General features: G+C 33.7%; 2 protein-coding genes and 1 long non-coding RNA gene across 3 annotated transcripts; all 3 read right to left on the bottom strand.

The window, feature by feature from the left end:
* Positions 1–25,671: 25,671 nt before the first annotated feature.
* LOC144560250 (putative F-box/kelch-repeat protein At5g24040) lies at positions 25,672–26,751 on the bottom strand. Its single transcript, XM_078309413.1, has one exon. It carries the CDS (start codon positions 26,749–26,751, stop codon positions 25,672–25,674), a length of 1,080 nt encoding a protein of 359 aa, XP_078165539.1.
* A 3,863-nt stretch (positions 26,752–30,614) lies between these two features.
* On the bottom strand, positions 30,615–31,016 carry LOC144560326 (uncharacterized). The gene is made up of 2 exons (XR_013513363.1): positions 30,850–31,016; positions 30,615–30,766 (listed from the first exon to the last, which is right to left on the bottom strand). It is a non-coding gene; the product is annotated as an uncharacterized LOC144560326 (long non-coding RNA).
* A 10,640-nt stretch (positions 31,017–41,656) lies between these two features.
* On the bottom strand, positions 41,657–47,031 carry LOC144560249 (TPR repeat-containing thioredoxin TTL1-like). Its single transcript, XM_078309412.1, has 11 exons — positions 46,933–47,031; positions 46,675–46,814; positions 46,520–46,523; positions 46,257–46,333; positions 44,346–44,591; positions 43,632–43,929; positions 43,262–43,437; positions 42,643–42,976; positions 42,211–42,349; positions 41,952–42,058; positions 41,657–41,809 (listed from the first exon to the last, which is right to left on the bottom strand). Exons 1-11 carry the CDS (start codon positions 47,029–47,031, stop codon positions 41,657–41,659), a joined length of 1,773 nt encoding a protein of 590 aa, XP_078165538.1.
* Between the last annotated feature and the right edge of the window lie 25,058 nt (positions 47,032–72,089).

Raw genomic sequence — 72,089 nt, 5'->3', positions numbered from 1 at the left:
AAGGCAACACCTCAGTTGTACCATCTCCTATGTCGTATCTACAAAGATATATCTTGTTTTTCAGGAAGTAAATGCAATTCCCTTTGAATCCAGCAAAGTTACTTGCACAAAAAGATAACCCACCATAATGGTTCAAAAACAAAATTTCCTCACCGATATCGGTGATCTTCACCCAACAAGGTTTCTCTTTTCTATCACCAAAATAAAGACAATATATATCAAAGTGGCACAGCTCACCCTCATAATACTGGAACAACCTCAGCATCTTTCCTCCTGAGCTGACCATAATTGTGCAACCTTGTAGATGAGGGTTTGTGCCCTTTGGTGGTGCCACTTGATAAGCCAAGTTTTTAGTGGAAATATCAATAACATTTGTAATGCCAGTTCTTCTCTCAATGCTGAAGTATTGTCCCCTATAAAATGCATTAGGACTGTTGTCAACCCCTTCTATATAAACCCAATCATCAGCTTTAGGTCGCCAAAAAGCCAACATATTGATTCGGGCTTGAGGCCGGTCCGCATATCCTGATATAACCACAATATTGCTGCCTTCATTTGTATCTGGACCAATATAGTCTAGGCGCCCACAATCTAGTGCATTAACAGAAGGGACATGGATCTGATCATGAGTAAGAGGATTAAGGAGATACCTCTTGTTGTTTCTCAAGCAAGAGGCAAGTAGGTAGTGGCATGCGGGGCCGCTTAGCCTGGCACGATGGGATGTTGGCCATGTGAGAGTATGAACTTTACCAGATAAGAGGCAGTAGAAGCGTATAATGGTGTTTTCTTCAAAGTAATTACAAGACTCTAGAAGCCAGGGGAGTTGTGGAGGAGGATCATTGATTGGGGCTGATAACTGCCAGCTCTTGCACACAGCACGAAACCGTATGAATTCAGAGATATCAGATAGCTTTTTGGAGAAGAGATGGAGAATGTCTTTTGGAAGTTCAGACCAGTTTCTCTCATGGCTTAGGACGCCATCGGTACTGCTTCGTTCTCTCATGGTAGAGCTTTTAGTCCTTCGGATGGGCATCTGATTTTTGGAGGAAACAAGTGTATCTAATACTAAAGTTAAGAAGGCCTAAGTTTGTTATTCATACTTAATTAAGCATGATCATGCCATTAAAAATAAAACATAATGTTTTAATATGCCTTATTTTACTTTCCCTTTCTAAATATAGGATAGGAAATTCTCTAGCCATTTAAACTTAATACTGAAAAGCTTAAACATAATAAATATCATACTGAAAAGCTTGAACAGGTTCTATTAAGGCACAATTGCAATACTGAACTTTAACCTAAATTCAACGAAAAACCAATTATTGAAGTTCAATACAAACAAAATAGTTCATACATGTGAAAATTCAACAAAAAAAGGCATCTAGCTAGGAAGAAACATACCACATTTGAGAAACATACTAAAACCACAATTATAACCTCATTCTATCCCTATTCGACCAAATTAAAAATCTAAACGAAAAGAAGGTTCTTATCAACTAAAGAACAACATTTAAACACATTTAATATACTAAAGAACAACAATTCACACATTTATAACGTTGACTGGTTCTTCCCTCATTATCCCAATTAAAAAGCCCAAACAGTGTATAGTGTGTCACCAACTCAACACTCTGTACAGTTCACGCAAAATAACATGAACAACGACACAAAGTTCAAGCATTATTCAAACAACATGGATTCAAGTTCAGCACAACACAAATTCATCAGAACATCAGTTGACACAAATAAGACCACAATTATGTACAACACATCACAATACTAAATAATTTGGTTCAAAGAAGCAAAGGCCCTAACTCAAGAACACATGAAGTATCACCATAACTATAAACTTTTTGGTAATTATTACCATAATTAAATTTGATACAGCACCAGCCAAAACAGTACAATAGGTGACACAAATTTTTTTTTTTTTTTTGAAAAAGGCCATCACAAAGTATCAAGATATAACCAAAACCAGAAAAACACTGATCATAATTGTGGTATTGGTATGTTTCTTCCTTTGTTGTACTTCTTTAGTTGTTGAGAACCTTTATCTTTTCTGATTTTTCTTTGTTGGATGCCATTTTTTGTTAAATTTTTGCATGTATTGAAACTATTTTGTTTATGTTAAACTTCAATAGTTGTTTTTTGGTAGAATTTAGGTTAAGATATTATATATATGCAGGAAAGATAGTAAATTTATAAAAATTTCAAAGTGTTATTTAACAAATGTTAGTTATGGGGAAACATAACAGATTTTTTTTATTTTGGACATATTCTCCAATAATATTACCAAAATTAAATTTCATTCCGCACCAGCCACAAAATATCAAGATGAAACCAAAAACCACAAAAATATTGTTACGGGGTCTAAATAAAAACACTTTCCATAAATAAAAAATTTAAATACAAAGGTAAACCCCCTAAACCCTAAAAAAGTTGTTCGTAATTTTAATAAATATTGACAAAAATAAATTCTGACCTTGGTGCTGAGAGAGAATGTGGAGGTAATGGAAGTGCAGCAGTGGTCTTGACGAGGCAGCTCTGCAACAACAAATAACAATGTCAAGAATGTGATTAACAATGTTTATGCAACCAAACCGGCACACATTAGGCTCAATTAATTTAGTCTAAATTAACCCTCAATCAAAGTACATAGATACGAAACAACCCACGTTCAATTATATATAAGGGACGGATAATGATGCAACAGTCTGTTTATGACTAATAAGTCAGAACATAATACAAGGAATGAATTTCTTACCATCTCAGCCTTATACATTGATTCACAAGAACCATTAGCAAAAAAATTGGAAAAATAATTGCATTCCCTCATTTGGTACTATGAGGTTTTACAAGATGTACTTATTCTTCTTTTCTATAGAACAAACTTTTTTTTTTTCAGATGAGGATAAAAAATTTGGGAATATGAAATTAAATTTATGGTAATAAGACCAGTAATCCTCTCTTACTTCAACCAGGATGAAAAGCACTGCCACAATCACCACCTCTCCGCCAAGTAATGAAAAGCACTAGGTGCAACGTTGATTCTGGAGTAATCCTCAACCTGCTGCTTCCCAGCAAAGATCAGGCGTTGCTGCTCTAAATTTTAGGGGCAAAATAAACCTGGATTTTTATTGAGGAAAAGTTATCCTCCAATATATAATACTAGCAGCAGTTATATATAAGTTATAATTAACTTCTATTTTTTGCTTTACCACGAAATTAGGCACGGAACATATTTATTCTATATTTCACATGTTCTCAAAATAGGACTTTTATTTTTACATTGCCTATTTGAGGCACGGAACATATTAATACAAAGTTAATTGTTTCAGAATTCGGGCTATAAAAATATAAACGATTAATTTTTTTCACGGATCAATTTGTAAGAAACAAATAAATTGGATCTAAATAAAGCAAATAGAAGAAAAAAAAAAGCAAGCAAGATATTTTTTATTTAATCATTTAAGGCAAAGGAATGAGTTCCCGAATTTAATTTATACTCCAATATATAATACTTTTGTTAGAATTTCACATATTATTTGGTGTATGCGAATATTTTAAACAAGTAGGTCACTTTGTTGCTTTTTTTTTATAGAGAATTATATAATTTAGCTTTCTTAAGTGTAAAAGAAGGATTATGAGCAGCAAAAAAACAGATAACTATTTTGAGCACATACTGTCTTTTAGGGATTTTTTTTTTATTTTACAAACTTTTGGGTTCATTTTTCTAGTCATCGACCTAATGCTATTTTATAGCCTCACACAGTCATAAATTATTCACATCAGTAATCTTAGTTACAATTAATTATCGTTAGAAGTATATAGAGAAAATGATACATTTTATTTTAACAATTCAATTTGAAAATTTAAGTTATAAAATTTTCAAAAATGGGGACATAAAATATGAGGATATTTTAAACACAGACTTAATTTATAAAAATAAAACTGAAAGAGATAATAATTGTCTCGACACTATTACTTCTGTTTCAATCCCATTCTTTGTCCTCTGAAGCGCTTAAATTCGCTCTTACAGGCAAATCATCACACAATGTTGCTTCCCTCTGTAGCAAATGTGATGTAGTTTCTGCATGCAGATGCTGCTGAAGCCACAACCACATGTACATTTTGTTTGCATTGTGAGCCCGCTCAGAATCAATATAAGCTCATCAGAAGGCCCAAATAAAAATTCATATATATGGGCCGTTCCCATATAAACAAACGGGCCTTGAATGAACTTAGTCGGTGTATTAATAGTATGCTCCTCTGCAGGTATGCAACTTCCCTTAAAAATGGAAATTAAAAAAGGAGATTGTTTTGCAAAGATTATATTTGTCTACTAGAGACAGAGGCGGAGACACAGTCAAGTATTGGAGGTCAATTGATTTCTATTTATTTTTATTTTTTTTCATAAATATACACCATATTCAATATAGTTTAGAGTAAAATATTATGGATACTGTAAAATTGACCCCCATTCGTAGTACAAATATTTTATATAATTGACTCCCATTAAGATCTCATATGAATGCAGCCGCAGAAAGGATCCCGATGAAGCGCTAGCTATATATGCATGATAGAGGACATGGTGCTAAGTCAACGCGAATGGATGGCCGGCCGAGATGGCCAAAAGCGAGGCCTCCACGAGGTTGATGAAGTCATTGCCCTTCAAGCAAAGGTCAATGCCATGCAAAACCAAATAGCCAAGATGCAACAGGTAAAATCAGTGGCTAAAGGCGTGGCATGCAGCATTTGTGCTGAGGTAGGACATGTCACTATCGAATGCCAAGTCATGAGTGAGTATGAGCAACATGAAAAATGTAATGGGTTATTTTATTCGGAAGGCGATAAAATAAATAACCAATATAACCCTACCAATTTCAACACCTATAATTCCAACAATAGATGGAACCACCAGAATTTTAGGTGGAGGAATGACCAACAAAATGATGAAGGGGTCAAAATAATTTTCAAACTAGGTCAAACCAATACCAAAATCGAGCACCACCTCAACAAACCGAACATGAAAAAATGGTAGCCGAGTTAGTGTTAACTCATAACACATTTGCAAGCCAACAAAGGCAAACCAACTTTGAGGTAACCGAGTCTTTGAAAAAGTTAGATCATAAAATTGATTTGATGACTACCCAATACAAAGTGATTGAAAGACAAGTTGGTCAACTTCCGGGAAAGCTGGAATATACCTTGAAAGAGCAAGTATTCACAGAGTTGTCACATAATGAAGCATTATCCCACTGAACATATCTTATTTTATTTCTTCAACATGATTAGTTGGGGAGATCTGTTATTAAATAATTGAACGGCCCCGATCTAAACAGATTTTTTTTTTTTTTTGAAAGAAAGATGGAGGTCAAGCCTCCAAATTCTGTTTTTCATTAATCCCGACACTAGTGGTGTCAAAATTACATTTTTTTGGTAGAATTAAAATAGAAGATACAATCTAAAAGAAATATAAAGGAAATAAAACAAAATCATAATTATTTTCTATATTATTGTACTGTGAACCAATCTTTGTAATCCCGCATTATTTCTTCCTGAACCAGGTGCCTTGGCCTTTCTATGTCCCTGAATATCCTGCGGTATCTTTCTCTCCATACGACAAAGCATATTCTGATTTCCATCTGTCTAACCCTTATGTGTTGTGAATTCATGATTACATGTCTGAATTGAGTTGTGTTGTAGAAAGGATATTGAATGAGCTGTATGCTTGTCATTGCAATTGCCAGTCTAACTTGCGTAGTGTAATTACATGTCTCAAACATGTGTTGTACTGTTTCTTCTGCCCTTTTACACAGCACACATCTATTTGGGATGATCCATCCTTTTCTTCTTAGGTTATCAATTGTTAGTATTCTGTTCTTTAATTAGCATTAACCAGGTGAAGATTAGTACCCTCGGTGGAGCCTTGATATCCCAAATTTTGCTTATGTCCTGCCCTATGCTTGGCCCTTGTGCCATTGCTCTATAGAAAGAAGCCAATGTAAATTCCCTATTTGCCCCCCACTTCCATTTCAGCTGATCTTGTACAGTTAAACAGATATATTTTGTTACCTTCGGTGATATGAATCCATCAAACAAAATAGATATTGTACGGATTGTACGGAGGTTTTCAACAAATCTGGGTTACTATTTCAACAATTTGATTTCTCTTTTGTTACCTTCGGTGATATGAATTCCAATTGTACGGAGGTTTTCAACAAATAAATTTTCTTATTTTTCAAAAATAACGTTCCATATATATTTAATTAATCTAATACTAATGATATTATTCTTTGAGTGAAAACATAGGTTCAAAATCGAACGTAAAAACCTTTAAATATATTTAAAATTAAACAACTTAATTTTCATTTTTATCAAAAAATTATGTCAAGTTGATACCAGTTCTATATAAACTGGTTATAATTCCAAAATTCTAAAAACAAAATGACCGAATTTGACACGAATAAGGCCTACTTAAATTGATCCCAATTAAACTGAAAGCATGCAGGTAAGTCAAAATGGGTCACACTCTTAAGCCCAGCCCAAGTTAATTTGAAAACCAAGAAAATTTTACAACTAATTTGAACACGCATCAGTTATTTTTTTGAAATCGCACTCGCCACGTGTCTCCCTCCCTTATAAACACATCAGATCCCACTGTCTATATACTTCCCAGTACCATTTCTCTGGACAAGAACTATCCTTTCCCATTCTTGTTTACTAAACACCTCGCAAGATTGCACATGGCGTGCAACTTTCTCAGGCGCTTTTTGTTAGAATGTTTTGGAAGCGGGCAAAACAACCCCAATGGCAATGAAACCTAATTTTACATTTTTTTTAAATTGTTACTACTTTTTAGAATTTTTAAAATGAGCCTTATAATTGTACCTCAAACAAAATCTTCAAGCTCGTCCCACAAGTAATTTGATAAAAAAAACCTTCTAATGTTATCTAACTTTCATTTTCAGCGCTAATATTTAAACATTTAAATCTTTGTTTATAATATTTTACAATGCTACTTGCAAGCATTTAAACCTCTATCTGCAAGCATTAAAATTCTAAATCTGTATAGTTTTAACTTCTAACTATTTTTGTTTTCAAGTCAAAAACAAAAAGATCTCTTTCACCCAATTTTTTTATTTTTTTCTCTGATCATTCTCATCTATTTTTTCGATGATTCGTAATGAATTTTACGAATCTAAAAATATGAACGTTTTTGACCCGATTTTCTCTTTCAAATTAGATCCATGAAGAATAACTTTCGAGTTATATTTGTTTCGTAATTTTTTACCACTTTAAATCTCTGTGACTTTCAGTTTTTTTTTTTTTTTTGCTTCAAAATAATATAAACCTCTTTTTACAAGCATATAAACATAATTAATAACACATTAAATCTCTAGAATAAAACATATAAAATCTCATGTACAAAGAATTTAAACCTCAACAATAGCACTTCAAAGCATATAAACCTCATGTACAAAGTTTTGAAAATTTTAATGGTTGTAGACTAAGTTTTAAAAACTTGAAAATTGAAAGTGCTAATGATTATTACTTTAAAAAAAATGACTTTAAAATTTCTCAAAAGTATTTCTTCATTAATCTTAGTTGAAAGATAAAATCGAATAGAAAACGTTGGTATTTTTAGATTCGTAAAATTCATCACGAATCGTCAGAAAAATAAATTATAAAGATCAGAAAAAAAAAAAAAAGAGTGAACGAAAATAATTTTTTCCTTTTTTGACTTGAAAATGATAATTACGTCCCTTTTCTTAATCAAAACTGATGGCACAACACTATTTCAACACAGTTATTTAAAAAACCAATGTTATGAATATTTTTAACACGGATTTTTTTATTAAATAACCGGTTTTTAACCTGTTGTAGAAAAGCTCCTATTTTCAGCTGCCATAAAAATAATTGGAAATAGCATGATATATGACAAGCTCCTATTCTAGTTGTCTACTGCATATATTTTCTTAAATAATTATACGATGAGAGTTATTTTCTTGAAATATATATTAATTGTTTATAATGTAAAAACGACAAAAATAATATTTTAAAGCATCAAAGAAATTAAAGTTCTACAATCGTTCAAGAAAAATCAAGAAGTTATTAATAGAAAAATTATCATTTAATTAACACACATTAATCGGAAGTGTACCTAAATAAAATTCTACAAATTACAATTTCCTTACATAATTATTATTATTTAATTACCACATCGTTTGATATATATTTGTCTATTCATCCTTTATATATAAAAATAAAGAAACACAATATTATGTTTATCTTAGTCGTTCCTAGGCATTAAGCATTTCAATGCGCCAGGTGCACTTAATTCTCCCTCCCTTGATAAACAGAAATCAGTTATATTTCACAAACCAACAGACCTTAACCCCTCTCACTCTTCTTGCTTGTGGTCTATATACTTGTCCTTCTACCATCTCAAAGAAACCTCATTGCAAATCTTTCATCTCTCCTCGTCTCCTCTTCCTTCTGCCATCTCTCAGAACAAGAACAATCCTCTCCTCTTCTTGTTTAACAAAAACCTCGACAGATTGCACATGGCGGGCAACTTTCTCGGGCGATTTTTATTACAATGCTGTCAAAGCGAGCAAGACAACCCCAGTGGCAATAGAAACTTGTATGGCCAGTTTCCAATGGCTGGGGTGCAAGCTAACATACAGATAGAGGAAGTCCCTGAAGACGAGACAGAAGGCTCAGAGACGTCGATTCAAGGTTCCAGTGAAAACAGTTTATTCCAATTGGAGTTGGCCCGTCACTTGTACGGCATGTTTTCAATGGCCGGGGTGGGACCACCTACTAATTTGCCGAACAAGGATCGCAGCCTGCTGGTTTCCGGGACTCTGACGGAACAAGAAGGTGGGCCCCTCGGGGTGTTCGTCGGCATCTATGACGGCCATCGAGGGACCACCTGCTCTCAGTTCCTGCTTGACCATCTATTCCACAACCTGAAGCGTAAGGAGCTTTTCAAATTTTACTTTTTTTCGTTTATTTTTTTTTTAAATTTCTACTTGTTTTGAGGGAGTCCTGTAAATTTCTTGTTTTGGAAAGAACTGGAGGGGCAATGTGGAAAATTTCTTGTTGTTACAATCTTGGGGTTAAACTCTTGGCACCCAAGTATGATTCTTGGAATTTCTTTATCATCTAAGTTGTTTAATTTCTTGAATTTTGAATTATCAGGTATCTGTTAACAGTGCAAAGCACGTTAGTAATTTCCCAAGAACTCCATATCTGATTTTATTTTACATAGTGAGATGTTGAGCACAGTTTATTTTCATTGTTCTGTTTCTTGAACAAACAAGCCGCGCATGCATTTTAATTCGATATATTATTTTATCTTTAGTCTTCTGTGCAATGGTAATTAACATGTGATAAGCGATTCAAATAACTTCAGAATATATTTAATTTCTTGACAGTACACTTCCTTAAATTTTTTCTATCTTTGTTTGCTCTGGTCACTTGACATTTGTAATTAACAAATATCTTAAAGATGCACATGCAGTTTTTATTTCTGACAGCTTATTAATTTAACATTTTTCTCAAAAGAAATAGAAAGAACAGAAAGAGAAACGATATCTTTCAATTTACAAACATGCATGGGCTAATTTATCATTTTGTTAACTATAGGTGCTATTGCACATAATAATGGCGAGATCAATGATGAAGTGTTCCAGGAGGCGTATGACATAGCTGAGATAGCATTCGTGAATCACGTGAGAACTAATTGGCAAAACGATCCACAACTTGCAGTTTTAGGGTCGTCTTGTCTGGTTGGTGTCGTGTTCAACAAAGTGCTCCATGTGGAAAATGCCGGCGATTCTCGTGCAGTTCTTGTAAGCTGGCAGGACGGAGGTGGCTTGGATGACATGGTGGTGAATCAGCTATCAGTTGATTATAACGCTAAATATAAAGAAAGAAGGGATGAGCTTTCAGAAGAGCATCCTCCCGGTACCAACCTCTTTGAAGAATTCGAGGGATGTTCTTATGTCAGGGGGTCTCTTCCGGTAATTACTTTCTCATGACCGGTGGTCAATTTTTCTGATAAAAAATGTTGTTTATCATTTAAAATTTAAAAATTTCAGGTGACTAGGTCAATTGGACACGTGTATCTGAAATACAATGAATTCAACCAGGCCCCGCTACCTGCTGTGTACATACAAAAGGAGCCTATTGTCCGGCCTATTGTGAAGGCGGAACCGATGATTCAATCACACCTACTCGGTCCTGACGACAAATTTGTCATTTTCGCCTCACACGGGCTCTGGGATGAGATGGACAACAAAGAAGCTGCCTTGCTTGTCCGGAACGCTCCTCGAGATGTATGTGGCTATGTGCCCCCAGAAGAGAACTAATTTATTTGTTTTTTTGTACCAGTAGAAAACCAAGGATTTTCAAACTTTTTACTCTGCAAAATATAATATGCATATTTAATTAGTTCGTTTATCACCTAACCTATTGAGAATTTCTATTGTATAGGGTGCAGCTGCATTGCTATTGAACGAAGCGTTGCTCAAAGCAGAGGCCAAACATGAGATGGATTTTCTCGATATGAGAGAATTCTTGCCAAGTGATAAGCGGTCCTATTATGATGACATCAGTATTATCATTCTTTTCTTTGACAACTTGTAGGCACCAGCACCATTAGCTGTGAACGCACTAAAAGATCTGAACTTATTTTTGGCTGTAGTTGCATTTAGGCTTGTGAAATCTGAACTTGGCATTTTATTTTTATTTTTATGATATATCTAGACATTTTATCTTTGAAGGGTTTAGAACAATTAATTGTCAATGATTTTTTTCTTTCTTTCTTTCTTTCTTTAAGCTTTAGTTCTGTGAATATATCCAATTTTGGAATTGCTAATATCGTGACGTCTGGTGAAATATAGTATGCTCAAGTTTTATCTGAATGCAAATCGATTTTTCCTTCGTTTTATTTTGGTTAAATGGTTTATGCAACGTCAGTTCAAATGCTGTTCTATCTTTTGAAAATAGATTCATTGTAGTGGCAACTGGCAACCGCATTCTTTGTTCAATTAGCTAGATGCTACTAGTATCTCCCTAAAGAGTCGACCAAATAGTAAAAAATAATATTAAATAAATAAAAAATCGAAGGCCATAAAACTATCCTTGATGTATGCCCATAATTTTGATTTCTTTAATTATAAACTTTGCTGAAGATAAATTACTTGTCAACTCATACTAAAAAAATTACTTGACAACTTATTGTTATTTGGGGCTTCTTGGTTTTCAAATTAACTTGAGATCTAACATTGGGCTCAACTAAGAAGATCAGATTATGGTCGAATTAGACCATTTGTTTCTTACTTTACAATGCGTTTTGACAGAATTTGTGTTACCATTATATAAGCTAATTATTATATTTACTAGTATCGTAGCTGTGCGGTGCAATGAAGACATATTATTAAAATAAAAATAAAAAATAATCATAAAAAATAACATATTTTCATAAAAAATAGGATGTGTTATTTTGAGAGCATGATTTTGATTATTGAGGTGCAACAATTATTATCTTGTGAGGTGCATTTTTTCTCTCATTGTAATATATTTCTAGTTTCCTATTGTGTTGTGCATTAGTTGAATAAAATATTAAATGAAAGAAATTGCCAAGGGCAATATGAGTATAAAAAGGGAAACGTTTCTCTCCGCTCGCAATAATCAAAATAGTAATCTCTGAATAGCATCACTCCAAGAAAATTGACCAAGCAAAAGAGTTAATTATTCAACAATATCTATAAATTATTTTTAAATAACAAATAACATTCTTTAAAAGATATAAAATAAAAAAAAATGAAAATATGACTGATCAATTATCAATCAATTCAATTTTTTTCTTAAATAACATTTAAAAAATAGAAAGAAATCTTGACCAATCAGAAAATTGAGTATTTAACAACCAAATAAGAAAATTTAGGAAAGTACGTGTGGCAAGTATGTGTCTAAGTACATTTTGAGGCACGATGTATGTACTCTAACTGCTAACTGTTAACAAAATATTAATTTATTATAATTTAATTAGTTATCATTGAATTTATATCATCAACTTAAAAGCTAGTGCAACTAGAAAAAATACATATTTTTAGCTTTGATAAATCAAGAAAAGCAATTAGCATGGACAACACAAAACTACATAAAGAAATGCTATAACATGTTTTGACATCCAAAGTAATTAATTATTACAAAAAGAAGTCCATAACTAGATAAAAAAAAAATGTATCTAGAGTTTCGAATCTTCATGCATTACTATTACAAAAAAAACATACACCACATCTCAAAATTTTCATTGAATCCTTATTCAAAACAAGAAAGCACTATTTCCAAAATTTTCTCCAGCATTCATACAAAGTTTTTAATTAAAAACTATATATATATGTGTGCTTCAAATATTCATATACGGTTTATTTTTTTTAATAAAGGACTGTGTATAATTGGACCTAATTATACATGGTTTTTTATATTTGAAAACAATATATGAATGTTGGCACAGTTTATTTTTGGACGAATGTTCCAACAATTGTACACGATTTTATAGTATGATCTGTGTGATGAAAGAAATACAAATTTCTTCACGTCATTGATCCGTGCTTTCATGTTATAATGCATCTCTATCTATTATTTTCAAAGTAATTTCTCTCATTTCTAAAGCATCTCTTCCCTGTACATGTATTTGTCCGTAGCATCTCTTCTAAACAGGCAAGACTAAGGCAAGGGATAAGACAAGGGAGGTGATATCTAAACAGGGACACTGAAATCGGACACTCCAGCAAGGGAAGGCTAGGTCAAGGGATGATTATATTGGACACTCGAGAACAAAGTTATGTGATCACAGACGAAAACACTTAAACGGGGCATTACTTTTTGCTCGAGTGTCCGGTTTCAATGTTATTTACTAATTAGAAAAACTTGTGACGAGAAGATATCGATTGTCTTTCTCTCAAAAGCTGCATTAATTAAACTATGATAAGCTTTTTATCATAGACTCCCTTTCTTTTGTCAACACTGCATTTGTAGGGATGCACAAAATGCTCATGCTCGTAACTCATTCGAGATCAGGTTGGGTTCAACCCATCAACAACTTGTGGTGTAACTGACTCGAGTTGATGAACTCGGTTGGGAGCAACTCGTTTATGAGCAACTCAAGTCAGTATAATTTGATAATTTGCACTTGTTTTACAATTTTTAGACTGTTTTTGTAATATATTAGACAATATAGGAAATTGTGGATTTTATAAATACTGTGAATTGTCATGGTAATTTGTAGATTGTTTATTTCGGACAATTATTTCCTCTCAAAATTAAAATTACAAAATTTAATGAGTTGGATTACGAGGTACGATTTGACTAGAGTTGCCCGTGAGTTCACATCCAATTAAGTTGAGTCTGAGGTGCTCCAACCCAAATCATGACTATTTCAAATGCACCCTACTGATTTCAACGAGGATTTTCATTTGCATGGACCTGGAGTATAATCTTAATTTACAAACACTTACTACTAACTTTCCACTTATTTTGAAATGTTGTTAACTTATACGACGTATTCTAGTTGTCTACTGCATATATTTTCTTAAATAATTATACGATGAGAGTTCTTTTCTTGAAATATATATTAATTGTTTATAATATAAAAACGACAAAAATAATATTTTAAAGCAACAAAGAAATTAAAGTTCTCCAATCGTTCAAGAAAAATCAAGAAGTTATTAATAGAAAAATTATCATTTAATTAACACACATTAATCGGAAGTGTACCTAAATAAAATTCTACAAATTACAATTTCCTTACATAATTATTATTATTTAATTACCACATCATTTGATATATATTTGTCTATTCATCCTTTATATATAAAAATAAAGAAATACAATATTATGTTTATCTTAGTCGTTCCTAGGCATTAAGCATTTCAATGCGCCAGGTGCACTTAATTCTCCCTCCCTTGATAAACAGAAATCAGTTATATCGAAAACAAATCAGTTATATTTCACCAACCAACAGACCTTAACGCCTCTCACTCTTCTTGCTTGTGGTCTATATACTTGTCCTTCTACCATCTCAAAGAAACCTCATTGCAAATCTTTCATCTTTCCTCCTCTCCTCTTCCTTGTACCATCTCTCAGAACAAAGAACTACCCTCTCCAATTTCTTCTACCATCTCGATTGCGAGATTGCACATGGCAGGCAAATTTTACAATCTCTGGGTGTCACGATGCTTTGGAGGCGAGCTGAACTACCCTTATGGCATTGGAAACATCTGTCGCTCTCTCTTTCGCCGGATGAAACAATGCTTTGAAGGCGAAGGAGTAAACCGAGAGACGTCAATTCAAGGTTCCAGTGGAGACTCGTTGAGCCAATATTATTGGCATAAGACCCTGGCCCACCACCTGTACGGCATGTTTTCAATGGCTGTGGCGCAAGCTAACATAGAGAATGAGGATTTCAGCCAGCTGGTATCAGGGTCTCTGACAGATAAAGAGTCAGTGGGCCCCGCGGGGTGTTCGTCGGTGTCTACGATGGCCATGGCGGGCCCGCCTGCTCTCAGTTCGTCCTTGAAAATCTCTTCAAGAACTTCAAGAGTGAGTTGGTTTTCAAATTTTAATATTTCCTTTCGTAATTTCTTGTTGTTTTGAGGGAGTCTTCAAAATTTCTTGTTTTGGAAAGAACTGGAGGGGCAATGTGGTAAATTTGGTTCTGCTTGAATTAGAGTTTAGTCCTCTGTTGGAAAAGATCAAGTTTTGTTGTATTCGTTGAATTGTGTTGGTTTAATTAACATTCAATCTTGAACTCTAAATCTGGGCAGCCTTGTACAGCTCTTGGAATTTCTTTATCATATAATTCCTTGAATTTTAAATTATCTGTTTAGTGTTTACAGTGCAAAAACACGTAAGCAAATTCATTTTACTTGTTCTGTTTGTTTAACAAACAAGTCACGCATGCAACTAAAAAGATAGACCAATAATTTCATCTTTGGTTTGCTGTGCAATGGTAATTTAACATGTGATAAGCGCTCAAATAACTTTGCAATATACCTTAATTTATTGGAAATTTCTTGACAGTATACTACCTTAATTTATCATCTTTCAAAGTTTCAATTTACAAGCATGGGCTAATTTATCATTTTCTTAACTGTAGGTGCTATTGAAAATCAAAATGGCATGATCGATGAACAAGTGTTAGGGGAGGCGTATCACAGAACCGAGCAAATGTTCGTGGATCACATGAGAAGTAATTGGCAGAACGAACCACAACTTGCAGTGTCAGGGTCATGCTGTCTGGTTGGGGTCGTGTTCAGTAATGTTCTCTATGTGGCGAATGCCGGTGATTCTCGTGCAGTTCTGGCAAGATGGCCGAATGGAGCTGGCTTGGATGACATGCAGGTGATTGAGCTGTCAGCTGATTATAATGCTAAACATATAGAAAGAAGGAATGAGGTCTCTGTGGAGCATCCTGGCACTAACCTCTTCCAAGAAGTCGAGGGATGTTTTCTTCTCAGGGGGTCTCTTCATGTAATTACTTTCTACTATTTTATGTTAATTGATTTTTAGTTATTCTATTTCAAGTGTTTTCTGTGGGCTGTGCTTGTTTAATTCAGTCAGTACTAATCAACCGCTCTACCTGTGGTACTTCAATTGTGCTTGTGGTTGACAGTGGCAAAGTTGAAGGTTCAAAATAACTTCTATTTCAACATGACTGTACCTTGTTTTGCACTCTTCCTAACGATGGAAACTCTTACCATTCTTGTCTAAACCCCAATTTATCACACAAAATAGAAGGAATGTGAAAAAAAAAAAAAAAACTGGTCAGCATCAACCATGTGCCAATAAAAAATCTCGTTCATCAGTTTAAATAAATTTTTTTTTCCAGGTGACTAGGGCAATTGGAAACGTGTATCTGAAATACAATGAATTCAACGAGGTGCCACTACCTGCTAAGTACAGACAAGGGGAGCCGATTGTGCGACCTATTTTGAAGGCAGAACCGATGATTCAAACACGCCAACTTGGTCCTGATGACAGATTTGTCATTTTCGGCTCACGTGGGTTCTGGGATGAGATTAGCAACGAAGAAGCTGCCACTTCTGTCCGAAACTGCACTCCCGATGTAAGTGCTGCTCTCGGGCCTTATGACAGAGTTGTTATTTGTTTTTAAATTAATTTGTTTGTTTTTTGTTTTATGTACTTATTGGTACCCGTAGAGAACTACAGCATGCTTTCATGAAAAGCAAAGTAATTATTTATTCTTTAGTTTGTTTAATTATCACCTAACCTATTGAATATTACTATTGTGAAGGGTGCAGCGGCAAGGCTGATGAGGAAAGCATTGGAGAGAGCAGCCAGAAAACATGGGACGGGGTACTACGATTTAAGATATTACGATCCTGGTGCTAAGCGGGACTATCATGATGACATGAGTGTCATCATTCTTTTCTTTGACAGTGCTTTCTTTGACAATGCTTTCTTTGACAGCCATTTCTCTAATTTCTTAACATAGAGATGTACTGGCTGTGTTTTGTGACTCTCTTTGGTACGATTTGGAGCAGTTAGGCTTGTGGAATCTAAATGCAATAAATTGAATTTTCCTTAGTTTAATTGGTGAAGTTCATTGAAATTATGTTGTTGCTCTATCTTTTGAAAAATGATTCATGGGTTTTATGTTGTTCGCTGATAATAAAAGCAACGGAATGTACATGCGTAATAAGTACATATAAGAGCACTTGATTTAGATGGTCTGTACATGCGTAATTTGCAAATAAAACTTATGCATTGAATTGTCATTATCATTCTATATATGTGATCGATGTAATTTGTAAATAAAACTTAATATCCTTTTGTATATATGATCGATGTAATTAATGTTATAGAGCCGAAGTTGTTTGAAGAAAGAAAATTTAATTAACCATAGAGTTCTCGTGCAATGAAGTTGATAAAAGCAATAAACTATGGGTTCCAACAATATTGGTATTATCGTAAAAGAAATATTGCTCTAATAAACTTAGCATAAAGAGATGTATTATCTGACCACCAAGCATATGAGAAGGTTTATCAATTTTTTTTTTTTGCATTCACTATTTCTTGAACGTTTTTCACTAATTCGAAAGATTCTATATAAATTAATTCGAAAGTTTCAAATTTTCGAATGTTGATAGGTTTCAAATTTTCGATTAGTTTACAAAGAATCTTGATGAACTTAAGAACACCATAGTTCTAGTCCTATCTTAGTACATAAATTAATGTAATAGCTGGTATTAATTTAAATTTATCTTAGTACACATTTTCTTTATTAAAATATACACAGGAATTTATATATTGTCAAAAGTTTCGAACATTCGAACTTATTTTTCGAATCCAAAAATAAGCTCAAACTATTACATAATATGCATTCTTTATTCTAAAGTACTTATTAATTGTTTTGAATTTTTACCTTCATTATCTTGACCACGTCTAAAATTTTCACTTAATTATTACACAATACGTACTTGGAACTGCAAAATGCACATGAGATTATTTATTTTATTTTTTTTGATAAAAGTGGAAAGTCTCCTATTTCATTAGAAACATAGTTGTTTGTACAAAACTAGAAATGATAAAATCCTCAAGGTGTGAAGCACCAAAAAGATATATCTAAAGCTAATATTAGAAAACATAAAGGCATAACATATTGCCAGTATATCTAACGCACAATATATCCAACAACATATATAAGACACATCAAAATAACTTGACAAGCACATACTAATCAACCCTAACAATAGAACGAGTAGAGGAACTAGCAAAAGAAGAACCAGAATCAGCAATAGATGGATCAGTCGCCATAAAAGCAGCATCAATAACATCACACTCAGCACTGTATCTAGGTAATAAAAAAAATCAGAGCTCTCGAGACCAAGACATGGGTCTTCCTCTTACTGGTTGCTTACCCTTTCCTGCGTTAACATAATACCTGTCAATATAATTGTCTATTAAATACCAGATCTAGTTAAAGAGGATTGTTCAATATCATCAGCCACATAAATTGTTGGATTAGAAGCAATTCTAAACAAGTTAGGATAAGAACAGTACAATGCACGTTCTCCAAACCATCTATCCATCCAAAAACTAGTATCATGACCATTACCAACTATTCTATTAATGCCTATGCCAACAATAAATTTAATAGACATAATTCCTGACCAGAATGAAGCAAATCTAGACATTTCCAACCCAGAAGAACTATATTTATCTTGAAGAATTGATTTCCATTGACCTAATACAGAGATATTTTCCAATCAATGCAATTTGTTTTCAATATTATTTTTGATGAAAGCAAAATATAATTAATTAGAATAAATATTTCTTTCTCCCAGTTTATTTCCCCATCCATCCCCCAATCATTAATTATATGAGGGGACCACATGCAACTTTCAGCACAAAAAGAAAAAAGAAAACGTGCATCAGTAATTAATAATGTGGGGGACCGCTAATTAACTAGAGGACCACTTATATTTGAAAAACTTTACAACTGATGCGTGTAAATATGTATACTTATACACGCAAGTATTAACATCTAATATAGTAAGTATTCATATGTAAGATATCAAGTATTTATTTAAACAATCTTTCTTATCACATACTCATTTTTTACACATTTTTAAAGATTAGTTTTTTTTTTCTTACTTCAATGTCGTCCATATTTCTGACAATCTATGAATTTTTTTGCGAATCTAAAGTCACAGACGTTTTCTATGTAATTTTCTCTTTCAAATGAGATCTATGATGAAGTACTTTTGAGTTGTCCGCTGCGCAAATATTCATACCTCGTATTGCAAGTATTCATAACTTGTCGTGCAAGTATTCATAACTCGTCATGCAAGTATTCATAACTCATCGCGATCTCGATCCAGACTGCATCACCTCCGACTTCCTATCCATCCACTCCTACCGATCCGCCGGCAACAAGGCAGGTTGTTACAGGCGATTTATGAATACTTTCCAAGCGAGGTATGAATACTTGCTCGACGAAGTATCAATACTTGCACAAAGATGTATGAATACTTGCTCGACGTGATAGAATACTTGCCCAACGAGGTATGAAACTACATGACAAGATATGAATACTTACGCGACGGACGACTCGAAAGTATGTCATCATGGATCTCATTTGAAAGAGAAAATTACGTAAAAGACGTTCATGATATTAGATTCACAAATTTCATCACAGATCGTCAGAAATATTGGCGAGATTGAATGGGGGAAAAAAAACCCACCTCTAAAACGTGTAAAAGATGAGTGTGATGTGTCCAGTTTTTTTTTAAAATACTTGATCTATTATATATTAACATTTGCGTGCATATGTATCCATATTTGCGCGCGCCAGTTGTAAAATCTATCAAATATTAAGTGGTCCCTCAAGTAATTAGTGGTCCACCCAGTAAATAAGCGGCCTCTCAACTTAATAATCGATAAGAACACATTTTGTTGTCTTTAATATTGGAAGTTGTGGTCCCCCTCTTAATTAATGGTCAACAAAGTCAGTTATTGACTGGGGGATAAATGGGGGAAATGAATTAGGGGATAGTTAGTTGATCCCAATTAATTATTATCAAATTTTAAATTGTTTTGTTCATTAGATTAGATCAAAGTAAAAATGACTGAACTAATATATAGCACCACCAATTTTAAATAATTTGTCAAGCCACCAATATAAAGTGTTATTAAAATTCTATGAATGGACCAAATCTATTTTGTTTATTATATTAAAATAAAGTAAAAATACTGGACAATTATATATTGCAAAGCCAATTTAGTGTATACGAAAAAAAATTTGAACTCCAGTTCTGCCCAAGGAAACAAGTCCATAAATACTCATGCTCTCAAAAAGAAAAATCTAATTTGATCTCTTTTAAATAGGTAAAGATAAAAAAAAGGCACCATTCTTGACCTTCTATCAAAATATAATCAATAAAATTAAAATTCTAATTCGGATACCAATTATATATAAAGCGTTAACAAAATCGCATGAAGGCATTGACAACAAATCATAAAGTTGTCTTGAAAAGTTTACACAAACACCCACCACTACCATCAATGTCTCTTTTGTTGGTCTCTCTTGGCGTTTCTATCGGAATTTGGTTTTCCTTCTGGTGGGGTTGCGTTCAACCACAGAGCTGGGATATGTCTGTTAGCAATGCCAAGAGAGGCGTGAAGAAATCGGGGCGCATGTGGGATTTAGATAATGTTCGGACAGAAAGGAGAAGGGAGGAGAATGATTTCAGAATATGAAATTTATCGTGATCAATGTCTTATTGTCGTAGTATTTACAAATTAACATGTACTTCTTTATCATAAACAAGGTTGATGTTTTGGAAAAAAAGGAAGTATGTCAATCATGTTATTTTACATTAAAATCGATCTGAGTAGAAATAATTTCGAGCTCTTTTCTTATTATCTTGATGAGAATATCTTACTTGTGATTGTAAAGTTGACTGATAGGTGTTCCTTGAGCCAAAATTTTTTTTTTTATTAATACAAATCTTGTCAAAAAAATATAGAGAGAGAGGAAGAGAGAAGAATAATTTTATTACTATTGGAGGCAGGGACGAAAAGAAAACCCTAACAAATGTTAAGAGGAAACCAGTCTAAACTTGTAGTTTTCTAACCATTAGTGATTTAGTTGTTATGTATCAGGCATAAGACAAGATATTATTTTTGTGTGTTGAGAGGAATTTTGCCGAAACAGAAAAACCAGAGCCAAATTTGTACAAGATGTTCTTCATTATTCTAAATTTTTGATAACTCAAATTCTAAGTTCAAGTACTAAGAGAGAATAATTTGGTAAGATCAATGCCACTTTTTGTACATACATAAAGAAATTGGGCAATTTCACATTATTTTATTTTAATAGATATCAAGAGATTGTAAAAATCTCCCCGTGTTAAAAATATTTCTGGATGTTAACTTCGGAGTTCTTATTCCCGTAAAAGCAATTTAAAAATAAAGCAATTACTTTATGTGTAGAGTAGAAAATTTGGCTAAGTGGAGGCAAAAAGGTAGAGAATATAACAAAAATCAGATGTAATGTCCTCAAGTTATCAATTTCCTATAAGAAATGAAGGAATTTACATTGTATCATGTTAGGGGAAGTATGACTTTACAAATTGTATAGCAAGTACCCCATATCCTTGTAAATAACAAAGGAGATCAATGCACAAACAAAAATCTTCAAGGACAGTATCTGCAAAGTATGACTTTACTTCAAGGACAGTATCTCCAAATTTAGTTAATTTTTAATTTTGTCACTCTAAATAATTAATGACTAAAATACCCTCCCATCCTAGCTAATTTGGAATTCGTGATTTCAGCTAGCTAATTGTTTTATTTTGAGACTAATCTAATATTAAAATATTAATTGTCTCCCCAACAAGAAAAGCATTCTCCATTTCTGCTTCATATACCTCCGAACTACTTAATTTCTGATTGTAATATTGTCGATCGCTAGTGTGGAGGTATATGAAGTAGTACGGAGGTAGTACGGAGGTATATGAAGCAGAAATGGAGAATGTTTTTCTTGTTGGGGAGAGAATTCATATTTTAATATTAGATTAGTCTCAAAATAAAACAATTAGCTAGCTGAAATCACGAATTCCAAATTAGCTAGGATGAGGAGGGTAATTTAGTCATTAATTATTTGGAGTGACAAAATTAAAAATTAATTAAGTTTGGAGTGGCATTAGGATGATCCAATTTTGGAGTGGCATTTTTCAAATTTTAAGGTTTTGGAGAGTGGCAAATAACGAATTTTCCCTAAAATATACACAAGTATGGACAGTTGTTATTTATACATTGTCAAAAAATTTGAACATTCAAACTTATTTTTCGAATCCAAAGATAAGCTCAAACTATTACATAATAGCATTCGTTATTCTAAAGTACTTATTAATTGTTTTGAATTTTTACCTTCATTATCTTGACCACATCTAAAATTTTCACTTAATTATTAAAATACATACTTGGAATTGCAAAATGCACCAGAGATTATTGTAGAAACTAATCGCAGAGAGATATTTTCGAATCAATGCAATTTGTTTTCCATTGGCTGGCTCATGCTCAAAAATAAAATCCTAACAACTGATAATCTAAATAAGAGGGGATGGCAGCTAGTTAACATCTGTTATTTGTGTCGAAGAGATGAAGAAACAGTGCGCCACATATTCAGAGAATGCCGGTTTACAATTAATCTAAAAGGGCGATTACAGAATAGAATTCCAGAGATGAACCAGTGTCATCTATCAGCTGCAGGTAGATATAGAGGCGCCATTCTTCACTCAACATTGTCGCAGGTCAGACAGGCAGAGTTGGCGATAGCATTTGTAATTTGGAGAGAAAGATGTAGGAGGATCTTTAGAGAGGAATGCAAATCTGTGCAGCAAATGGAGCAGGAAATCATGATGGAATACACAAGCTGGTCCGGAATTAATTAAAGGGCATAGCACACCAGGATGTTATTATTATTTACTTATGGTTATTTTATTGTAATTTTATTTTCATTTATTTTCAAAATTCCAGACTTTGTAAAACTGACACCACTGGTGTCTCTTTTAATGAAATCTGAAGGCATGACCTTCACCTTTCTCGTCAAAAAAATGCAATTTGTTTTCAATATTATTCTGGATGATAGCAAAATATTATTGATTATTACATCTGAAATAAAATGAATAGCAAATTTTAAATTTGTTTGTTCATTAGACTAGAACAAAGTAATAAATACTGAACTATATATATGACCACTAATTTTAAATAAATTTGTCAAACCAACAGTATGAAGTGTTATCAAAATTAATAATAAATTATTGAAAACTTTACCCGGACTCACCAAATCTACTTTGTTTGTTATATTAAAACAAAGTAAAAATACTGAACTATAGATGGCAGCACCAATTCAGTGCATACGAATAAATTTTGAACTCCATCCCTGCTACTCATGTGCTCTCAAAAATAAAAATCTAATTTGATCTCTCTTAAATAGGCAAAGATAAAAAAGGCACCATTCAATGTCTCTTTTGTTGTTCTATATATAAAGTCCATAAAATTCTTCGCGAGAACCTTTAATTAAGATAGGCACAGATAATAACATGTCATATAGTATCTCTTATTCAGAAGATCCTTAAACAAGTATAATCTGCGCACACCTCAGATGAGGTTACCAAATTATATTAGACTTAAGACATATACACCATGTGAACATTAATGACATAGGCATACACAGATCCGGCCCTTATATAATGTTCAGTATTATGTCACTTCCAATGTCATAATCTTATATGCATTTGTGATATTAAACCGACTCTTGTCGCTTGATTTGTGAAATTCAATCAACATTTAATCATCACACTAATCACATGTAATTAGTGTTCTAGCTAATTACGAATAATAGGGAAATCTAGAGTTCATCACTTGTTACGAGATAGTGTCTCACAATCTGAAACCCCGTTCTAGATACTATAAGTAATGTTAAATTCAAGGAACATGTTGATTAATAAATCAACCAATACATGAATAAACAAGCAAATAATATTTGCTCTAGGACATTAACTCCATCACATAGGATGCTTGGAGGTAGATGGAATAAGCTGAGAATGTTAAGATTACACTCGATTCCAGCATAACTTGGGGATCAAGCTAAATCCCCTAGAAGATTTATATTTACTCAAAAGGAGGAAAGAAGAAATTCAAGGATATCAATCATATATGTATCTAGTGAAATAGACAATAGATAGTATTTGATTATTTGTCATTCTAAGGATTGGTTTCCATGTTTAGCATGATATACAAAATATTTTTGAATTGATAAATAGACATGTAAGAGCCGTGTAATTCATACACGAAAAAATAGAAAAATAAAATAGGGTGGGAAGGGAGATTTCTTGGGAGTCTTGTGTTCCATTTATTTTTTCTAGCATAATTTGACATGGTATCAGAGCGTGGCTGCCTCGTGGTATAGCTGGAGAAATTGTTATCCTTCTTGTCTTTAACTTCATTTTTTATAGTTGATACTGCTAGCCCGAGCTCTTTGCATTGTTGCTCATCTGAATAGAGGCTCTTTGGGGTAGCACCAAAAACTTGTCGCGCCATCTCAACGCCTGACAAGCATTGGGCACATAAACTGATGCCTCCTCCACACGCCTCTTCAACTTAGGCGACCTTAGGGATGCTGGTTTGGTATCTACATATAGAGGTGCATATTCATCAAGCGAGTCAACACAGCTCCATTTATTCAAGGAAATTCAGAATTTTTTCAAATTATATCCTATATATTCATTCAAATTACACCAGCCATGGTAGGAGAAGAAGAGGAGGCAGTAGAAGGAGAAGAAGAGAAGAAGGGAAGATATTTTAGTCATTAATTATTTGGAGTGACAAAATTAGAAATTAATGAAGTTTAGAGTGGCATTATTATAATTTCAAATTTCGAGATAACATTTTTCAAATTTGATGGTTTTGGAGTGGCAAATAACCAATTTTCCCAAATTTTTAAGGGGCCAGAGGATAAGCTCGGTTGAGGGATGAAAGGTGTGGATGGTTGTTGAGAAGAAATAGTGGGATGGACCGGATCAGTTGTGGTATTCGTATGATCACACTTGTGTTAATTAGTTATCGCCAGAGACAGCAGGTGGTAGAACTGGGAGCCATGCAACAATGTTTTGGGAGGCAGTAGAGGCTGAGACTGAACCGAAAGCAACCGTCTTGAAAGGGAGCTGAGATTCATTAAAAACAACGTGTCTAGAAACGAACAATTTGGTAGAATCAAGATGTAAATATTTATAGCCCTTTTGAGAAAGTAACCAATAAACACACAAGGTTTGAAACGTGCTTGAAGTTTATGATTGTTATAAGGCCTCGTGTAGGGGAAGCAGAAGCACCCCAAAACTTGCAAAAATGAATAATCAGGTTGTTTATTAAAGATTTTAGAAATAGGGGAGGAAGAAGAATTTGTCGAGGGTTGGCGGTTGATCAAGTAAATCACACTCAAAAATATGTCATCCCAAAACTGTGCGGGAATAGAAGCGTGTGCCATATTGGCAGAAGAACCATTGGAAGGAACAAAACCAGCTAGAGGATCAATCTCCATCTAGCTTTGATACCATAAAGAGAGTGATAAGTAGAGAGAGAAAGATAGGATTTCAATGAGAATCTTTATTTCATCTTTTATTGTGTAATCTCACAACTGTTGTATTACATCTCTCTATATAGAGCACAGGTCAGTTTCTTAATCTCTAGCTAATTACATGTTTGACCACTAACTAACTAATTAACTAATCTGTTGTTATCTTATCATCTCTATTTACATCCATGCCACTAACTAACGTCATATCCTAACTAACTCTATTAGTAAGCAATGTTCAACTAAGCCACAATATTTTTCCAAGTACTCGAAGGTTTATAAGCCACAATTTCATAGCACTAGACTTTAAAAGGTCAAAAGTGACAAAAATAAAATTTTTGGATTATAAAATTTATGATGTTTGAGTTTATAATTATTTTGGTATTCATCTGGTTTGGTGCCAAAAGTCCAAAACATTGCATGAACAGCTTGGTGGAGATGTCGACACATAGCTTTACTTGGCTCTTAGTGCAATGATTGATATCGGAGAGCTATACCAGATTTGGCACAAACCAAGTATGCAAAAATCGAAGAGGGCAAGGCAGCACCTTAATTGTACCATCTCCTATGTCGTATCTACAAAGATATTCCTTGTTTTTCAGGAAGTAAATGCAATTCCCTTTGAATCCAGGAAAGTTACTTGCACATACAGATAACCCACTGTAATATTGCAAAAACAAAATTTGGTCACCGATATCGGTGATCTTTACCCAACAAGGTGTCTGTTTTTTATCACCAAAATAAAGACAATATATATCAAAGTGGAACTGCTCACCCTTATAATACTGGAATAATCTTAGCATTTTTCCTCCTGAGTCGACCATAATTGTGTAACCTTTTAGATGAGGATTTGTGCCCTTTGGTGGTGCCACTTGATAAGCCAAATTTTTGGTGGAAATATCAATAACATTTGTAGTGCCAGTTTCTCTATCGTTGCTGAAGTATTGTCCCCTATAAAATGCATTAGGACTGTTGCCGACCCCTTCAATATAAACCCAATCGTTAGCTTTAGGTCGCCAGAAAGCCATTATATTGGGTGGAGGTAGAGACCAGTCCGCATATCCTGATATAACAACAATATTGCTGCCTTCAATTGTATCTGGACCAATATATTCTGGGCATCCACCACCTAGCATATTAACAGAAGGGACATGGATCTGATCATGAGTAAGAGGATTAAGGAGATGCGCATTGCCATTTCTCATGCAAGAGGCAAGTAGGTAGTGCCATGCGGGGCTGCTTATCTTGAAACGATGGGATGTTGGACAGGTGATAGTATGAACTTTACCAGATAAGAGGCAGTAGAAGCGTATAGTGGTGGTTTCTTCCGAGTATTTACGAATCTCTACAAGCCAGGGGAGTTGTGGAGGAGGATCATTGACTGGGGCTGATAACTGCCAGCTCTTGCATACAGCACGAAAGCGTATGAAATTAGAGATATCAGATAGCTTTTTGGAGAAGAGATGGAGAATGTCTTCTGGAAGTTCAGACCAGTTTCTCTCATGGCTTAGGAGGCCATCGGCACTGCTTCGTTCTTTCATGGTAGAGCTTTTAGTCTTTCGCTTGGGCATCTGATTTTTGGAGGAAAACAAGTGTAGTTAATACTGAAGTTAAGAAGGCCTAAGTTTCTTATTCGGTACTTAATTAATTAAGCATGATAATTCCATTAAAAAGAAAACACAATTGTTTTAATATGCCTTCTTTTTCTAAATATAAGATAGGACATTTTCTAGTCATTTAAACTTAATCGATTATATATGCTAATCACTCACAAAATGCAGTGAATCCCCAATTTATAAACCTAAACATTACATATCATACTGAAAAGCTTGAACCGGTGCTATATAAGGCATAATTGCAATACTGACCTTAACCTAAATTAAACCAAAAATACAATTATTAAAGTTCAATACAAACAAAATAGTTCATACATGTGAAAATTCAACAAAAAAGGCATCCAACAAAAAATCAGAAAAGATAATGGTTCTGGGTAACTAAAGAAGGAAGAAGAATACCACATTTGAGAAAGAGACTAATACCACAATTATTACCGAATTCTATCCCTATTCAACCAAATTGAAAACCTAAACGGAAAAGAAGGTTCTTATCAACTAAAGAACAACACTTAAACACATTTATAATACTAAGAACAACAGTTCACAAATTTATAACATTGACTGGTTCTTCCATTATCATCCCAATTAAAAAGCCCAAACAGTGTATTGTGCCTAACCAACTAAACACTCTGCACAATTCATGCAAAATAACATTAGCAATGAGACGAAGTTCATGCATTATTCAAACAACATGGATTCAAACTCAGCACAACACAAATTCGGAACATCACTTGACAAAAATAAGACCACAATTAAGTACAGCTAGCACAAAAGAATAATAATAATTTGGTTCAAAGAAGCAAAGGCCATAACTCAAGAAGAATAAAAATCCGAAATTTTTAAATATACCATTTTCTCAAAAATAATAAACCAAAACACCATTTTTTTCTGAAATTTTTAAAAATGCCATGCCCGCATCCTGTAGAAGCGGCCACCTTTTCGGTGGCCGCATCTAGGCAAAGCGGGCAGAAAAACGGACCGCTTCTACAGGATGCGGCCATGGCCGCTGCTATGGGATGTGGCCATCCCTGGATATCTTTCCGGCATATATAGAATATCTCAACCTAAATTCCACCAAAGAACAATTATTGAAGTTCAACATAAACAAAATAGTTCAATACATGCAAAAATTTAATAAAAAATGGCATCCAACAAAGCAAAATCAGAAAAGATAATGGTTCTCAACAACTAAAGAAGGACAACAAAGTTAGAAACAGACCAATAACACAATTATAACCTAATTCTACCCCTATTCAACCAAATTAAAAATCCAAAAAGATAAGTAGGTTAATAGGAACTAAGGAACAACACTAAACGCATTTAAAACACTAAAGAACAACATTTAACACATTTAAAACATAAAGTTCATGCATTATTCAAGCTAGGCACAGTTCATCACAGCGCAAAATTCAGAACATGATGTAACACTAATAAGACCACAAATAGGTTTAACACATCACAAAATTATAAATTAGTTTCACAACAGCAATTAAGCAAAGGTTAAAACAAAAGAGCTTTTTCGTAAATAGTACCAAAATTAAATTTCGTTCCGCACCAGCCACAAAGTAACAAGATGTAACCAAAAACCACAAAAATATTGTTATCGGGGTCTAAATAAAAACACTTTCCATAAGTAAAAAAATTTAAATACAAAGGTACACCATAAACCCTAAAAAATTTGTTCGTAATTTTAATAAATATTAACAAAAATAAATTCTGACCTTGGGGCTGAGAGAGGATGTGGAGGTAGTGGAAGTGCAGCAGTGGTCTTGACTAGGCAGCGCTGCAACAACGAATAACAATGTTAAGAATGTGATTAAAAATGTTTATGCAACCAGACCAGCACATTAGGCTCAATTAATTTAGCCTAAATTAATTAACCCTCAATCGATCAAATTACATATATAGATACGAAACAACCCACCTTCAATTATATAAGGGACGGATAAAGATGCAACAGTCTGTTTATGATTAATAAATCAGAACATAATCCAAGGAATGAATTTCTTACCATCTCAGCCTTATACATGGATTCACAAGCACCATTAGCAAAACAATGTGGAAAATAATTGCATTCTCTCATTTTACAAGATGTACTTATTCTTTTTTCCAGATGAGTATAAAATTTGTGAATATGAAATTAAATTTATGGTAATAAGACCAGTAATCCTCTCTTACTTCAACCAGGATGAAAAGCACTGCCACAACCACCACCTCGCCGCAAAGTAATGAATTAAAAAGCACTAGGTGCAACGTTGACTCTGGAGTAATCCTCAAGCTGCTGCTTCCCAGCAAAGATCAGGCGTTGCTGCTCTAAATTTTAGGGGCAAAATAAACCTTGATTTTTATTGAGGAAAAGTTATCCTCCAATATATAATACTAGCAGCAGTTATATGTTATAATTAACTTCTATTTTTTGCTTTACCACGAAATTAGGCACGGAACATATTTATTCTATATTTCACATATTTATCCCAAAATAGGACTTTTATTTTTACATTGCGTATTTGGGGCACGGAACATATTAATACAAAGCTAATTGTTTCAAAATTCGTGCTATAAAAATGTAAACGGTATAATTTTTCTCACGGATCATCAATTTATAAGAAACAAATAAATTGGATCTAAATAAAGCAACAGAAGAAAAAAAAAACAACCAAGATATTTTTTATTTAATCATTTAAGGCAAAGGAATGAGTTGCCAGGTTAAATTTATACTTCAATATATAATACTTGATCAGTAGAACTACGGTGTTCTTAAGCTCACCAAAGTGTTTGGTGAGCTTAACTCCAAAATCCATCAAATCGGTATCAAATGATGAATCCGAACTCTTAGAATCCGCCTACCTTACGAGTGATGCGTCTACATGTGAAAATTTTAAATATTCGAATTAATTTAGTATAAAGTCAATTGGTCAAAATTAGAAGGTTAATAAATTAATTTTAGTGCATTCATTTTTTGAACGTTTTTTTACTGCTTGACTTTATACTAAATTAATTCGAATGTTTAAAATTTTCACATGTAGACGCATCACTCATAAGGTAGGCGAATTTCAACGGTTCGGATTCCTCATTTGAAACCGATTTGATGGATGTTGGAGTTAAGCTTACCAAATGCTTTGGTGAGCTTAAGAACACCCTAGTTCTACTCATAATACTTTTGTTAGAATTTCACGTATTATTTGGTGTATGCCAATATTTTAAACAAGTTGGTCACTTTATTTCTTTTTTTTAGAGATAATTATTTTTGATCAAAAATAGGGATCATGTCCCTATTTGTGTATTGATAACAAAGTCTTACAATTAGGTTTTGACATAAAACTTGTTACCCCCCTACACATGCGGATCATATGGCAAGTCTTTTTGAAATTAAATAACAAAACCCCAGAAATTAACTAAAAAAAAAACGTCTTCTATGCTAATTCAATTATGACCATTGATTGTGGACTTCTTCTGCCGATATTTTTAAATATACCATTTTATAAAAAATGTTAAACCAAAACACCATTTTCGGCTGGATTTTCCAAATTTTGCATGGCCGCTTCTGAGGGAAGCGGCCACCAGGGGTAGAGGGCACCCTGAATACATAAAAAACGCACCGTTCATAGTATCATTCCAGCCGGCGCACCGTTTGCTTTTGTATTTTTTTTACTCTAGTGTTGTCATATACTATGATTTGTTATATCATGATGCTTATCTTTCTTTTATGTTGTTATTTATTGTACTATTTTGCTTTTATCTTTCATTATTTTTCGTCATAGTAAATCCGAACGTAACGATTTGTAAAACAAACAATAAAACAACAAATAAATCACAAATAAATCAAAACAAACAATAATAGTGCGCCTAAATAGGTGTCTGCATGTTAATACAATAAACGAGTAATGCTTGCCTAAATAGGTGTCTGCATGTTAATACAAATCTAAACTTGACCGTCGGATAAAAATACATTGCTTGCCTCTTTCTCAACCTGAAAATTTAATAACAAAAATGTATTGTTACTCCTATTTCTCAACTTGAAAATTGAATAACAAAAATGTATGAGTTAACTACCTCGTGCATCTCGAGCAGCTCTGTTTTGTTGTTCTTGTGTATCCCGGCGAGTCTGATGTCCTCTCCTTCTATTATGAAGTAAATCAAGCCACATCGGAATCCTATTAACTCTCCTTCGACCCAAGGTAATATTTTTGTCATTTGGAACAAGGATCGGGCCTTCACTTTCCGGCCAATCAGACTGATTGTCATACACATGCCATTCACCCAGCCATGTGTTGATAAGTGTTTGTATGTGGTAGTAGTAATGTACAAACCTTCCAGGGTCAATGCCTCGGAGACGACACACTGCCAGAACATGAGAACACGGTATTCTGTTGGGCACTTGGATACTTTCCATTGTGTACCAAAACCAGTGACCCTTGCATTAATGTACCAACCACATCTGGGGTCCTTGCACTTGAACCTAATCCGTTGTTTGTCACTGTGCGTATTCTTAATCTCTTTATTACAAAGAATGTGAAACTTGTAAATTGCAGCTTTCATTTCCTCCTTTGAATCATAGGTTTGTCCTTCTGACAATTCATTTTCAAACTCTGCATGTCTACCAAATAACCCCACATTTGCTTCCTGAAAACCTGACAGGTCATTGAAAGCTGCAATCGGGTGCTCAACCCCCCGACCCATTATCCGAAACCCTTTATCAACCTTGAATTTTTTTGTCTGCCCGAGCACAAGCCTCGTATCTGCTGTGTCACTGTGATCGCTCATGCAATCAGGATCAACATCCCCCCAATTTTCCTCTGCCTCTTGTATTTCCGGATCCACCGTCTCCTCAATTTCCTCCGGATCACAAGGCTGGGCTCGGGATCGATGGGAGTGCTGACTATTAGACGGTCGGTCCCTCTGAACTGGGGCTTGACTACTCTCAGGCATGTCAATCGGCAAAGGGATTCGGGACCGACGGGAGGGCCGACTAGTAGACCGTCGGCCCTCCTGAACTGGGGCATTACTACTTTCAGGCATGTCAATCTGGAAAGGGGGTTGGGACACTGGACTTGAGGAGGTTGAGGCATTAGCCCGAATAGCACCCCGGATTAACCTTGCAAGGGGGTTAGGACGCTGGACTCGGTTAATCTCCACAAAGAGTTCAATTATCTTGTATCCACCCCCAGAAAAACTAATTGTCTGGTTGTACAGTACCTGCCAGACTCCATCATTCTGAACAGGAAAAAGTTGGAACCAAGTTTGGCCTGAACCAGTGGGCATGCTAATTTTGGCCTGAATATCAAGGTCATATCGATCCTGATTCAATCCGAGGTTCTGAGAAATAATCGATTTCAGAACCAACAAATCAGTACCCGAGATTACAGGTATCACAGAAACAGGCCCGATACTGTAATAAACCCCATTAGGGCCTGTTAAAATCTCACCACCAGTGTAAATAGATACCATAACAGCCATTTGGTATGAGTATAAGAAAACCTAAATTTAAAAATTAATTAAATTAATTATAAATACTAAATTTTTTTTTAAAAAGAGAGAAAATAAAATACTTACAGCTGAAGCGGCACTAGTGGCATATGATCTCTGTGCGTCAAATGAATCTCTCTCCGTCAAATGTCAAATGAATCTGTCTGCCTTTTTTATGTATTCAGGGTGCCCTCTACCCCAGGAAGCGGCCCTGGCCGCTACCCCCCAAAGCGGCCACCCCGCTGGGCCTCAATCCGGCCCAATATATTGGCCGCTTCGCTCAGAAGCGGCCCAGCTCCTGGTGGCCGCTTCCCTCAGAAGCGGCCATGCGAAATTTGGAAAATCCAGCCGAAAATGGTGTTTTGGTTTAACATTTTTTATAAAATGGTATATTTAAAAATATCGGTCTTCTGCCAGTTCAGTTATTGTCTTGCATTGCTCTCTGAAAATCTTGGCACATCTTTCTCTTCATGTGACAAAATGTATAATTGCCATAATTGCTCTTATCTTCGTTGCCATAATTGCTCTTAAAGCTACTCACCACCGACTGAGGAACCGAAAATCTGTTTAAGGTTGCCATTTGAATTCTTACTGAAGTTACACATTCGCAAAATATGTGCTTTACCTATTCACCTTCTTCATACACAAGACACATATGTTTGGTATGCACCATCCTATCTTCATCCATCGTTAGAATCTTGTTTAACATTACCAACTATGCAAACACCTTTATTCTTGGTGGAATTCTCAATTTCCAGATTCTATGTACCTTTGTTTGTATTGTGTGACTATTGTAGAGTATTATGTAAGCATATTTTACGGAGAAAATGCCATTGTTCTAACATATCCAAATTGCGTCGTCTTCCACTATTGAGGTGCCGAAATGCTTCCTTGATCTCTCCAAGATGATAGCATGTGTTGTATATCTTCTATGTTGGAATTTAGAGACATCTAAATTACAATTATAATTTGGACTACATGTTATATAATTATATGTTTCATATTGTCATAAATAAATGTCTAAACAAGTGATCAAATTCAGAATAATGTTGTAACTTTAATTAGGCATTGTACATATTTTAATTAGGATATGGGCCGAAATACGTATAGAATATTCCGGTAATTATTTATAATTGTTGATGGACCGATTATAAATATAACAATATTGACTCGTGATAAATTAGAATAATAAAATTGACTAGATTAAATCCTAGTCATATTTGGTTTATTTCTAGTATTTATGGTTATTCTTAAGTCAAATTAGAATTTTAAATTCTGAACGGACTTGGTTAATTATAGGATAACCGACTTGACTAATTATAGCATTTTCACGAGTATTTAAGGGTTGGGTCTCCATGGCAGCAACAATCAATTCTCTCAGATCAAATTCTGAAATTAGGTTTGGCCTCTTTATACTACTCCATTAAGTCTAAAGATGAGATTTTGTTCAAGCAATTCCGGAGAAGAATCTCGACAGGCATTGCTGCAAGCTTTGGAAGGATTTGAGGCCTCAAGTTCAAAGTTCAAGCATTCAAGAAGGGCTCTAGAAGTGTTCAAGCCTTTGATCTTGATTGAGTGTTGAGTAACAACACACTCAAGGTGGAACAAGGTAATTCTGCTGCCTCGATTAGGTTTTATTTCTGCAAAGGATGTTCTTAGGACATGTTTAAGGGTACGCTTATGCACCAACAAGTGGTATCAGAGCCATCCTATGTAGAAAAACAATTATATATATTGTTTCTTTTTTTAGAAAAAAAATAAAGAATGATTTGAAATGCTATCTGTTTTCTATTATTGAATCTGTTTTTTGGTTGCTTGAAATTAATTTTAAAAGATTAGTAAATGCTAATTGATCAAACATGTAGAAGAGTTCTAAATTTTTACCACAGTTTCTGGCCAAAACATAAATAGTTCCTGGCAAAAACAGACTCAGTTTCGGGCAGTTTTGGCTCAGGGAGAGAAAGTTTACGACTCTAATGAAAAATGGATAGACACTCGGCCAAAAAGGGTTGATAGCTTATAAGAGACGATCCTCAGTCACTCGCTCCTATTATTGCCCGTCTCCAGAAGGAACTCATCTGGTGATAAAGAAGCCAAAACCAAAGTACAGAAAAACAGTGTGTTCGGCCAAAGTTGAAACATATAGTTCCTTGCCGAAACTGAGGCCGGGACAGCTGCGTAGAATAACAATGTGTAGACTACATGCATGTAGACCATTTTAAAGAGGTCCCTACTGCCTAGAAGTATTATCTTTTGTTTTGAAGAGTTAAACAATGTTATTATTATTTTTGGTCATTAAGTTTCGACTAAAATTAGGTTATCTATGTTTGATAAGTATTTCAGTCAATTAAAGGTTTATTTAACAGATTTAATTGATAAAAAATGGTTATTATACAAATCTGATCAATTAACAATGTTCTAGAGTTGACCTTTCAGGCTAATTTTAGGTCTGCTAATTTTCTAAAGGATAATTTTCTGATTAAGCCGTCTAGAAATAGGTTTACGTCTTAGATTAGACTTTAGGTGTAATTTTAGATTTATTTAAAGGAAATTAGGGTTTGTACATGTTGTGAATTTTAGTTAGTTAAGAATTAATGTCTGCAAACGGACCTCTTTTTTCGAGATGAGTTTAAATTCATTACATGACAAGTAATTAAAATAATGCACTTGCAATTGATGCGAATATTAGTCAGCCCAAAGGAGGATTAGTATTTGTTAAAATTATTTAGGGCATAAGGGTAGTTTATAAAGATTAGATGTGGTAGTTATGTATTAATGATTTCTTAGAAAGGTCTCGGGACATGGACTTAAGTGTTCCAAAGTGAACCCCTACCTTCCGTTGACTGGCCTGGTCATTAATACATAATTGATGCCAACTTATCCCAAAGGATAATTGGTAATTGTACCACGTATTTATACTTTATTTACTGCATCAAAGTACCTGAAGGTAATGATTATATCCAAAGATGTTTCATTAGTGGATGTGTGCTTTGGTTAAAGAAATAATGGAGTTTAGTATAATTTTCCTTTAAATGAATTTTAAAATTATGATTAAGAATAAATCGTGACGCATAGTGATAAAATATACAAATTTAGAATTAAATTTCTAAATTTGAATGGTTATTTTGGTGAAATTTACTTTTGATAGATTTCCTAAAATAAAATATACATATTTAGAATTAAATTTTTAAATTTGAGAGGTTATTTCAGGTGCTTCCAAAATGAGATTTTCTCTTTAGATCATGGGTCAATTTCAGCATAATAAATGCAGTTTTGTAGTTATTTAGAAAAATAATGCGGCCACACAGATTTCGATGTGACCACACGGTTTTTGATGCAAAAGCACAAAATACCTTTTTTAAGTTGGCAAACTGCATAAAAAAATTCGTGGGCCACATAACTCTCTACAAAATTTCAGAATATTTTTTTGGATTATGATGCAATTATATATGTTTGTTTAATTGTACTTTTGTTTTATGGTTAAGGTATAAATTATAATTCTTATAAAGACATTAAATTTATATGTATTTTGAATTTAATTAATTGAGTTCTAATTGTATGCAAAGGTACATCTTTTGATAAGATTAATTTAAATTCATTTTACAAAAGAATATTAGGTGTGCATTTAATGGATGCAATCATTAATCGAGTGATAATAAAATATAGTGATGACTATTATGTGTTTACATGTGTCAACATAGTCGGCCTAAAGGAAGGCATGTTGTTCGACAAGTTATTAAGTTATCAATATTTTATTGTTGCACCAAAGTATTATAAGAAATTAATTCGATGCCGAAAGGTGATCCATTAATGGAAAAACGATATTTTGGTTTAAGATGGTTGTAAGTCTCATAAAATGTGATGATTTATTAATATAAGTTATGATATGATGAAGTGTAACAATGTTGAGGAAAGTTTTGTTTAGGTAAGTCGGAATTCAAAGTGTATCATTAGGGATCCCTGACTTACCTGGGAACTAACCTGGCTGTGAAGTTTGTGTGTATAGTAATAAAATGGAAAATCATATCATATATTTTGAGCAAGTTGGGCCTTTATTTGAATGCAATTTATTTTATTGGATATTTCGAACGCTCTAGGGATTATAAGTTTTACGATCGAACAGAACATTGAGTTTAAGAGTCAGAAAATGCAAATTTTTTTTAGGATAATGAGTTTGTGAAGGGAGATACAATAAAAAAATAATTTGTTTATCTTCAAGAATATGAGTTTGATATTGGTGCGTTTGAAGATAAACAAATTTGAATTGGTGCGTCAATTTGAATTTATTTTTGAGAATATGAGTTTGATATTGGTGCGTCAATTTGAATTTAGGTATATCTTATATTACAACTCTTGGCTGTTGAAACAAATGGATTGTATTGGTTCCAAAATTAATTTGCTACGATCCTCTATATAGGCTATTTAAATCATGATCTACATTGGAATCTATTAGTTTCTTTTAACGGCATTTTAATTTATAAAACTTGATGTGTTGTTTGCAATACAAGTAATAAATCCTAAATTGCACTCAATCCGGTTGCAAGTGTACAACCTTATCGAGTAGTACTTAGGGATCGTCTCCATAGGGACAAGTTGGAATATCAAATCTAACCTAACAATTTAATTTAGTAAAAGAAAATAAAAAAGGTTTTTGTTTGTTCAAAAGGTTGCTTTGGTTTCGATTAAAATGAATTAAACTAAAGTCTTAAAGCAAAATCTGATTTTTAACAAGTATGAGAAATTAGGGTTTCTTAGGTTTCCTATCCACTAATGTCACGACTAATTGGTTTATAAATTTCTGTTCTTATATTTATGAAGACATAATTTGGTGTTGTAGGTACAAAGTGATATCTCTATATTAATACCATCTCTAAATTAGGATAAACGTCACCTCTCGGTACTTGGCTACTCTAATCTAAATGACGCGGTGCCTATCGAGGAAAAGTCTAATTCAGATTTGAACGTAAATAATGGCCACACCAAATCCAAACGGGTCAAGGAGTTAATGGGTTTTTATTGAGAGTGACAACTTTCCTTGAATGTATGGGAGGTATTCTAGGAGTTTTGAGCAATTAAAATAGTTTTAATAACTTGACTATATGGGACGTATTTTCAAGGAGACTTTGAACAAGTTTTAATAACTAGGACTAAGTGGGTTTTTATTAGTAGTTAAGAATTTCGTTGGTTTACTACAATTAGAATTAATAGTATGTCTTGGGTTTTGCAAGGAGAGCATTTATTCTTTGTACTTTATATATGTATCAAAGCCCTCTGTTGAAAACGGCGAATTTGAATGAAAAGTTTAGTTTGTGTGTTTGTGTGTGTTACTTGAGTTTTTTACCGTTTATACTCTTCTCTTTACTACTAAACCAATACGTGAGCTTAACAGGCAAAATCGTAACGGGACCGCTTTGCGTCACTAAAGTCATTAAGTTCTTACTGTCCCAATTGATCTAGAAAACTATTTTTCACCTCTCGGTACTTGGCACAATTTTCTAAACTATTAGGTAAAGCCCGTATAAGAAAAGCGTCACCTCTCGGTACTTAGCCTATCAAATACCCTATTCCTTTTGGTCTGGACCTAATATTCAATTTCTCAATTGCAAATACCAAATCCTAAGGTTTCATGTGATTTCGATTAAGTCTTCACAATCAATTAAAATAAAGAATAAATCATAACAAAGAACAAGAATATATAAAATAAAACCAACTAAATCATAACAAAAGTTTCAAGTACAACCCTAATCAACCCTAGAAAAGCCCTTAGCCAGTCATGGCTAAGACACAAATGAAGTCAAAAGAATAAAAGAGTTCCAAAGGAAAAAAATTAATAAAACTGGTTGATCAATGATGTTCTCTCCTTCCTTCTTCTCTCTTCCTTGGTTTTCCTTGGTTTTCCTTGTTCAAAACTAGAAATTCTGCCTAAAGAACCGTCCTTAATCTGTTCTACAGGTCCCCTTTTATAACCCCTTGTAAAACCTAGAAATAACTAACTAAAAATAGCAAATTCGGGCTCTGAACCGACCTAATTGCGGGCCGCAATTAATGGAGGTAGTTAACAGACTGCGCAGAAAAATCTGGAGAGGTCATTGCGGGCCGCAATAAAGGTCCTTGCGGGCCGCAATAAAAGTTCGAAAAATGCTGTCTGGAAGCTGGCTCTGTCTGATAATGTTCCGGCCCGCAATAACTTCATTTCGGTCCGCAATAAATGTGAAAGATGCTCCAAATTTCGTGTTGACTTGCTACAGATCACCCGTTTTGCTCCGTTAAGCTCCAAGCACTTGATTACCTGCAAAATAAACATAACTAGGGCAGTAACTTGAACTTTTGGACATTTCTAACCTAATTAAACCTAATTTAATCAAAACTTGGCTTAATTTACATAACAAACCCTAGGTTTCAATAGATACAATTTCGGCTTATCAAAAATTTATTACTTTGTTAAATTAAATAAGTGTAAGAAGAAAAATAACATAGAAGAATGAATAACTATATACACTATTTATGTTGTACCTTAATTTAATATTTTAATTTATGTGGCGTTACAAAATTAAACGGGTTCTACTTACTTAATCTATTCTAATTAATTTATATTTTTTAAAGTTTAAATTTTGAATTAAAAATTTGTACGTTTGTACGTGTTATTTAATACATATAGGTTTTAATGTGGTAATCAAATATTTTAACTACATATTTGATATACAATTTATAATATATTACATCCTTACAATCTTTACTGTATAAAAGTCATAATTTATTTATTTACGATATAGTTCATCCAATGTGATTATATACAATATATCATCTATTTCAATAGTGTCTATAGATTTATACACTAACATATCCCAATAATATATCATGTAATGAGTTAACACATGCTAAATAAGTATGTAAGATAATTTGTATCGAAATCATAATAAGCTAGATATACAATTTATTTAATAATAATTACACAGTTTTATTTCATTTATGCCATGTTCAACTAATCAATCATTCAAGGGTTTAATCAAGTCTACACATTGGATATACGGGGTTCGATTATATATTTCGGACCAGGGACAAGTTGTACAACCCCTTCTTTTTTGCATTACTTAAATGTTATTTTTCTTGGAACTTACCCCTTCTTATCCACTCTATTTTTCATTTATTTCCGAAATTTTAGTTTTGTTTTAATTAATCGAATATCGTTCGATTAACCATTTAATTAAATAAAAAAATTAATTAATTTAGACGTGATTTTAATTTAGCTAATTAATCTTGTTTTAAAATTTCAAAATATAACATTATTCACACTCAACTTAATTCATTACAAGGCATTAAGTGTATAGTCACAACTCTGCATATATGTACATCACATGATACTCTTATACATTTTTAAGAGCCGTATATAATTTATATGTATTTTTTTATTATTCAATTTGATAAATCGACTAACATCTGTATTTGTTAGGCATCATACGTACAATATATATTACACATCTACAATTCAAAAAATATTGAACGTTTAGAATAACATACGAAAGAAAATATAATCAATATTCAACATACAATATACATATATATCTATAATTCAACAAATATTACAACACTTGACATTTTCTAAAACCTGGAATTAATTATGATATTATATAGTAATCGAAATCCTATTTTAACATAGCTACACCCAATCAAGAAGGTTTTGAATTATTTTATTCTTTAAACGTTATTTTTATTTATTTAATTTAAAAACTGGAAAAAAATAGTCGATATCAACACCGTAGTTTAACATCAACTTTAATCAAACGTAAATAACTTGTACCAGAGCTTGAGGATTGATAGGTTTCAAAACATCACAAGCAATACCTGAAAAGAAATACTTAATGCTTCAACTTCTTACTACTACGTACACTCATAAAAAGTGCACGTGTAACCTATACCAAATATTTAAAATGATGAATAATAACTAATATTTAAAAAAAAAATCTTATTTAATACATTTGCTTGGGCCGTGATAAAAAATTATAGACATCACAATGATTTTTTTCGATTTTTACATTTGTAACATATTTGAAAATTGCCGATCTAGTGATCCAGAAATTTTTACTGTTTTTTACTGTTCACCCAGATTTTCAGATTTTCAAATTGGCTTAATAAATATTAAAAGAAATTCCAAAAAAATGTCAAATTTGGTCTCCAAGCACATATTAATATGGAGAACAAGATGAACTGTTTGGATCAGTCATTTGGGCTTGGAATCAGTGATTGATAGTCCAATGCATTGCAATGCACCATAGCCCATCTCTCTCTCTATCTCTCTTTGTATATATATATATACACAGACACCCCTCATTTTGGTATACAAACGAATAACACGAAGAAAACCATAATTTTTGCAATTCCCAACTATGGATGTGTAATACTGCTTCACAGTTTAAACAACACATCAAAATTTGTCGGGATAAAAAATTATGTATCAACTTAGTATAATCTCATTTTATTAACAAAGTCAACTATCTCATGACCATGAGTCAACTATAATAACATATTATTATGATCATACTCATATGTAATAACACGAAGACAATTATAATTTTTGGCTATATATATTTGAGTAAAGTAACCTTAATTTGATTCATGCTCCAGTCTGACCGATGGCCGCTCTAATGATAATAACACTTCATTTATTCCTAATTTGGATTCGATATACACTTACAACTAACCTTAATATTTATTCCTAAATTAATGATATTTTATTCGAAATTTTGATGAAAGGAACAACTCATAAATATAACTTTCAATATTATACAAATCTGCTTGATTTTATATATAAATTTTTGAATTATAAAATTCTGTAATTATTTTTAAGTGCTTAATTAATTAAATACTGTAAAATATTGCAACCATCTAAGATAGAATGCATATCCAATATATCTGTTTTCGAAATTTCTGCGTGACAATCACAAGAAAATGTTGCTTTTATACATCTATTATGCCATGATTGCATGCATGAATTTTCTGTAGATTTGGAAATCTTGTAGAATTTTTTATTAATAGAAATTATAAATAAATAATATTCTTTATATAAAAAAATATTCAGACCAAATATTCTCCCATTAATATAAATGTTTGAGTCTAACATTGCGGTTTCCAACAACAATTTTTTCTATCTAAAGAATATGCACGCTTTTTTTTTAAAACTGGAGCACCAATACAAGCTAAGAATATAGCACATACAACCATACAAGTAGTTACAATTCCAAAGTTTGAAGTTAAAGAATATGAATGTTTGTAAAAGGCAATTACTTTAGTCTTAGCCTACTTATAACACGACAATTTACAAGAAAGAAAAACATATCCTAATAAAAATCCTAGTATCAAAGAAAGAGACAACATTCCTAGGACTGTGGTTTGAACCCTAGACAGTACAAATTTGAATCCAGAATTTAAGGTATATTTGTTCAGGGTTAATCATTATCTTCGCATACTTCTTACAGCTGTAGATTTTGAATGCCGGTACAACGTGAACATTCTCAGATTTTGCTATTTGGGACCACCGGTTTATATCCACCTGCGACCCAAGAAAGGAAATAATGAGTACAATAAAGGAATTTATATTTAATTTGTTCTAATGCACATCACCTTACTAATTTATTTGTTCAGTACTGGTATAAGTATTTTATAAGGATTTATGATCCCAGTGAGATTAGTACCTCAAAGAATTTAACTAGCGGAAATGACATGCACAACGATTCGACACATGATGTGAACTCGGCACATTCAGCATTGGATGGATCGTTAAAAAAGACGATTATATGCCCTGCATAACGACATTTGCATCATATTATAAGCAGCACTCATATTTAAAACCCATGCTGTCAATGACTACAATAGTTAATCAACATATTTAATTGCAACATGTGGTAAAGATGATACCATTAGTAATAAATGATATATAGATCGAGTGCTCACCAGGTGAAGAAATTGCAACATTATACTCTTCTACGCTGCTGACCTTCTCAACCCCTCTTTTAAGTTTACTGTCTGAAATGTCCTCACCGACCAAAGCTTTTTCCTCATTTTCCTTCACAATTTCATCCGATTTCCCTAGCTAATTTTTTCAATGAAGTATAACACTAATAAAATCAATCCGACAAAAGTATAAAAAAATTGGGCATGTCAACGATCAATCTTTAACTAAGCCCGCAATCGGAATTTTTTTTAAGTTTGAAAAAATGTTCCTTTTAATTTTTATTAAAATCTGCATCATGAGTAAAGATAGTGTGTTTTGGACCTGATGGGCATCGAACGGACCCAAACTTTTCTCAAGTTCTGTACTGAACCTTATCATTCTATTCCAAATTAAGTAAGATGAGTGATTCTTTCGGGAAAGAGAATACTTACCTCAAAAAATGGACTGGAAAATAGGTTGTCATCTAGAGAGTCATCTTGATAGAATTTCTTGACAAGATTGCTAAATTTGATGACCCTTTTCCATTGGTTCAATCTCATCTGACATGCTGCCAGTTTATTGAGCAATGCAACATTTGGCCAAGCATACTTCAACCCAATCAAGTATTTTTCATACGCTTCCATGTATTTTCGTAAGTGGAACAATTTATCTCCTTCATCTCGAGCTAATTTTGCCATGTGAACACGCTCCAATATGGTCGTAACATTGTCATTTAATGGGTCTAATATGTGGGCCTGCCGTGCCCCTTTAACTGCATTCTCAAACCTGACAAGTAAATGCCGTGTTAAAACTTCATCCACATTGGAGTATTAGCAGCTAATATAGGAGAGAACTTTTTTTGTATTATATTAGCAGACAATAAATTTGAAGCCCTGTGTGAGTTCAATAGTCACTTGCTATTTGTAATGACCAAAATATTGTTTGATTCAGTATCGAATCATCTAATACATACTGGCACCGTGTATTAGTAAAAAAAAAAAAAAAAATAACCGGTGCATGCCTAAAGAAGTGGTTACAGAGGACAAGTTAGAGACAAAGTTTGGATCGTACCTTCCTAATGCCATCTCAATCTTTCCATGAATAATGCATATGTACGACTCCCATAGCATGCCAAGGGAAAATGGGGGTTCCAGTTTTGGTGCCAACTTGTGAGCTTTCGAGATTGTTTCCTCGGCTTGGTCAAGTCTATTAAGACTGAGAAGACGGTCAGCCTTCATTGCGAGGCTCTGGAAAATACAGATATTTTTGCAAAAAAATTTAATCAATAAAACTATGTAAAATTTGTTGTTATTATTTTTGAAAGATAGGATAATGTGATACATCTTCTATATCATTTTTATTTTTAGAACTAACAGCTCAGAGGAAAAAATCCTTGCATTCAGCAAAAATGGGTACACGTTGCTATCTATGCTTCCTGCACCTGAATGTACCAGGATATGCCGACTGAGTATGTACCACTGGTAACAGACTCCAGTGCATCCACATTGACATTGTCGTATAGAAAAAAAACAGAGAGAGAGAGAGAGAAAATAAAGGGGTTAATTACATATCGAGTTATCGTTCCAGATGCAATGAAGCTGTCAACTTCCTCCTGATGAGTAGAATTATCAAGGTGGACTTCCAGTTCTTTTGTGTTTTCAGATAGCTTCTTCTCCAGTCGGTCCTCCAGTCTCTTTATGTTATTGGGTAATGCGTCCTGGTTTTGGAGTTCTCTAAGGCTGGAATTAAAAGGACATCAATGCAGAAAATTAATGTAATTTATATTGAGGGGCAAGACAACTTCTGATGCACGTAGGGAAAACAGTTTTCAACTTCCTATCCTTAAAACGAAATGTTACTAACTTATATAAAGATCAAATCCTTACATGTCTAAAGTTACATAATGATAACACTAATTCAATTTGACTGCGAGTTCTTTTATAAGAATTTGAATCTGTAACAATCTAACGAGTTATCGCAAAGATGAAATCTTGTGACATCAAAAAGAAAAAAAGAAAAAAAAAAACCAATACCTAAATTCTGTTAAACCTCACTGTACTGGCTCACTGTACTAAGCTCAAGTCTTCAAGAAGAGCACAGAAAAATGAGAAAAGGAATACCACAAAAAGATAGCAATTTAGATTGTACCACTAACCTTAGCATTAGATCGCAACGAGACATCTTGTTGTGGACATCACGATTATCAGGATTGAGAAGAAGAATTTCCTCATACCCTTTCAGAGCCTCCTCAATATGTCCCTCATTAAAGAGAGTATCAACCTGACTAATACTAGAAATTGTACTTGTCTGAATGTTGCGCACCACAGGGTCAATGCCCAGAAATGCATCTTTGTATGATCGCCTGATGATTGTGTTTGCATTCCTGGTGCTTGATGAACCCCTATGAATCAGGGCAGACATGATTGAAGAGAGGAAATATGATGGATTGGTAATTTTTCTTATGTTATGGATATCAGGAGGAGGAGAGCAGTAGTAGAAGAGTCATAAATAGTTTAATCCAGGTTCTTGGCTTCTTGCTTATCTTTGTTTAATTAATGCAGCTTCGTAAGAAGAAGTTAGTTTGGACTTCAATTTAGTGTAACAGAATATCTAATTAATAACTAACTTCTTCTCACATGCTTTCTAACTGACGTGATTGTCCCACTGATATGTCGTTAATAACGGCCAATTCTTTGTTGTCACATATATTCTCCTTCGAATTTGACACAGAAGATCAATAATATATATATATATATATATATATATATATATATATAGAGACTAATATGCATTTGGTAGCATATGGGCCGATATGCATACGGTCCAAATTTGAAATTTCAAAATCCAAAAAGTCAATCTGAACCGTTCATCTTGTTCTCCATATTAATATATGCTTGGAGACCACATTTTACATTTTTCTGAATTTGTTTACTATTTATTAAGCCACTTTGAAAATTGCTGATCTCTGTTTCTTTGTGGTTCTTTGTGGTTTTCTTGTATTTCGAATTAGTGGCTGTGATCTCTGTTAAAGAAACAGAGAGAGTGAGGGATTGGGTTTATATAAAAACCAATACACCTCTTCATAACGGGTCAGCACCTTTTCATAACAGGTCAAGTTTCAGATTCAGATTTCCCATAATGGGCGTACCAATTAATAAATCCAACATATTGGTATCAAAGCTTTTATAGCATGTATTCTGGTTTTAATACATAATATGTATTTTTCTGAAAATTAATTTCATATTTCAGAAAAACGCCTAATTTAAAATTTAAAATTTGGATGCAATTTTTTTTTTTTGTATAGAAATTTTCCATATTTGATTTACAAATTTTTTTTTGGGTAAATTTGATAAATCTAAATACGAATTTTATTTTAAAAACGTATCTAATTATGTTCACTGTTTTGAAGACTTTTTAAATGTATCTTTCGGAAAAGCATTGCCAAACAGTGATCTTGTACAGTGAAAAATGGAGATGCAAAACAATTCATCTTTACTAGTAGAAATTTATTTTTCGGATCTTATACAACTGGGTTGGACATTTTTCTGATCCAAATGAATTACAACCGTCCGAAAAATATTTTTGGTAGCCACTGGAGCTTGAACCCGAGCATGTTGTATATAAGACTAAGGTCTTACCACTACACTACAATGATTTTGATGTCATTAAGTTGATTCTATATATTATATATACTACTAAACAGTATAATTTCCACTACGGTTTCAATCTAAATGATTTTTATCTGTGTTTTTTTAATTATACATTATTCATTAAAAAAGATGTTCAATCTAGTACGGATTTTTGATGAATTTATACATCTTTTTTTTAATAGAAATTATGCATTATTTTGTATCAATTTTTTTTAATATTATTTTTCGTTAAAAAAAAATTGCATTATTTGTATAATTTTTAGTGAGAGTTCTGTACAGTGAAATAATTACTGATAATAAAATTTATAGAATTAAAAGATGATTGTGAAAGTTAAATAGTTTTGCATGAACATATGTCGTGATCTAAAAAATAAACTGAAAGGGTGAATGCATAATAGGTTAGTTTGATAAATCACCTTGCTGATTTGACAAGCATTTTCTCACTAACTGGAGGGAAGCAAAGGAAAATTACACGTGTCGTCACAGATAAAACCTGCATGTTAAGAAACTGGCTGTATTAGTTTGCTTATGTATCAGAAAACAAGAGCACTAAAAACACATTAGTTTAATCCCAAATAAGGTTTGTAATTTCAATGTGCAATTAATCTGGAATTTAATCAAATTTTACATTGGGCAATTTTTAATTTTGGAAAATTCGGTTAGTGTCAATTTGAGTTACAGCTCTGCAAACCACAAACCATTATTGAAATAATAACCAGCACATTTGTATTCCAAGTGTCCAACTAATTCCAATACCAGCCCCTAGCTGGTACAATAACCAAGATACTACAACCAATGACAGGTTACAGAAAAAAAAATCAAGTCAGAAGTAACCTGGTGCAAAGCCTGATTTCTCGCATGTCGGCCTTGTACTCTGACAGACTCACATGAGGACTCAGGCCGCAGGGATGTGGCTTACTTGAACCATTGCTGACAAAATAATCTACCACTAGAGAAGGCTGTACCAGTGAATCCTAATTTTAGTAAAAAAATCCAAATAGTATAAGGTCAGGATTGCGGGAATTTTGCAAAAATGATAATAATGGCCCGGGGTTATTACATGAAACTGTTAATCCTAGAAGCACACGTTACCTTACCTTGGGAAAGACTTAACAGGACGGGCCCGAAGCGCCTGGTTGGAGTTCCATCCCGCAAATCCACGCAAGTACTCAACACCACATCTGCCTTCATGCATTCAAATCCGAACACACATCCAAAAAAAAAGACTTCATCTCTTTTACAAAATCAGATAAGAGAAATTCAAAAGAAAGAAAGAAGACGATGAAAGCACTATCAATGGCCTCCTGTGTTCCACCATGTCTTCCCTAATCTCTCTTTAACTGATTAATTGCAATGTACGATAATAGACTAAAAAATGTGAACTAATCAGCCTGACTAGAGATAGAAATAGTAATATTATTATGTGATGAATAACAAATTCCAATCCATTGCAAGAGCTTTCTATTGATTCGCATTTCAGAAATTTAGAAGAAAGAACCTTGTGAATAATGAAAGCATTATCCCACTTAACACATCTTATTTTTTTTCTTCAACATGAGTTGGGGAGATCTGTTATGAAATAATTGAACGGTCCAGATCTAAACAGATATCTCTTTAATATTCGCACAACTTCTAATTGAACGGTCCTGATCTGAACAGATATATTTTGTATGGAGGTTTTCAACAAATCCGGATTGTATAGATTGTATGGAGGTTTTCAACAAATCCGGGTTTCTATTTCAACAATTCGATTTCTTTTTTGTTACCTTCGGTGATATGAATTCTTATTGTACGTTGGATTTCAACAAATAAAATTTTATTTTTCAAAAATAATATTATATATTTGTTTGATTAATCTAATACTAATGGTAACTTGAGGTTTCAAATTAATCTAATACGAATGATAACGTTCTTTGAGTGAAAACATAGGCTCAAAATACAACGGAAAAACCCTTACAAATATTTAAATTAAACAACTTAATTTCCATCTTTGTCTAAAAAAATATTAATTAGCTTATGTTAATGAAGTTGACACCAGTTCTATCTAAACTGATTCTAATTCAAATATTTAAAAAACAAATGACCTAATTCGACCCAAATCCAGCCTACATAAATTGAGCCCAATTAAACTGAAAGCAGATATATCATAATGGGCCACACTTTTAAGCCCAGTCCAATTTCAGACACCAAGTTAATTTGAAAACCAAAATTTTTTTACAACTAAATTCAACACATATCAGTCAGTTCTTAATATCGCACTCGCCAAGTGTCTTCCTTCCCTATAAACACATTGGATCCCACGGTCTATATACTTCTCCGAAAACCCACACAAGGAACTCCTCAAAGAAACCCCATTGCAAATCTTTCATCTCTCCTCCTCTCCTCTTCCTTGTACCATCTCTCAGAACTGTTGAAAATAACAACACCGAAGGCCCAAGGCCCAAGTACTACTTCTAGATTGTTTAAGAAAATCAAAGTCGGTAGTTGTAGGCATTCTAGTGATTTGTAGTTTGGTATATAGTACAAAATCTAGAATATAATCATGAAGTACAAAAACCGACATATGGAAAGTTGGTAGAAATAGAAAGTATATTCTAGAAATATCCTAACCGACTTTAGGATCATATATATATATAGATGTAGAGCTTGGTGGGAAAATAAAGTGAATAATAGAACCAGAGGGAGCAAATATAGTGAGGCGTGAGTTATCTTGTAAATCTTGTACTTCATTAAATAAAAGAATTCAAGTTATATAAACTCCTCTCTTCCATATTCAATACCACAATCCGAGTTATTATTTCCAACATTTGGTATCAGAGCTTCAGGTTCGAGTATCAAGTTAGCGAAGTAGACAGGGGCGTTCGTGAATAAGAAGCATCTCAAGTCGATGTCTTCAGGTATTGACACAACTATGGCGCAATTGATGGTTCCCATATTTACGGGAGAAAATTATGCCATGTGGAAGATCAAGATGCGGATGCTGCTACTCTCGCAGGGATTGTGGGATGTCGTCGAAAAATATTTTATGGTGCCAACAGGAGCATTGACACTGGAGGAACAACAACAACAAATGAAGGATGCCAAGGCCTTGTTTCTAATTCAACAAGGTGTTGCCGAAAGTCTATTTCCAAGAATCAGTGGAGCAACTACATCCAAGAAAGCATGGGAGATTTTGAGAGAGGAGTTTGAAGGCTCAGAGAAAATAAAAGCGGTGAAGCTGCAAACACTAAGAAGACAATTTCAAAACTTTCAAATGAAGGAGTCGGAGAAAATCAAGGACTACTTCTCGCGAGTCGTCGAAGTTGTGAACCAGATGCGGACGTATGGAGAAGACATCTCCGATCAGAAGGTAGTCGAGAAAATTTTAATTAGCCTCACTGACAAGTATGACTACATCGTTACTGCAATAGAAGAATCGAAAGATATATCAACACTTTCGATTCAACAACTGATGAGCTCTTTGGAGTCACATGAAGAAAGAAAGCTCCAACGAGAAGGAAATTTGGTGGAAGACGCATTCCACTCCAAGCTGAGCTTCAGACCACGATATAACCCCACGAGTCAACAAAATAACCAACGCGGCGATCCGCAACAAGATGCAGAAAAACAGTCGGTGCACAAGGAGAATGCACCAGGTTCGAGTTATTTAAATTTATGGTGCGATATACACAAAAGGTCGAACCATAGCACATCTGAATGTTGGTCGACAAAGAGATGCAACAAATGCAAGAAGATCGGCCACATAGCACGAATGTGCAGATCAAGAATAAACGACCGAGCAAACTTCATAGAAGAAAATGAGAGTCATGAAAGTATTTTGTATGTGTGCCAGTCAACCAAAGAAGAGAAAGGTGATACCTGGTTCCTTGACAGTGGTTGCACAAATCACATGACCGGAAATCGCGAATTATTTTACCACATCGACACTTTGTATGAGACAAAGGTACGTATGGGAAATGGCTCCATTGTTCAAGCAAAAGGCAAAGGAAGTATTGCCGTGCAAACCAAGATGGGTCCAAAATTTATTCGAGATGTACTGTTGGTTCCGGACCTAAAACAAAATCTGCTAAGTGTGGGGCAATTAGTGCAAAACGGATATGCAGTTCATTTTGAAGATGGAGGTTGCAAAATTTTCGACCGAAGAAATAAAAATCAAATAATAGCAAGAATAAAAATGGAGAAGTCTAGAAGCTTTCCACTCCACATAAGCTACGCTTCGCATTTGACAATAAGAAATGAGGTGATCGAGCGACAAAAGACAGGTGATAAACAATGCCAAGATGGGTTAAGTTCAAGTACTACTTCAAGTCCAGGATCGAACTCGAGTGCTAGTCGAAGAACTAAAGAAGGATCTACAATATCAGACTCATCCCCCAAGCAAGTAAGATTTTTACCTAAATTTTATGAGTCGTCCAATTTCTCTATAGTTGAACCTCAAAGCTTTGAAGATGTCACAAAGCATGAAAATTTGATAAAGGCCATGAAGAACAAAATGCAAATAATTGCGAAGAACAACACTCGGAAGCTTGTAGATCAACCAAAATATCGTGAAGTCATTGGGGATAAATACATCTACAAGACAAGGTTAAATTCTGGTGGCAAAATTAGAAACTACAAAACAAGGTTAATGACAAAAGGCTTTAAACAAGAACCCAGCATCAACTATTGGAAGACATATGCTCCGATGAGAAGGCTAGACAGGTGGCGATACGTTAAATCGGAATTTCAAAATAACTACCTTGATAAAGAAATTTATGTGCAGAAGTCACACGGAATTTCATATCAAGGGGGAGACAATAGAAGATATAGAAAATCAATCAACAAATTTAAGTTTAAAGAGATTCAGGTCGGTGTTGAGGGGGAGTGTTGAAAATAACAACACCGAAGGCCCAAGGCCCAAGTACTACTTCTAGATTGTTTAAGAAAATCAAAGTCGGTAGTTGTAGGCATTCTAGTGATTTGTAGATTGGTATATAGTACAAAATCTAGAATATAATCATGAAGTACAAAAACCGACATATGGAAAGTCGGTAGAAATAGAAAGTATATTCTAGAAATATCCTAACCGACTTTAGGATCATATATATATATATAGATGTAGAGCTTGGTGGGAAAATAAAGTGAATAATAGAACCAGAGGGAGCAAATATAGTGAGGCGTGAGTTATCTTGTAAATCTTGTACTTCATTAAATAAAAGAATTCAAGTTATATAAACTCCTCTCTTCCATATTCAATACCACAATCCGAGTTATTATTTCCAACAAGAACCAGAACTATCCTATCCTATTCTTGTTTAACAAACACCTCGACAGATTGCACATGGCGTGCAGCTTTCTCAGGTGCTTTTTGTTACAATGTTTTGGAAGCGAGCAAGACAACCCCAATGGCAATGGAAATTTGCATGGCCGGTTTTCAATGGCTGGGACGCAAGCTATCTTACAAATAGAGGATCATAGCCAGCTGGTTACTGAAGCCGAGACAGAAAGCTCAGAGACATCGATTCAAGGTTCCAGTGGAAACATGTTATTCCAATTGAAGTTGGCCTGTCACTTGTACGGCATGTTTTCAATGGCCGGGGTGGGACCACCTACTAACTTCCTGAACAAGGATTGCAGCCAGCTGGTTTCCGGGAATCCGACAGAACGAGAAGATGGGCTCCGTGGGGTGTTCGTTGGCATCTATGACGGCCATGGAGGGACCACCTGCTCTCAGTTCCTGCTTGACTATCTTTTCCACAACCTGAAGCGTGAGGAGCTTTTCAAATTTTACTTTTTTTCGTTTTTTTTTTTTTTTCAATTTCTAGTTGTTTTGAGGGAGTCCTGTAAATTTCTTGTTCTGGAAAGAACTGGAGGGGCAATGTGGAAAATTTCTTGTTGTTACAATCTTGGGCTTAAACTCTTGGCAGCCAAGTATGATTCTTGGAATTTCTTTATCATCTAAGTTGTTTAATTTCTTGAATTTTGAATTATCAGGTATCTGTTAACAGTGCAAAGCACGTTAGTAATTTCCCAAGAACTCCATATCTGATTTTATTTTACATAGTGAGATGTTGAGCACAGTTTATTTTCATTGTTCTGTTTCTTGAACAAACAAGCCGCGCATGCATTTTAATTCGATATATTATTTTATCTTTAGTCTTCTGTGCAATGGTAATTAACATGTGATAAGCGATTCAAATAACTTCAGAATATATTTAATTTCTTGACAGTATACTTCCTTAAATTTTTTCTATCTTTGTTTGCTCTGGTCACTTGACATTTGTAATTAACAAATATCTTAAAGATGCACATGCAGTTTTTATTTCTGACAGCTTATTAATTTAACATTTTTCTCAAAAGAAATAGAAAGAACAGAAAGAGTAGCTATATTACATTTATTTAAGTACTAATTAAGATAAGACAAACGACATCTTTCAATTTACAAACATGCATGGGCTAATTTATCATTTTATTAAATGTAGGTGCTATTGCAAATAAAAATGGTGTGATCAATGAAGAAGTGTTCCAGGAGGCGTATGACAGAACCGAGCTAACATTCGTGAATCACGTGAGAACTAATTGGCAAAATGAACCACAAATTGCAGTGTTAGGGTCGTGTTGTCTGGTTGGTGTCGTGGTCAACAAAGTTTTCCATGTGGCAAATGCCGGCGATTCTCGTGCAGTTCTGGTAAGATGGCCGGACGGGGGTGGCTTGGATGACATGGTGGTGATTCAGCTGTCAGTTGATTATAATGCTAAATATAGAGAAAGAAGGGATTAGGTTTCAGAAGAGCATCCTCCCGGTACCAGCCTCTTTGAAGAATTCGAGGGATGTTCTTATGTCAGGGGGTCTCTTCCGGTAATTACTTTCTCATGACCGGTGATCAATTATTCTGATAAAATTGTTGTTTATCATTTAAAATTAAAAAATTTCAGGTGACTAGGGCAATTGGACACGTGTATCTGAAATACGATGAATTCAACCAGGCCCCGCTACCTGCTGACTACATACAAAAGGAGCCGATTGTCCGGCCTATTGTGAAGGCGGAACCGATGATTCGATCACGCCAACTCGGTCCTGACGACAAATTTGTCATTTTCGCCTCACACGGGCTCTGGGATGAGATGGACAACAAAGAAGCTGCCTTGCTTGTCCGGAACGCTCCTCGAGATGTATGTGGCTATGTGCCCCCAGAAGAGAACTAATTTATTTGTTTTTTTGTACCAGTAGAGAATTACTTTTAATATGAAAACCAAGGATTTTCAAACTTTTTACTCTGCAAAATATGATATGCATATTTAATTAGTTCGTTTATTACCTAACCAATTGAGTATATCTATTGTATAGGGTGCAGCTGCATTGCTATTGAAGGAAGCGATGCGCAAAGCAGCCGCCAAACATGAGATGGATTTTCTCGATTTGAGACCTTTCTTGCCTAGTGATAAGCGGTCCTATCATGATGACATCAGTATTATCATTCTTTTCTTTGACAACTTGTAGGCACCAGCACCATAAGCTGTGAACGCATTGAAAGAGCTGAAGTTGGTTTAGGCTGTAGTTGCATTTAGGCTTGTGAAATCTGAACTTGGCATTTTATTTTTATTTTTATGATATATCTAGACATTTTATCTGTGAAGGGTTTAGAACAATTAATTGTCAATGATTTCTTTCTTTCTTTCTTTCTTTAAGCTTTAGTTCTGTGAATATATCCAATTTTGGAATTGCTAATATCGTGACGTCTGGTGAAATATAGTATGCTCAAGTTTTATCTGAATGCAAATCGATTTTCCTTCGTTTTATTTTGGTTCAATGGTTTATGCAACGTCAGTTCAAATGCTGTTCTATCTTTTGAAAATAGATTCATTGTAGTGGCAACTGGCAACCGCATTCTTTGTTCAATTAGCTAGATGCTAATAGTATCTCCCTAAAGAGTCGACCAAATAGTGAAAAATAATATTAAATAAATAAAAAATCGAAGGCCATAAAACTGTCCTTGATGTATGCCCATAATTTTGATTTCTTTAATTATAAACTTTGCTGAAGATAAATTACTTGTCAACGCATACTAAAAAATTTACTTGACAACATATTGTTATTTGGGGCTTCTTGGTTTTCAAATTAACTTGAGATCTAACATTGGGCTCAAGTCCTCAACTAAGAAGATCAGATTATGGTCGAATTAGACCATTTGTTTCTTGCTTTACAATGCGTTTTGACAGAACTTGTGTTACCATTATATAAGTTAATTATTATATTTACTAGTATCGTAGCTGTGCGGTGCAATGAAGATATATTATTAAAATAAAAATAAAAATAATAATAAAAATAACATATTTTCATAAAAAATAGGATGTGTTATTTTGAGAGCAAGATTTTGATTATTGAGGTGCAATAATTATTATCTTGTGAGGTGCATTTTTTCTCTCATTGTAATATATTTCTAGTTTCCTATTGTGTTGTGCATTAGTTGAATAAAATATTAAATGAAAGAAATTGCCAAGGCCAATATGGGTATAAAAAGGGAAAAGTTTCTCTCCGCTCCCAATAATCAAAATAGTAATCTCTGAATAGCATCACTCTAAGAAAATTGACCAATTCAACAATATCTATAAATTATTTTTAAATAACAAATAACATTCTTTAAAAGATATAAAAATAAAAAGAAATGAAAATATGACCAATCAATTATCAATCAATTCAATTTTTTTTCTCAAATAACATTTAAAAAATAGAAAGAAATCTTGACCAATCAAAAAATTGAGTATTTAACAACCAAATAAGAAAATTTAGGAAAGTATGTGTGGCAAGTATGTGTCTAAGTACATTTTGAGGTACGATGTATGTACTCTAACTGCTAACTGTTAACAAAATATTAATTTATTATAATTTAATTAGTTATCATTGAATTTATATCATCAACTTGAAAGCTAGTGCAACTAGAAAAAAAAAACATATTTTTAGCTAGCTTTGATAAATCAAGAAAAGCAATTAGCATGGACAACACAAAACTACACAAAGAAAAACTATAACATGTTTTGACATCCAAAGTAATTAATTATTACAAAAAGAAGTCCATAACTAGATAAAAAGAAATGTATCTAGAGTTTCGAATCTTCATGCATTACTATTACAAAAAAAACATACACCGCATCTCAAAATTTTCATTAAATCCTTATTCAAAACAAGAAAACACTATTTCCAAAATTTTCTCCAGCATTCATACAAAGTTTTTAATTAAAAACTATATATATGTGTGCTTCAAACATTCATATACGGTTTATTTTTTTAATAAAGGACTGTGTATAATTGGACCTAATTATACATGGTTTTTTATATTTGAAAACAATATATGAATGTTGGCACAGTTTATTTTCAGATGAATGTTTCAACAGTTGTACACGATTTTATAATATGATCTGTGTGATAAAAGAAATACAAATTTTTTCACGTCATCGATCCGTGCTTTCATGTTATAATGCATCTCTATCTATTCTTTTCAAAGTAATTTCTGTCATATCTAAAGCATGTATTTCTCTGTAGCATCTCTTCTAAACAGGCAAGACTAGGGCAAGGGATAAGACAAGAGAGGTGATATCTAAATAGGGACACTGAAATCGGACACTCCAGCAAGGGAAGGCTAGGTCAAGGGACGCTTAAATTGGACACTCGAGAACAAAGTTATGTGATCACAGACGAAAACACTTAAACGGGGCATAACTTTTTGCTCGAGTGTCCGGTTTCAACATTATTTGCTAATTCGGAAAACTTGTGACGAGAAGATATCGATTGTCTCTCTCAAAAGCTGCATTAATTAAACTATGATAAGCTTTTTATCATAGACTCCCTTTCTTTTGTCAACACTGCATTTGTAGGGATGCACAAAATGCTCATGCTCGCAACTCGTTCGAGATCAGGTTGGGTTCAACCCATCAACAACTTGTGGTGTAACTGACTCGAGTTGATGAACTCGGTTGGGAGCAACTCGTTTATGAGAAATTCAAGTCAATATAATTTGATAATTTGCACTTGTTTTACAATTTGTAGACTGTTTTTGTAATATATTAGACAATATAGGAAATTGTGGATTTTATAAATACTGTGAATTGTCATGGTAATTTGTAGATTGTTTATTTCGGACAATTATTTCTTCTCAAAATTAAAATTACAAAATTTAATGAGTTGGATTACGAGGTACGATTTGACTAGAGTTGCCCGTGAGTTGATTCGGAGTTGAATAACTCGAGTTGACTCACCTCACGAGTTCTTGAGTTCACATCCAATTAAGTTGAGTCTGAGGTGCTCCAACCCAAATCATGACTCTTTCAAATGCACCCTACTGCTTTCAACGAGGATTTTCATTTGCATGGACCTGGAGTATAATCTTAATTTACAAACACTTACTGCTAACTTTCCACTTATTTTGAAATATTGTTAACTTATACGAGGTATTCTAGTTGTCTACTGCATATATTTTCTTAAATAATTATACGATGAGAGTTCTTTTCTTGAAATATATATTAATTGTTTATAATGTAAAAACGACAAAAATAATATTTTAAAGCAACAAAGAAATTAAAGTTCTACAATCGTTCAAGAAAAATCAAGAAGTTATTAATAGAAAAATTATCATTTAATTAACACACATTAATCGGAAGTGTACCTAAATAAAATTCTACAAATTACAATTTGCTTACATAATTATTATTATTTAATTACCACATCGTTTGATATATATTTGTCTATTCATCCTTTATATATAAAAATAAAGAAATACAATATTATGTTTATCTTAGTCGTTCCTAGGCATTAAGCATTTCAATGCGCCAGGTGCACTTAATTCTCCCTCCCTTGATAAACAGAAATCAGTTATATCGAAAACAAATCAGTTATATTTCACCAACCAACAGACCTTAACGCCTCTCACTCTTCTTGCTTGTGGTCTATATACTTGTCCTTCTACCATCTCAAAGAAACCTCATTGCAAATCTTTCATCTTTCCTCCTCTCCTCTTCCTTGTATCATCTCTCAGAACAAAGAACTACCCTCTCCAATTTCTTCTACCATCTCGATTGCGAGATTGCACATGGCATGCAAATTTTACAATCTCTGGGTGTCACGATGCTTTAGAGGCGAGCTGAACTACCCTTATGGAATTGGAAACATCTGTCGCTCTCTCTTTGGCCGGATGAAACAATGCTTTGAAGGCGAAGGAGTAAACCGAGAGACGTCAATTCAAGGTTCCAGTGGAGACTCGTTGAGCCAATATTATTGGCATAAGACCCTGGCCCACCACCTGTACGGCATGTTTTCAATGGCTGTGGCGCAAGCTAACGTAGAGAATGAGGATTTCAGCCAGCTGGTATCAGGGTCTCTGACAGATGGAGTCAGTGGGCCCCGCGGGGTGTTCGTCGGTGTCTACGATGGGCATGGCGGGCCTGTCTGCTCTCAGTTCATCCTTGAAAATCTCTTCAAGAACTTCAAGAGTGAGTTGGTTTTCAAATTTTAATATTTCCTTTCGTAATTTCTTGTTGTTTTGAGGGAGTCTTCAAAATTTCTTGTTTTGGAAAGAACTGGAGGGGCAATGTGGTAAATTTGGTTCTGCTTGAATTAGAGTTTAGTCCTCTGTGGGAAAAGATCAAGTTTTGTTGTATTCGTTGAATTTTGTTGGTTTAATTAACATTCAATCTTGAACTCTAAATCTTGGCAGCCTTGTACAGCTCTTGGAATTTCTTTATCATATAATTCCTTGAATTTTAAATTATCTGTTTACTGTTTACAGTGCAGAAACACGTAAGAAAATTCATTTTACTTGTTCTGTTTGTTTAACAAACAAGTCACGCATGCAACTAAAAAGATAGACCAATAATTTCATCTTTGGTTTGCTGTGCAATGGTAATTTAACATGTGATAAACGTTCAAATAACTTTGCAATATACCTTAATTAATTGGAAATTTCTTGACAGTATACTACCTTAATTTATCATCTTTCAATTTACAAGCATGGGCTAATTTATCATTTTCTTAAATGTAGGTGCTATTGAAAATCAAAATGGCATGATCGATGAACAAGTGTTAGGGGAGGCGTATCACAGAACCGAGCAAATGTTCGTGGATCACGTGAGAAGTAATTGGCAGAACGAACCACAACTTGCAGTGTCAGGGTCGTGCTGTCTGGTTGGGGTCGTGTTCAGTAATGTTCTCTATGTGGCGAATGCCGGTGATTCTCGTGCAGTTCTGGCAAGATGGCCGAATGGGGCTGGTTTGGATGACATGCAGGTGATTGAGCTGTCAGCTGATTATAATGCTAAACATATAGAAAGAAGGAATGAGGTCTCTTCATGTAATTACTTTCTACTATTTTATGTTAATTGATTTTTAGTTATTCTATTTTAGTGTTTTCTGTGGGCTGTGCTTGTTGTTTAATTAATTCAGTCAGTACTAATCAACTGCTCTACCTGTGGTACTTCAATTGTGCTTGTGGTTGACAGTGGCACAGTTGAAGGTTCAAAATAACTTCTATTTCAACATGACTGTACCTTGTTTTGCACTCTTCCTAACGATGGAAACTCTTACCATTCTTGTCTAAACCCCAATTTATCACACAAAATAGAAGGAATGTGAAAAAAAAAAAAAAAAAAAACTGGTCAGCATCAACCATGTGCCAATAAAAAATCTCGTTCATCAGTTTAAATAATTTTTTTTTTCCAGGTGACTAGGGCAATTGGAAACGTGTATCTGAAATACAATGAATTCAACGAGGTGCCGCTACCTTCTAAGTACATACAAGGGGAGCCGATTGTGCGACCTATTTTGAAGGCAGAACCGATGATTCAAACACGCCAACTTGGTCCTGATGACAGATTTGTCATTTTCGGCTCACATGGGTTCTGGGATGAGATTAGCAACGAAGAAGCTGCCACTTCTGTCCGAAACTGCACTCCCGATGTAAGTGCTACTCTCGGGCCTTATGACAGAGTTGTTATTTGTTTTTAAATTAATTTGTTTGTTTTTGGTTTTATGAACTTTTTGGTACCCGTAGAGAACTACAGCATGCTTTCATGAAAGGCAAAGTCATTATTTATTCTTTAGTTTGTTTAATTATCACCTAACCTATTGAATATTACTATTGTGAAGGGTGCAGCGGCAAGGCTGATGAGGAAAGCATTGGAGAGAGCAGCCAGAAAACATGGGACGGGGTACTACGATTTAAGATATTGCGATCCTGGTGCTAAGCGGGACTATCATGATGACATGAGTGTCATCATTCTTTTCTTTGACAGTGCTTTCTTTGACAATGCTTTCTTTGACAGCCATTTCTCTAATTTCTTAACATAGAGATGTACTGGCTGTATTTTGTGACTCTCTTTGGTACGATTTGGAGCAGTTAGGCTTGTGGACTCTGAATGCAATATATTGAATTTTCCTTAGTTTAATATTGGTGAAGTTCATTGAAATTATGTTGTTGCTCTATCTTTTGAAAAATGATTCATGGGTTTTATGTTGTTCGCTCATAATAAAAGCAACGGAATGTACATGCGTAACAAGTACATATAAGAGCACTTGATTTAGACGGTCTGTACATGCGTAATTTGTAAATAAAACTTTTGCATTGAATTGTCATTATCATTCTATATATGTGATCGATGTAATTTGTAAATAAAACTTAATATCCTTTTGTTTATATGATCGATGTAATTAATGTTATAGAGCCGAAGTTGTTTGAAGAAAGAAAATTTAATTAACCATAGAGTTCTCGTGCAATGAAGTTGATAAAATTTAATTTGTCAATGAAGTTGATGAAAGCAATAAACTATGGGTTCCAACAAAAATTGGTATTATCGTAAAAGAAATATTGCTCCAATAAACTTAGCATAAAGAGATGTATTATCTGACCACCAAGCATACGATAAGGTTTGTCAATTTTTTTTTTTTTTTTTTTGCATTCACTATTTCTTGAACGTTTTTCACTAATTCGAAAGATTCTATATAAATTAATTAGAAAGTTTCAAATCTTCGAATGTAGACGGATCACTTTTAAGGTTGATATGTTTCAAATTTTCGATTAGTTTACAAAGAATCTTGATGAACTTAAGAACACCATAGTTCTACTCCCATTTGAGTACATAAATTAATGTAATAGCTGGTATTTAAATTTATCTTAGTACATATTTTCTTTATTAAAATATACACAGGAATTTATATATTGTCAAAAGTTTTTAACATTCGAACTTATTTTTCGAATCCAAAAATAAGCTCAAACTATTACATAATATGCATTCTTTATTCTAAAGTACTTATTAGTTGTTTTGAATTTTTACCTTCATTATCTTGACCACATCTAAAATTTTCACTTAATTATTACACAATAGGTACTTGGAACTGCAAAATGCACATGAGATTATTTATTTTATTTTTTTGATAAAAGTGGAAAGTCACCTATTTGATTAGAAACATAGTTGTTTGTACAAAACTAGAAATGATAAAATCCTCAAGGTGTGAAGCACCAAAAAGATATCTAAAGCTAATATTAAAAAACATAAAGGCATAACATATTGCCAGTATATCTAACGCACAATATATCCAACAACATATATAATACACATCAAAATAACTTGACAAGCACATACTAATCAACCCTAACAATAGAACGAGTAGAGGAACTAGCAAAAGAAGAACCAGAATCAACAGTAGATGGATCAGCCGCCATAAAAGTAGCTTCAATAACATCACACTCAGCACTGTATCTAGGTAATAAAAAAAATCAGAGCTCTCGAGACCAAGACATGGATCTTCCTCTTACTGGTTGCTTACCCTTTCCTGCGTTAGCATAATACCAGTCAATTGTCTATTAAATACCAGAGTTAAAGAGGATTGTTCAATATCATCAGCCACATAAATTGTTGGATTAGAAGCAATTCTAAACAAGTTAGGATAAGAACAGTACAATGCACGTTCTCCAAACCATCTATCCATCCAAAAACTAGTATCATGACCATTACCAACTATTCTATTAATGCCTATGCCAACAATAAATTTAATAGACATAATTCCTGACCGGAATGAAGAAAATCTTGAAATTTCCAACCCAGAAGAACTATATTTATCTTGAAGAATTGATTTCCATTGATCCAATCAATGCAATTTGTTTTCAATATTATTTTGGATGAAAGCAAAATATAATTAATTAGAATAAATATGTTTTTCCCCCAGTTTATTTCTCCCATTCATCCCCCAATCATTAATTATATGAGAGGACCACAACTTCCAGCACAAAAAGACAAAAGAAAACGTGCATCAGTCATTAATAATGTGGGGGACCGCTAATTAACTGGGGGACCACTTATATTTGAAAAACTTTACAACTGACGTGCGTAAATATGTATACTTATACACGCACGTATTAACATCTAATATAGTAAGTATTCACATGTAAGATATCAAGTATTTCTTTAAACAATATTTCTTATCACATACTCATTTTTTACACATTTTTAAAGATGATTTTTTTTCTTACTTCAATGTCGCCCATATTTCTGACAATCTGTGACTTTTTTTGCGAATCTAAAGTCACAGACATTTTCTATGTAATTTTTTTTTTCAAATGAGATCCATGATGAAGTACTTTTGAGTTGTCCGCCGCACAAATATTCATATCTCGTATTGCAAGTATTCATACCTTGTTGTGCAAGTATTCATAACTCAACGCGATCTCAATCCAGACTGCATCACCTCCGACTTCCTATCCATCGGCTCCTACCGATCCGCCGGCAACAAGGTAGGTTGTCACAAGCGATTTATGAATACTTTTCCAACGAGGTATGAATACTTGCTCGACGAAGATCAATACTTGCACAAAGATGTATGAATACTTGCTCGACGTGGTAGAATACTTGTCCGACGAGGTATGAAACTACATGACAAGATATGAATATTTACGCGACGGACGACTCGAAAGTATATCATCATGAATCTCATTTGAAAGAGAAAATTACGTAAAAGACGTTCGTGGTATTAGATTCACAAATTTCATCATACATCGTCAGAAATATTGACGAGATTGAACGGGGAAAAAAAACCCACCTCTAAAAATGTGTAAAAGATGGGTGTGATGTGTCCAGTTTTTTTTTAAATACTTGATATGTTAGATATGAATACTTGATCTATTATATATTAACACTTGCGTGCATATGTATTCATATTTGCGTGCGCCAGTTGTAAAATCTATCAAGTATTAAGCGGTCCCTCAAGTAGTTAGTGGTCCACCCAGTAAATGAGCGGCCCCTCAACTTAATAATCGATAATAACACATTTTGTTTTGTCTTTTAGTATTGGAAGTTGTGGTCCCCCTCTTAATTAATGGTCAATAATGACAGTTATTGACTGGGGGATAAATGGGGAAAATGAATTGTGAGATAGTTAGTTGATCCCAATTCATTATTATCAAATTTTAAATTGTTTTGTTCATTAGATTAGATCAAAGTAAAAATGACTGAACTAATATATAGCACCACCAATTTTAAATAATTTGTCAAGCCACCAATATAAAGTGCTATCAAAATTCTATGAATGGACCAAATCTATTTTGTTTATTATATTAATAATAAATTATTGAAAACTTCACCCAGACTCACCAAATCTATTTTGTTTATTATATTAAAATAAAGTAAAAATACTGGACAATTATATATTGCAGCGCCAATTTAGTGTATACGAAAAAAAATTTGAACTCCAGTTCTGCCCAAGGAAACAAGTCCATAAATACTCATGCTCTCAAAAAGAAAAATCTAATTTGATCTCTTTTAAATAGGTAAAGATAAAAAAAAGACACCATTCTTGACCTTCTATCAAAATATAATCAATAAAATTAAAATTCTAATTCGGATACCAATTATATATAAAGCGTTAACAAAATCGCATGAAGGCATTGACAACAAATCATAAAGTTGTCTTGAAAAGTTTACACAAACACCCACCACTACCATCAATGTCTCTTCTGTTGGTATCTCTTGGCGTTTCTATCGGAATTTGGTTTTCCTTCTGGTGGGGTTGCGTTCAACCACAGAGCTGGGATATGTCTGTTAGCAATGCCAAGAGAGGCGTGAAGAAATCGGGGAGCATGTGGGATTTAGATAATGTTCGGACAGAAAGGAGAAGCGAGGAGAATGATTTCAGAATATGAAATTTATCGTGATCAATGTCTTATTGTCGTAGTATTTACAAATTAACATGTACTTCTTTATCATAAACAAGGTTGCTGTTTTGGAAAAAAAGGAAGTATGTCAATCATGTTATTTTACATTAAAATCGATCTGAGTAGAAATAATTTCGAGCTCTTTTCTTATTATCTTGATGAGAATATCTTACTTGTGATTGTAAAAATTGACTGATAGGTGTTCCTTGAGCCAAAGATTTTTTTTTATTAATACAAATCTTGTCAAAAAAATATAGAGAGAGAAGAAGAGAGAATAATAATTTTATTACTATTGGAGGGGACGAAAAGAAAACCCTAACAAATGTTAAGAGGAAACCAGTCTAAACTTGTAGTTTTCTAACCATTAGTGATTTAGTTGTTATGTATCAGGCATAAGACAAGATATTATTTTTGTGTGTTGAGAGGAATTTTGCCGAAACAGAAAAACCAGAGCCAAATTTGTACAAGATGTTCTTCATTATTCTAAATTTTTGATAACTCAAATTCTAAGTTCAAGTACTAAGAGAGAATAATTTGGTAAGATCAATGTCACTTTTTGTACATACATAAAGAAATTGGGCAATTTCACATTATTTTATTTTAATAGATATCAAGAGATTGTAAAAATCTCCCCGTGTTAAAAATATTTCTGGATGTTAACTTCGGAGTTCTTATTCCCGTAAAAACAATTTAAAAATAAAGCAATTACTTTATGTGTAGAGTAGAAAATTTGGCTAAGTGGAGGCAAAAAGGTAGAGAATATAACAAAAATCAGATATAATGTCCTCAAGTTATCAATTTCCTATAAGAAATGAAGGAATTTACATTGTATCATGTTAGGGGAAGTATGACTTAACAAATTGTATAACAAGTACCCCCATATCCTTGTAAATAACAAAGGAGATCAATGCACAAACAAAAATCTTCAAGGACAGTATCTGCAAAGTATGACTTTACTTCAAGGACAGTATCTCCAAACTTAGTTAATTTTTAATTTTGTCACTCTAAATAATTAATGACTAAAATATCCTCCCCATCCTATCTAATTTGGAATTCGTGATTTCAGCTAGCTAATTGTTTTATTTTGAGACTAATCTAATATTAAAATATTAATTCTCTGCCCAACAAGAAAAGCATTCTCCATTTCTGCTTCATATACCTCCGAACTACTTAATTTCTGCTTGTAATATTGTCGATCGCTATCATGAAAATTGTTCCATTTGGGATCGATCGCTCATCACCGCGTACATTGAAATTTTCTTTCTTCAGGTCATGTGATTTCAATTTGATTTCTGGTGTTTTCTCGGAGCAGGACATACAATTAGTGTCGCCTCAAAAAGCCGACACTAATATTTTAGTATCGATCGATTACAAAAAGCCAACACTAATACAATTAGTGTCGGCTGTTTATAATTAGCTGACACTAATAACTAATAATTAGTGTCGGCGTTTTAGAAATAGCCGACACTAATACTTTAGTGTCGGCTTTTTATAAATAGCTGACACTAATAAAAAACAATTAGTGCCGGCTGTTTATAAACAACTGACACTAATAGTTTAGTATCGGCTGTTTATAAACAACCGATACTAAAGCTTTCGTTCATTTCAAAACCCAACGCGCCTTTTTAGGGTTTATCAAAACATTTATTGATTATTACACAATACATACTTGGAATTGCAAAATGCACCAGAGATTATTGTAGAAACTAATCGCAGAGAGATATTTTCGAATCAATGCAATTTGTTTTCAATATTATTCTGGATGATAGCAAAATATTATTGATTATTACATCTGAAATAAAATGAATAGCAAATTTTAAATTTGTTTGTTCATTAGACTAGAACAAAGTAATAAATACTGAACTATATATATCACCACTAATTTTAAATAAATTTGTCAAACCAACAATATGATGTGTTATCAAAATTAATAATAAATTATTGAAAACTTTACCCTGACTCACCAAATCTACTTTGTTTGTTATATTAAAACAAAGTAAAAATACTGAACTATAGATGGCAGCACCAATTCAGTGCATACGAATAAATTTTGAACTCCATCCCTGCTACTCATGCTCTCAAAAATAAAAATCTAATTTGATCTCTCTTAAACAGGCAAAGATAAAAAAGGCACCATTCAATGTCTCTTTTGTTGTTCTATATATAAAGTCCATAAAATTCTTCGCGAGAACCTCTAATTAAGATAGGCACAGATAATAACATGTCATATAGTATCTCTTATTCAGAAGATCCTCAAACAAGTATAATCTGCGCACACCTCAGATGAAGTTACCAAATTATATCAGACTTAAGACATATACACTATATGAACATTAATGACATAGGAATACACAGACCCGGCCCTTATATAATGTTGATCAGTATTATGTCACTTCCAATGTCATAATCTTATATGCATTTGTGATATTAAACCGACTCTTGTCTCTTGATTTGTGAAATTCAATCAACATTTAATTATCACACTAATCACATGTAATTAGTGTTCTAGCTAATTACGAATAATAGGGAAATCTAGAGTTCATCACTTGTTACGAGATAGTGTCTCACAATCTGAAACCCCGTTCTAGATACTATAAGTAATGTTAAATTCAAGGAACATGTTGATTAATAAATCACCCAATACATGAATAAACAAGAAAATAATATTTGCTCTAGGACATTAACTCCATCACATAGGATGCTTGGAGGTAGATGGAATAAGCTGAGAATGTTAAGATTATACTCGGTTCCAGCATAACTTGGGGATCAAGCTGAATCCTCTAGAAGATTTATATCTACTCAAAAGGAGGAAAGAAAAAATTCAAGGATATCAATCATATATGTATCTAGTGAAATAGGCAATAGATAGTATTTGATTATTTGTCATTCTAAGGATTGATTTCCATGTTTAGCATGATATACAAAATATTTTTAATTGATAAATAGGCATGTAAGAGCCGTGTAATTCATACAAGAAAAAATAGAAAAATAAAATAGGGTGGGAAGGGAGATTTCTTGGGAGTCTTGTGTACCATTTATTTTTTCTAACATAATTTGACATAGTATCAGAGCGTGACTGCCTCGTGGTATAGCTAGAAAAATTGTTGTCCTTCTTGTCTTTAACTTCAATTTTTCTAGTTGATACTGCTAGCCCGAGCTCTTTGCATTGTTGCTCATCTGGATAGAGGCTCTTTGGGGTAGCGCCAAAAACTTGTCGCACCATCTCAACGCCTGACAAGCACTGGTGCACATAAACTGATGCCTCCTCCACATGCCTCTTCAACTTAGGTGACCTTAGGGATGCTGGTTTGGTATCTACATATAGAGGTGCATATTCATCAAGCGAGTCAACACAGCTCCATTTATTCAAGGAAATTCAGAATTGTTTCAAATTATACCCTGTATATTCATTCAAATTACACCAGCCATGATAGGAGAAGAAGAGGAGGCAGTAGAAGGAGAAGAGAAGAAGAAGGGAGGGTATTTTAGTCATTAATTATTTGGAGTGGCAAAATTAGAAATTAATGAAGTTAGGGTGGCATTGTTATAATTTCAAATTTCGAGATGGCAATTTTCAAATTTGATGGTTTTGGAGTGGCAAATAATCAATTTTCCCAAATTTTTAAGGAGCCAGAGGATAAGCTCAGTTGAGGGATGAAAGGTGTGGATGGTTGTTGAGAAGAAATAGTGGGATGGACCGGATCAGTTGTGGTATTCGTACGATCACACTTGTGTTGGTTATCGCCAGAGACAGCAGGTGCATGGTAGAACTGGGAGCCATGCAACAATGTTTTAGGAGGCAGTAGAGGCTGAGACTGAACCAGAAGCAACCGTCTTGAAAGGGAGCTGAGATTCATTAAAAACAACGTGTCTAGAAACGAACAATTTGTTAGAATCAAGATGTAAATATTTATAGCCCTTTTGAGAAAGTAACCAATAAATACACAAGGTTTGGAACGTGCTTGAAGTTTATGATTGTTATAAGGCGTCGTGTAGGGGAAGCAGAAGCACCCCAAAACCTGCAAAAATGAATAATCGGGTTGTTTATTAAAGATTTTAGAAATAGGGGAGGAAGAAGAATTTGTCGAGGGTTGGCGGTTGATCAAGTAAATCATACTAAAAAATATGTCATCCCAAAACTGTGCGGGAATAGAAGCGTGTGCCATATTGGCAGAAGAACCATTGGAAGGAACAAAACCAGCTAGATGATCAATCTCCATCTAGCTCTGATACCATAAAGAGAGTGATAACTAGAGAGAGAGATGGGATTTCAATGAGAATCTTTATTTCATCTTTTATTGTGTAATCTCACAACTGTTGTATTACATTTCTCTATATAGAGCACAGGTCAGTTTCTTAATCTCTAGCTAATTACATGTTCGACGCTAACTAACTAACTAACTAATCTGTTGTTATCTCATCATCTCTATTTACATCCATGCCACTAACTAACGTCATATCCTAACTAACTCTATTAGCAAGCAATGTTCAACTAAGCCACAATATTTTTCCAAGTACTCGAAGGTTTATAAGCCACAATTTCATAGCACTCGACTTTAAAAGGTCAAAAGTGACAAAAATAAAATTTTTGGATTATAAAATTTATGATGTTTGAGTTTATAATTATTTTGGTATTCATCTGGTTTGGTGCCAAAAGTCCAAAACATTGCATGAACAGCTTGGTGGAGATGTCGACACATAGCTTTACTTGGCTCTTAGTGCAATGATTGATATCGGAGAGCTATACCAGATTTGGCACAACCAAGTATGCAAAAATCGAAGAGGGCAAGGCAGCACCTTAATTGTACCATCTCCTATGTCGTATCTACAAAGATATTCCTTGTTTTTCAGGAAGTAAATGCAATTCCCTTTGAATCCAGGAAAGTTACTTGCACATACAGATAACCCACTGTAATATTGCAAAAACAAAATTTGGTCACCGATATCGGTGATCTTTACCCAACAAGGTGTCTGTTTTTTATCACCAAAATAAAGACAATATATATCAAAGTGGAACTGCTCACCCTTATAATACTGGAATAATCTTAGCATTTTTCCTCCTGAGTCGACCATAATTGTGTAACCTTTTAGATGAGGATTTGTGCCCTTTGGTGGTGCCACTTGATAAGCCAAATTTTTGGTGGAAATATCAATAACATTTGTAGTGCCAGTTTCTCTATCGTTGCTGAAGTATTGTCCCCTATAAAATGCATTAGGACTGTTGCCGACCCCTTCAATATAAACCCAATCGTTAGCTTTAGGTCGCCAGAAAGCCATTATATTGGGTGGAGGTAGAGACCAGTCCGCATATCCTGATATAACAACAATATTGCTGCCTTCAATTGTATCTGGACCAATATATTCTGGGCATCCACCACCTAGCATATTAACAGAAGGGACATGGATCTGATCATGAGTAAGAGGATTAAGGAGATGCGCATTGCCATTTCTCATGCAAGAGGCAAGTATGTAGTGCCATGCGGGGCTGCTTATCTTGAAATGATGGGATGTTGGACAGGTGATAGTATGAACTTTACCAGATAAGAGGCAGTAGAAGCGTATAGTGGTGGTTTCTTCCGAGTATTTACGAATCTCTACAAGCCAGGGGAGTTGTGGAGGAGGATCATTGACTGGGGCTGATAACTGCCAGCTCTTGCATACAGCACGAAAGCGTATGAAATTAGAGATATCAGATAGCTCTTTGGAGAAGAGATGGAGAATGTCTTCTGGAAGTTCAGACCAGTTTCTCTCATGGCTTAGGAGGCCATCGGCACTGCTTCGTTCTTTCATGGTAGAGCTTTTAGTCTTTCGCTTGGGCATCTGATTTTTGGAGGAAAACAAGTGTAGTTAATACTGAAGTTAAGAAGGCCTAAGTTTCTTATTCGGTACTTAATTAATTAAGCATGCTAATTCCATTAAAAAGAAAACACAATTGTTTTAATATGCCTTCTTTTTCTAAATATAAGATAGGACATTTTCTAGTCATTTAAACTTAATCGATTATATATGCTAATCACTCACAAAATGCAGTGAATCCCCAATTTATAAACCTAAACATTACATATCATACTGAAAAGCTTGAACCGGTGCTATATAAGGCATAATTGCAATACTGACCTTAACCTAAATTAAACCAAAAATACAATTATTAAAGTTCAATACAAACAAAATAGTTCATACATGTGAAAATTCAACAAAAAAGGCATCCAACAAAAAATCAGAAAAGATAATGGTTCTGGGTAACTAAAGAAGGAAGAAGAATACCACATTTGAGAAAGAGACTAATACCACAATTATTACCGAATTCTATCCCTATTCAACCAAATTGAAAACCTAAACGGAAAAGAAGGTTCTTATCAACTAAAGAACAACACTTAAACACATTTATAATACTAAGAACAACAGTTCACAAATTTATAACATTGACTGGTTCTTCCCTTATCATCCCAATTAAAAAGCCCAAACAGTGTATTGTGCCTAACCAACTAAACACTCTGCACAATTCATGCAAAATAACATTAGCAATGAGACGAAGTTCATGCATTATTCAAACAATATGGATTCAAACTCAGCACAACACAAATTCCGAACATCACTTGACAAAAATAAGACCACAATTAAGTACAGCTAGCACAAAAGAATAATAATAATTTGGTTCAAAGAAGCAAAGGCCATAACTCAAGAAGAATAAAAATCCGAAATTTTTAAATATACCATTTTCTCAAAAATAATAAACCAAAACACCATTTTTTTCTGAAATTTTTAAAAATGCCATGCCCGCATCCTGTAGAAGCGGCCACCTTTTCGGTGGCCGCATCTAGGCAAAGCGGGCAGAAAAACGGACCGCTTCTACAGGATGCGGCCATGGCCGCTGCTATGGGATGTGGCCATCCCTGGATATCTTTCCGGCATATATAGAATATCTCAACCTAAATTCCACCAAAGAACAATTATTGAAGTTCAACATAAACAAAATAGTTCAATACATGCAAAAATTTAATAAAAAATGGCATCCAACAAAGCAAAATCAGAAAAGATAATGGTTCTCAACAACTAAAGAAGGACAACAAAGTTAGAAACAGACCAATAACACAATTATAACCTAATTCTACCCCTATTCAACCAAATTAAAAATCCAAAAAGATAAGTAGGTTAATAGGAACTAAGGAACAACACTAAACGCATTTAAAACACTAAAGAACAACATTTAACACATTTAAAACATAAAGTTCATGCATTATTCAAGCTAGGCACAGTTCATCACAGCGCAAAATTCAGAACATGATGTAACACTAATAAGACCACAAATAGGTTTAACACATCACAAAATTATAAATTAGTTTCACAACAGCAATTAAGCAAAGGTTAAAACAAAAGAGCTTTTTCGTAAATAGTACCAAAATTAAATTTCGTTCCGCACCAGCCACAAAGTAACAAGATGTAACCAAAAACCACAAAAATATTGTTATCGGGGTCTAAATAAAAACACTTTCCATAAGTAAAAAAATTTAAATACAAAGGTACACCATAAACCCTAAAAAATTTGTTCGTAATTTTAATAAATATTAACAAAAATAAATTCTGACCTTGGGGCTGAGAGAGGATGTGGAGGTAGTGGAAGTGCAGCAGTGGTCTTGACTAGGCAGCGCTGCAACAACGAATAACAATGTTAAGAATGTGATTAAAAATGTTTATGCAACCAGACCAGCACATTAGGCTCAATTAATTTAGCCTAAATTAATTAACCCTCAATCGATCAAATTACATATATAGATACGAAACAACCCACCTTCAATTATATAAGGGACGGATAAAGATGCAACAGTCTGTTTATGATTAATAAATCAGAACATAATCCAAGGAATGAATTTCTTACCATCTCAGCCTTATACATGGATTCACAAGCACCATTAGCAAAACAATGTGGAAAATAATTGCATTCTCTCATTTTACAAGATGTACTTATTCTTTTTTCCAGATGAGTATAAAATTTGTGAATATGAAATTAAATTTATGGTAATAAGACCAGTAATCCTCTCTTACTTCAACCAGGATGAAAAGCACTGCCACAACCACCACCTCGCCGCAAAGTAATGAATTAAAAAGCACTAGGTGCAACGTTGACTCTGGAGTAATCCTCAAGCTGCTGCTTCCCAGCAAAGATCAGGCGTTGCTGCTCTAAATTTTAGGGGCAAAATAAACCTTGATTTTTATTGAGGAAAAGTTATCCTCCAATATATAATACTAGCAGCAGTTATATGTTATAATTAACTTCTATTTTTTGCTTTACCACGAAATTAGGCACGGAACATATTTATTCTATATTTCACATATTTATCCCAAAATAGGACTTTTATTTTTACATTGCGTATTTGGGGCACGGAACATATTAATACAAAGCTAATTGTTTCAAAATTCGTGCTATAAAAATGTAAACGGTATAATTTTTCTCACGGATCATCAATTTATAAGAAACAAATAAATTGGATCTAAATAAAGCAACAGAAGAAAAAAAAAACAACCAAGATATTTTTTATTTAATCATTTAAGGCAAAGGAATGAGTTGCCAGGTTAAATTTATACTTCAATATATAATACTTGATCAGTAGAACTACGGTGTTCTTAAGCTCACCAAAGTGTTTGGTGAGCTTAACTCCAAAATCCATCAAATCGGTTTCAAATGATGAATCCGAACTCTTAGAATCCGCCTACCTTACGAGTGATGCGTCTACATGTGAAAATTTTAAATATTCGAATTAATTTAGTATAAAGTCAATTGGTCAAAATTAGAAGGTTAATAAATTAATTTTAGTGCATTCATTTTTTGAACGTTTTTTTACTGCTTGACTTTATACTAAATTAATTCGAATGTTTAAAATTTTCACATGTAGACGCATCACTCATAAGGTAGGCGAATTTCAACGGTTCGGATTCCTCATTTGAAACCGATTTGATGGATGTTGGAGTTAAGCTTACCAAATGCTTTGGTGAGCTTAAGAACACCCTAGTTCTACTCATAATACTTTTGTTAGAATTTCACGTATTATTTGGTGTATGCCAATATTTTAAACAAGTTGG

The sequence above is a fragment of the Carex rostrata genome, chromosome 10, assembly GCF_964058835.1.
Source record: "Carex rostrata chromosome 10, lpCarRost1.2, whole genome shotgun sequence".
In the NCBI taxonomy this organism is placed as follows: Eukaryota; Viridiplantae; Streptophyta; class Magnoliopsida; order Poales; family Cyperaceae; genus Carex; species Carex rostrata.
The sequence above is the reverse complement of the archived record's forward strand: the minus strand, read 5'-3'. Positions and strand labels throughout refer to the sequence as shown.

Bases quoted from the DNA above. Each gene is read 5' to 3' on its own strand.
- LOC144560249 (XM_078309412.1), bottom strand. From the start codon at position 47,031: ATGAAGGCAGATGTGGTGTTGAGTACTTGCGTGGATTTGCGGGATGGA. The intron at 44,592-46,256 runs GTGATTTATCAA...CCTGATTCATAG, and splicing joins ATGCTTGTCAAATCAGCAAG to GGGTTCATCAAGCACCAGGA. The intron at 42,059-42,210 runs GTGAGCACTCGA...GTCGTTATGCAG, and splicing joins TGTTGCAATTTCTTCACCTG to GGCATATAATCGTCTTTTTT.
- LOC144560250 (XM_078309413.1), bottom strand. From the start codon at position 26,751: ATGCCCAAGCGAAAGACTAAAAGCTCTACCATGAAAGAACGAAGCAGT.